Raw genomic sequence first — 72,089 nt, forward strand, 5'->3', positions numbered from 1 at the left:
AAAATCACCCCACCTTCCAACAGTCAACTCATGGTCCTATCCCCGTTAAAGGAACTCGCGTCCTTGACCGAAAAACGGACCGCTCGTCGTACGTCGGTGTCCGAGTAAAGGGACTCGTCGGATCCCTGACCCGTTCACTGACACGCATGTACGAACGAGGTTCGCCTTTCCTGCGAACGAAAAGGTTGCGTTCCTCCTCTAGGACGTAACAGCTGAAATTAGCACATATCCTGCATATTCTGCAATATTGAATAAGTTTAATAAAAAAATATGATTATTTATATATTATTTATATATTAAATATGATTATATTCAAAATTTCTAAATTAAATTATATTTCAAAATTAAATAAAATAAAATATAACTATCCCAGACAACATAAATTTCCAAAGAATGACTTAGAGACGTTATAAGGACATCTTTAAAACATAACGTTCTCTAGATGTCTTTAGGATATTCTATCTGTGTAGTCTGTACTATCTGGGATATTTTGTAATTAAAATATCTGTTTTATAATATATTAGATATTATACAATATACATATTACATAGTATAACATATTAAATAAGTATACAATTAATTTCTGATATATTATAAATTCTGATTACTATAAACAATAAAGTACCTTGCTGAGATGTAAACATTTCAGATATTGCAAAACGCTCTATAAGATAATATGCAACTGCCCATGATAAACGAAAGTGTATTATAAAATCTTTATTGATATAATTATGAACATTTTCTATAAAATTATTAATTTTTATATGGTCAATACGTTGTATGCCTCTTAATTCTAATTATAATAAATATAGCACTTCATCATCTAAAATATAAACAAAAATACAATAAATATATTAATAGTAAACATTTTATTATTTCGCCAAGCATATAAGAAATATATATAAAAAACAAATATATATATACAAATTATTTTTACATACCATCATAGTATATAGCATATGGAGCTGGAACTGCCATTTTGATAATTAGTATTTTTGCACTTTGGCGTTCGTGTTATTTTACATAGGTCACTAAATAAATTACTATACTTATTTCATTCCTAGAGGACTCACTAGAATTGGAGTGTAAAAAGTGCATACAACACGAACAAACTTATGGTTAGAAGAAAAGGGATGGGAAGGGTTTAAGGAAAGATTGCCTGGTTTAAGGAAAGATTTGAACACACACTGGTGGGCATATAGGCCAGTGAAGAGAGAGAAAAAGAGGGGAAGAGCAAAGAGAGGTTTTTTGATAGGTAGAAGGAAAAATTGGGGAAAAGAAAGTAACATTTTGGGGGAGGAAAAAGAAAAATGGTTACTGGTTTCCAAAATAGAAGGTAAAGGCAAGGATAAGGAAATGATAATTATCTCAATATATAACTCGGAAAGATGGAGGGAGATAGGAAAAAAGATAAAGGAAATAATGGAGGAAGGAAGAGAGAAGAATGTAATAATAGAAGGAGACTTTAATATAAAAATAGGAGAAAAGGGAGGATTAGAGGAGGAGGGGGAGCTAGAGAGAAAGAGCAAGGATAAGATAAAAGGAAAAGACAGCAAAAGTATGTTAGAAGTAGTGGGAGAGGTAGGAGGCTATATATTGAATGGATCTGCGGAATGGGACAAAGAGGGAGAATTTACATATACATTTTACATAGGTGCGAAAGGAAGCTCGGTAATTAATTATGTAATTGTTAATGAAAATTGTAAGGATATTGTGAGAGAATTTAAGGTTGGGGAAAGAGTGGACTCGGATCACATGCCCATGATGGTGGAAATAAAAGGAAACGGAGACTGCAGAGAAGAGGAAGGAGAGGGAGAAGAGGAAAGAAAAACAAGGATAAGATGGGATAAGAAAGCAATTGAACACTTCAAAAAGAAAACAGAGAAGATATTAGATACAACAGGAGAAGAATTAGAAGAGGAGCAAGCATCGGTAGAACGGAAATGACTATCTCTGAAGAAAGTAATTGGGGAAGCATTAGTCAAGGAAGAATGGAAGTGGAAAAAGAAAGGAATAGGACACAAGGAATGGTGGGACAAGAGCTGTACGAAAATGAAAAGGAAGGTGCATAGAGAATTTAGAAACTGGAGAAGAGGTAGAATAAGCAGAGAAAAATACATGGAGGCAAGGAAAACTTTAAAAGAGCACGTTGAGAATAGGAAAAGAAAGAAGAAAGTAGAGGAAGAAGAAGAGTTAAGAAATCTGAGGAACGAAAGAGAAGTATGGGAATTTATAAACAGGAGAAGAAGTAAAAGAAAACAGGTCATATCATCGGTACAAGAATAATATAGACAAGGAGGGATGAAAAGAATATTTTATGGAATTATTAGAAGGGATAGAAGAAAACACGAAAGAGGAAAGGAAATTTATATAAGAAAGAAAAGAAGACGAGGTTGGAGGAAGTCAAGAAGAAGAGAAAGGAGAAGAGGAAGGAGAAGAGGAACTGAAAGAGGAAAAAATTATAGAGGCAATAGATAAACTCAAAAGGAAGAAGGCAATAGGGATTGACGAAATACCGGCGGAGGCATGGAAATATGGAGGACAGGCAGTGTGGAAAGGAATTAAGGAATTATTATTGCTGCAAGTATGGAAGGAAGGATCTATACCGAAGGAAGGATCTATACCGAAGGATTGGAAAACAAGTATGATTTGCCCCATATACAAAAAAGGAGATAAGGAAAGAGCAGAAAATTACAGAGGGGTATCAATACTATGTACAGCGTATAAAATTTATGCAGAGGTGTTGAGAAGGAGATTGGAGGAGGAAGTGGAAGCAAAGGAATTACTACCTGAAAGACAGGGAGGATTTAAAAGAGGAAGAGGAACATTGGATAACATCTTCGTACTAAATCATATAGTGCAAAGAGAAAAGAATAATAAAAAAGATAGGAAAATATACGCAATGTTCGTGGATTTTAAGGCGGCTTTCGACAACATAGACAGAAAGAAGTTATGGGAGATACTGAAGGAAAAGAAGATAAATAGGAAGATCATAGGAAGGCCGGAGAAGATTTATGAAAAAACTAGAGTCACGACAAAAACGATGGATAGGTTTACTAGCTGTTTCAAGACTACGAAAGGAGTAAGACAGGGATGTGTGATGAGTCCATTGTTTTTTAATTTGTATGTAGCGGATTTAGACGTTCACATGAGGAGGAGAGGAGTAGGAGAAGTAAAAGTAGGTAAAGAGAGAATTAGGTCTCTGGCGTATGCTGCCGATTTAGTTTTAGTAGCAAAAATAGGGAAGTATTATTAGACATGATGGGTACATTAAGAAGGTTTACAAAGGATAAGAAATTAATTGTGAACACGGAGAAGACAAAAATACTGGTATTTAACAAGGAAGGAAAGGAAAAAAGGAGAGATGGAAATGGGAAGGTAAAGAGATAGAAGAGGTTCAGGAGTTTAAATATTTAGGGTTTAATTTTAATAAGGGAGGGACTATAGGGAGCATATAAAGGAATTGAAGAAAAAAGGGAAACTGGCGTTGAATAAGGTATGGGGATTAGGAGAAAGGATTTGTAAAGATGACTTTGGAAGGAAAAGGAATTTATTTAAATATTTGGTACAAAGTGTGATGTCGTACGGGGTAGAAATATGGGGATGGGAGGAACAGGAGTTAGAGAAAATTTGGATGGATTATGTAAGATGGGTGTTTAGGCTAGATTTTTATACGCCAAGGTATATTATTAGGAGAGAATTAGGGTTAGAAAAGCTGAAAATTAAATGGGACATAAGAGCTAGAAGGTATGAATTAAAGATAAAGAAAATGGAAGACAAAAGATGGGTGAAAGAATGCTGGAAGGAGAAGGTTAAGGATGGATGGAAGGAAAGGTACGGAAGGGAGAGAGAAAAGTATTACAATAGGAACGGGTGGGGAATAGCAGCAATAGATAGTTTAAGGGGTGAGGAAGAGAACATAGAAGGGAAATTGGTTAGAAGAGAGAAGAAAATACAAAGACAAATAGAGGAAGGGCAAATAAGAGAGGCGAGGTATAATAGAAAATATAAAGAAATAAACGAAACAGGGGAATGGCCGAAATATTTAGAGGGGGGAGACGAGATAGAAAGGAAATAAGGAATGACAATTAGAGCAATGATGAGGTTAAGGTGTGGAAATATGGAGGAGGAGAATAAATATTGGGTAAAGGAAAAGGATAGGAAGTGCGTGTTTTGTGGGCAAGGTAGGGATAATATAGATCATTTTATAGGAGAATGTGAAATTACGAAAGAATGGTTTAAGGAATTAGATAACAGTAAGGAGGAAAGAGTGAAAAAGTTATGGAAGGATGATTTAAATAAGGTGAAAACAGAAATTCTGAAGAAGTTATAGAAGGGAAAAGAAAAGAGGGAAAAAGAAAGAAGAGAAGAAAAGGCAGGATGTGATATAGGCCGTGATATAGGTTGTGAGACAAAAACTAGTAGATAAGATAGTCGATAGGTAATAGGTAATAGGTATTAAGATAGTTAAGATAAGGTAGGATAGGAGTAAGGTAGAGAGTAGAGTAGAGTGTGTAGAGTGTGCAAGTGAATGTAGGAATGAGTGAGATAAGGATTATTGTAAACCAAGTTCCGCTTCTTGGCAATGTATGCTGAAGTGAGTAAAGTTTATATATATATATATATAACTCTGTTATTGTTATCGTTACATTTAAAGTGATTAACATCTGTACTAAAAAATTACAGACAAAAAATTATTTATCTTCTAACATAAATAGCACTAACTACGCAGTGGTCACTCACTGTTTATTAAAAAATTTGCTATCACCATTACTACTTTTACAAAAACTACTCGTTATAACTTTAATAATTTGAAGAATAATGAATTGTTATAGAAAGCATTGAGTTGACATGGATCTGTCAAGATAATGATGTTCAAAACTTGATAAAAACAATACCAACTCAGTACTTTCTATAATAATTCAATACTCTTTAAATTATCAGAATGATAACGAGTAGTTTTTATAGAATTAGTAATGGCGATAGCAAGTTTTTCAATAAGCAATGAGTGACCACTTTGTAGTGTTGTTACGTTAGAAGGTTAAAAGTAATTTTTTGTCAGTAATTTTTTAATACAGATATTAATCACTTTAAATGCAACGATAACAGTAACAGAATTATATTTCTTAGATAATAATAATAAATATAACTGAACCTTTTGTGTTAAACTTAAGAATACATATGCATGAGATACGCATCATCGAATTGTCAAGAAAAGGATCTTTAAAACTTGATGAAATCGTTAGCAACTCAATACTTTTTATAATAATTCATTATTACTTAAATTATCAGAGTGATAACAAGTAGTTTTTGAGTAATGAATGAACGTGAACTTAAGACGGTTTTAAATATAAGACTGGACTATGAATACGGCCCATTGGGACGACACAACGCTCGACGCACAACGCACTTGTCTCAGTGGAACGATTTGATTGGTTAACTCGGTTCTTCAATCAAAGCACTGTTACAGATATATGGATGTCACATATGTATCATTTAACTGAAACATTTAAATCAAACTTTAAATAATTATCTGAGTATTTTATAAATAATTAGAGTTTCAGATGACAAATGTTAACTGATGCGTACCTAAATAAAAAAATGGATCTAAGTATCTTACATATAAAATCGCTTCGCTCTCATATGCACTTAGCGCGTGTCTTTTTGTAATTGATGACAGACAAATTGTTAAAACTCAATAATCATCATACTTTAGATGATGTTTAGAATAGGACTTACATATATAACAGGAAAGTATAAACAAGTGAATTAAAATGTTCAATTTCTAACATCACAAGTCAAAATGTCTACATGAGGTTGTCAATTAATCATTGAAAGCAGTGTTCCGATGTTGGAGAGGCTTCACGCGCATGCGCGACAATCTCTATTCGAAAGAGAGAGACAGAGACTCTCTGTCTCTCTCTTTCGAATAGAGATTTATCATATTAACCCTTAGCGCTCCGTTGGCTCCGGTACGGAGATATCGTTCATTTGTTCAATAACTCCGGTGGCTCCGCTACGGAGCCAAATGTTTTTAACATGATTACGCTTAAGATGCTATGTCATCGTCGGCGTTGGCAATTGTTATCTGTAGTTAAAACGTGCTAAGTTTGTAATATTGAGGTTAAATTATTTTAGGACCTTTTTTATGGTTAAAAACATGGAGACGAATGAATGTTATGATGAAAATTTAGAGCTGAGTGATAGTGAAGATGTATTTGATTTTCAAGTATTATTATTATTATTATCATTATTATTATTTTATTATTATTTTCAAGTATTATTTTCAAGAAAAGGATGGCAGACATCAAACTAGTGAGTACTGCGACACTTGTCCAAGTAAACCCAAAATGCACATGGGGGGATTGTTTTTCATGACCGAGGCCAGGCGCCGGATCGATCCGGAGGAATTGGGCATCCCGGGGACCCTGCGAGTTTGCACGGCCCGCACGGGTGCCCTGCTGATCGAGGTGCCTGGCCTCGGCTCAGGGCCCTCCGCCGACCGGCTTGCCGAGGAGCTCGGCAAGCTGGCGGCGGAGAAGGGTCCCGAATACCGCGTCCAGAGGCTGGTGAAGATCGCATCCGTGCCTGGACGCGACGGTCGGGGCCGGTGAGGTGGCGGCTGCGGTGGCCAAGGCTGGGGGGTGCCTGCCTGCGGAGATCTCCGTAGGCAGATACAACCTCACCCAGCGGGGGATGGTCTCGACGGTGGCACGGTGCCCGCTCGCGGCGGCCTGCAAGGCTGCTGCGGCGGAGCGGGTCCGGATCGGCTGGACCCGCCCCGCCGGCGTCGGGGTGATGGTGCTGCCCGCCCGCGCCGAGTTCTGCTACAAATGCTTGGAGCAGGGCCACGCGGGCGGTGCGGGAACGCCGTCGACCGCAGCGATGCGTTATCGCTGCGGTGACCCCGGCCACTGTGTCAAAGAGTGTCAGGCGGTGGCGGCCCACTGCCCGGTCTGTGAGGGGGTGGGAAGGAGGGCTGACCATAAGGTCGGCGGTCCCTCCTGCCGCCCCCTCACGAGTAGAGAGAAGAGAAACAGGATGAGGAGGCAGACGGGACCCGTAGGGGAAGCAATGGGGAAGCAATGGGAGCCACCACCACCCCCTCACCCGAGGAACAAGACGGATCAACCTCCTCACCAGGAGGGAAAGGACGAGAAAGAGGGGAGGTTGAACCGACCTCTCCTCCAACGAGGGAGATGGCTATGGACGTCCCGGAGGAGCCAATGCCTCGGCGCGAAAAGAGGAAGCGCGGGGCCATGGAGGCGGCAACCCCGACAACGGAGTCAGGGGAAGGGATGACACTGGAACCGGCGCCACTCCAGGAACCGAAGACAGACAAGGTGAGGCGGGTGGAAGCGAATGCTCCACCCCCAACGAAAGTAGAGGGGAAGCCAGAGGAAGCGCCATCCCTGGCTTCTTCAGTAGGCGCCCTCCCCTCTTACTCCCTAGAGGTGGAAGGGTCGCAGGTAGGGACCCCCCACATAGCCTCAGAGGAGGCAACAGAGCCGGATGTCTCTGTGGAGGCATCGGATTCGGAGGCCACTATGGCTAACACTCCCTGCGGCGAGGCAGAGGCGGCGACTTCGCCGCCCGAGGCTTCCACGGGGGGAGTGGAGGAGGAGCGCCCGGAGGCGTGAAGGCCTAGCTTTCACGCTCCTCCGGGTCTCCCAAGCCAACCTCGGCCGCGGCGCCCGGGTCCAAGACCTGTGGGTTCACAGGTCTTGGGGAGCTGGGCGCCGGGCTGGGGGTGACCGCCGAGCCGCACTTCGTCCCGGCCGGTAATCCCAACTGGCTGGGCAGCAAGTGTGGCTGGGTGGCTGTGGTGGCCAATCCCGCAGCAGGCTCCTCCCCTGTAAGATCAGGAAGAGGGGAGCTCGTATGTGGCGGTCGACTGCGGGCCCGTCACTGTGGTGGGGGTTTATCTCCCCCACCACAGGAACAAACAAGGCCGCGGCAAGCTTAGAATAGAGCCCGAATAGAGAGGGTCCTAGACAGGATCGGGGATGTAGTGCGCCGGTGCCACCCCCGACCTCTCGTCGTTGCCGGGGACTTCAACGCCCACTCGGAAGAGTGGGGTTGCAGTTCCCGGCAGCGGAATCCTCGGGACAAGGTCGTGGCCGATTGGGCGGCGGGATTGGGCCTCGTGCTGATGAACACGGGGTCCACCAGCACCTGTGTGCGGCCGAGGGGAGGCGGCTCAGTCATTGACTTGACATGGGCCTCCCCCTTGGCTGCCCGGGACTTCTGGGAGTGGGTGGTGGAGAAGGAGAGGAAATCGCTATCCGATCACAGATACGTGATGTGGTCTCTCCGACTCCCCACCCCTCACCGGGTGCTGGCCCGTCGCCCAGGGGAGGGGGACTTTCCCCTCCCCAAAAAATGGGCCCTCGGTCGACTAGACGTGGACAGGTTCCAGGCGGCCGTCCTCGCGGCTACCTGGCATCTCGGAAGAGAGCCAGGTGAACGGGACCCCCTCCCTCCCCGGGAAGAGGCGAGGGAGGTAGTGGGCATCGTGGCGTCGGCGTGCGACGCCGCGATGCCCCGGTCCCACCCCCGCCGGCGCCGGGCGGCGTACTGGTGGACGCAGGAGATCGCGGAGATCCATGACTCCTGCGTCCGAGCCAGAAAGCTGTACGCCAGAGCCCGGCGTGACGGGGGGGATGTCGCGGGGACCAAACAGGGCTATCTCGACGCGAGAGAAGCCCTGAAGGCTGCCATCAAGGAAGCCAAGGAGAGAGCCTGGGAGCAATTGGTGGACTTCTTAGACGAAGACCTGTGGGGGCGCCCCTACAAACGGACTGTCGGGAAGATACGTCCGTGGGCGCCCCCACCGATAGAGTCTATGGACCCCCGGGACCTCGAGGAGTGCCTCGACACCCTCTTTCCGAGGATGGAGGGCGGCCCTCCTCAGATCCCTGTCCCGGAATTACGGGACAGGGACTGGGACGAGGACCCTGGGGGTCTCGTTGGAGGAGTTCGCCAGGGCCAGCAAGAGGCTCGGGGCCAAGGGCAAAGCCCCGGGCCCCGACAGTATTCCAGGCCGCGCCTGGGCTCTCGCCCTTGGCGAAGGGAACCTGTCCGCAGCCACGCGGGATGTTCTGGAGAAATGCCTCAAGGAGGGAGTCTTCCCCCACGAGTGGAGGAGGGCCAAGTTGATCCTTCTCCCGAAGGAGAGCAAGACGCCCGGTAGGGTGCCATCCTACAGGCCAATCTGCCTGCTGGACGAAGCGGGCAAGATGCTCGAGTGCATTATTGCCGACCGCCTCGTCCAGTATATGTCCCTAGAGGGATCTCCCTAGCCGGACCTCCACAGCAACCAGTACGGGTTCAGGCCCGGACGCTCGACGCTGGACGCAATCCAGCGCGTCCGGGACCTGGCCCGTACCGCTGTGGAGGAGGGGGGCAGGGTGTTGGTCGCAGTTTCGTTGGATATTACCAACGCGTTCAACACCCTGCCTTGGCCCGAGATTGGACGGGTCCTCGAGTACCACGAGGTGTCCGTCTATCTCCAGCGCATCCTGGCGGCCTACTTTAGGGACAGGGACCTCGCCTACTCCGGGAGAGGCGGGGTCCAGGGCTGGCGCCGAATGGAGCGCGGTGTTCCGCAGGGGTCCATACTGGGCCCCCTGCTATGGAACATCGCGTTCGATCGGGTGTTGCGCTCTCCCCTCTCCCTCGACGCCCACGTCGTCTGCTACGCAGACGATACGTTAGTGCTCGCTGAGGGGGAGGATTGGGGGGAGGCTCGCCTCCGAACAGAGACGGCGTTGAACTCGGTGGTGGGCACCATCAGTAACTTCGGGCTGAAAGTGGCCTCCCAGAAAACCCAAGCTATGCTATTCCATGGCCGGGGTAAGGGGAGGCCACGAAAAGCCCGGGTCCTAGTGGATGGTGTCCGCGTCCGCGTCGGGCCCACGATAAAATATCTGGGCCTGACGCTGGACAGCCAATGGGACTTCGGAGCCCATTTCAGGCGCCTGGCTCCTCGGGTTCGCAAGATGAGCACGGCTTTGGCCGGCTTGATGCGAACCCAGGGGGCCCGGGATGGCGGGCTCGCCACCTCTACGTCAGTGTCGTGCACTAGGTCGCCCTCTACAGGGCGCCCATATGGGTGCCACGGCTACTGGCCACCGGCCGCAACAAAAACCTGATTCGTCAGGCGATGCGGCCGGTGGTCATGGGGGCGATCCGGGAGTACGCCACAGTGTCGCATATGGCGGCGGCCACCCTGGCTAGCTCCCCCCCCCCAGTGGAGCTCCTCGCGGAGGAGAGATATCTCCTTTATTGGCGAATAAAGGAGCTCCGCGAACGGGGGAAGGGACCATCGGCCAGGGACCTGAGGGCCCTGAAGGCTCAGGCCTGTGCCCGGACTCTCGACAAATGGTCCGCCGAGTTGGCGGACCCAAGAGGGTTCGGGCGCTGGACGGCCGAGGCTGTCCGACCCTGCCTACTAGAAATGGCGGGCAGGAGGGGACGTGGACTGTCCTTTCACCTGGTGCAGGTGCTGACCGGACACGGATGTTTCGGTACCTACACAGGATAAGAAAGGAACCCACCACCGAGTGCCATCACTGCTCGGAGCGAATGGACTCGGCGCAACACACGCTGGTCTCGTGCTCCGCATGGGACTAACGGCGCCGAGTCCTGGCCCGGGCGGTGGGGTGCAGGGTAGAGGCCCTCTCGCTCCCGCGCATGGTTCGTGCCATGTGCGGGAGCGTGGAGGTGTGGGGGGAGGCGGTCTCCTTCTGCAAGGACATCATGTCCCAGAAGGAGACCGCCGAGTGGGAGCGCCGCCCCGAAGACTGTCCAGTGAGACGGCGAAGGGGGCGGGGCTCCCCAGGTCAGGGAAGCGGGCCCGAGGTGGCGCCGGCCGAGGGGGAACAACGACCATCGGGTAACCGAACGTCGCCCCCTCGGCCGCCTAGGGCCAGACTGCGGACGCGCGGGGGAGGGGTGTCGAGGGGAGGGGCATAAGCCCCTCCTCGTCCTCCGCCGGGCGTCGGCGAGATAGGATAGGGGGAGCGAGGCCCTCTGGGAAAGGGTCTCACTCCCCCGCCCCCTCCGGAGTGGAAGCCACTCTTGCGGAGGGGGCGAGGAGGGAGGGTGGGTGTCCCCTCTCTCCCGTAATGCACCAGAAGGCCAACCTGATCGGTACGCCGATCGGGGCACCGCGTCCGGACCTTCTCTCTGGAGAAGGACCACGAAGGCTCGGTACTTGGGCGTGGGGCTCCGTTCGATCCCTGGGGCCGGAGTGTCGGGGAGGGAATGCTGGCGCAGTTCCCCTGACTCCCCCCATCTCGGTCCGACAGGTAGACATCCCGTAGGGGTTTTAGTGAGTAAGAGTCTCACATAACCTGCCCCTCCCAGGGGGCGGGGGTACCCATGATGGGTTTCCCCTGCGTTATCAAAAAAAAAAAGGGGGGGGATTGTTTCCAAACATATCACACGATGGTGAATTATAAAATTTAAAATTTATGTTTCATTTGCAAGAGGAATATGCATACCAGGTTTGTAAATATGAAACCGGAATTTGCCCATAGATGGCCCTAGCTGTCAATGTAGTTACCGTCAAACCGCGTCATTGGCGCCATTTCCATTTGTTGACATCTGACAAAGATTTTCAACTCACAACAATACAAGTTTCATACAACAGCATAGTTTGTAATAGCGTTGAACATGTCGAATTTTGTGCCTGGAAGCTACGATTTGCGGACAGCATTGATTTTCTGTTACCATTTGAAGAAAACTGCTGCAGAATCGCATCGAATGCTTGTCGAAGCTTACGGTGAGCATGCTCTTGGTAAATCACAGTGCTTTGAGTGGTTTAAAAAATTCAAACATGGCGATTTTTACGTGAGAAACGAAGAACATGGAAGACCACCGAAAAAGTTTGAAGACAACGAATTGCAAGCATAATTGGATGAGGATGACACTCAAATGCAACAACAACTCGCGGATTAATTAAATGTGACACGAGGAGCTGTCTCTATTCGTTTGAAAGCCATGGGAAAGATCTAGAAGATGGAGAAATGGGTTCCACATGAACTGAATGAAAGACAGTAGGAAAACCGAAAAACCACTTGCGAAATGCTGCTCGCCAGGTACAAAAGAAAGTCATTTCTCCATCGAATTGTGACTGGCGATGAAAAGTGGATATATATTGAGAATCCTAAGCGTAAAAGGTCATGGGTAACTCCAGGGGAACCATCGACTGCAAGGCCAAATCGCTATGGATGGAAGACAATGCTCTGTGTTTGGTGGGATTAGAAGGATGTGATCTATTATGAGCTGCTAAAACCTGGCGAAACCGTTAATACTGAGCGCTACCGACAACAAATGATCGATTTGAATCAAGCTTTACGTGAAAAACGACCAGAATATCAAAAAGGGCAACAAAAAGTGATTTTGCTTCATGATAATGCATCATCACACACAGCAAAACTGGTCAAGGAAACGATTGAGGCGTTTAGTTGAGAAATACTTTCGCATGCGGATTACTCACTAGACTTGGCTCCGTCCGATTACTACTTATTTGCATCGATAGGACACGCACTCGCTGAGCAGCGCTTCACTTCTTATGAAAATGTACGAAAATGGCTCGATGACTGGTTTGCCTGAAAAGAGCAACAGTTTTTTTGGCATGGCATCCACAAATTGTCAGACAGGTGAGAAAAATGTATAGCTAGCGATGGGCAGTACTTCGAATAAAATATTTTTTATCATTTCATACAATAAACGTGTATTTTCTATACAAAAATTCCGGTTTCATATTTATATACCTGGTATTTATAAAATAAATAAAATCAAAAACATTCACAAGCACGTGTAATTCCTTCCACACAAAATAAGACTTCTTCTCAGACGCTCCGCTTGAAAAATGTGCCGGAGTTGCTGGTAGGCAGTGGTACAAAAACGCGCAGAGCGCTAAGAGTTAACACTGATCGAAAGTATGATTACCACTTAAAAAAATATAATTTTTTTTCTTTGATATTCTGTTTTCTGTTGTATAAGTTTCCTGTTGTATATATTTTACTTTAAACACCATCGAAAATGTAATGATTATTAAGCTTCGACAAGAAACGAAACATGAAAGAAAAAAATTGTATTTTGTTTAGGTAGTAATCATATATTCGATGATATTTAGAATAGGATTTAATCAATCGAATAATATAAATTTTTTTTGCGACGTTGACAACTTCCTGTAGACACTCTGTCTTGTGATATTGCATTTAGGAGACAATATAAGGCTGCAATAAATTTTAGTTGTCTATGTTGCAGCGTTATTTTAATCCCCTATCTTACAGAACGTTAAATTGTGCTTTCTTTCCTTTTTTGTTTTGACCATAAAAATTTTTTTACGACATTAATTGACAACCTCCTGTAGATTCATTATTGCTTAAATTACCAGAGTAGTAACAAGTGGTTTTTACATTATTTAAATTATTAAAATAATACTGAGTTGGTAACGTTTAACCCAAGTTTTGAAGATCCTTTTCTTCACAATTCAATGTCGCTCATCTCTTGCACATATATTCTACATCACAAGTAAACCAAAAATCTTTTGATTAATAGTATAATATAATTAAAACTGGTGATTACCTTGTAAATGCACATAGAATACATGTGCACAAAGTAAGCGACAAGTTAACCTGTCAAGAACAGGATCTTCACAATTTGATAAAAATCTTATCGATATCAACTCAATACTTCCTCAAATAATACTCCTCAAATTATCAGAGTGGTGACAAGTAGTTCTTGCAGAATTAGTAGTGGTGATAGCAAGTTTTGAAGATCTTGTTCTTGACAGGTTGATATCGCTTACCTCATATATTTGTATTCTACATACATTTATAACCATAAAAGTTTTAATTATATTATACTATTAACCAAGAAATATAATATAATTAAAATTTTTGATTAACTTGTAAATACACATAGAATACATGTGCACAAAGTGACATCTATCTGTCAAGAACAGGATCTTGAAAACTTGATAAAAATCTCATCGATATCAACTCAGTACTTCCTACAATACTCCACAAATTATCAGAGTGATGACAAGTATTTCTTGTAGAATTAGTAGTGGTGATAGCAAGTTTTGAAGATCTTGTTCTTGACAGGTCGATATCGTTTACCTCATATATTTGTATTTTACATGCATTTATAACTATAAAAGTTTTAATTATATTATACTGTTAACCAAGAAATATAATTAAGTTATTGTTACAGTTGCATTTAAAGTGACTAATGTCTTTACTAAATAATTATAGACAAAAAATAACTTTCAAACTTCTATAACGTAACAATACTATGCAGTGGTTACTCACTATCACTAATGGTACAAACTCACTACTTCTTATAAAAGCTCATTCACTCTTTAAATTACTAGAGTAGTAACAAGTAGTTTTTGTAGAATTAGTGATAGCAAGTTAGTGATAGCAAGAATGGTGATAGCAAGTTTACCAATAAACAATAAGTAACCATTGTATAGTGCTGTTACGTTAGAAGGTTAAAAGTAATTTTCTGTCTGTAATTTTTTAGTACACATATTTAATCACTTTAAATGCAACTGTAACAATAACAGAATAATATTTCTTGGATAATAATAATAAATATAACTCATACTTTTTGCAATTAATATATGAATACATGTAGAATACACTTGCATAAGATAAGCGATATCCAACTGTCAAAAAAAGTTAGGTTAAGCATCGATCGACATGTTCGCGGGTTCAGCTGAGCGACAAACGTGTTCACAGTCGCCACCTATACAGGTCTGATTGAACTGGACATTTTGACGACGAATTTCGGACGTGATAGTTTTTCACGATTTCGTACTTTGAACTAAAATATTTCGACTTACAGTGCATGTAGGACAAAAGTAAAGACAGTTATGTTTTGTTATGTAAGTCGACTTCAAGGAATCCATTGAGCTCACTTAGAATTCAATCAGATTAGCCGTTTGGGTGGTACGATAATCTTGCCTCCGATCAACTAAGTGCTTCGTGTAAATATACCCGGCCGGTCTCGCGGCCCTTGCACGTCGCGTCGCTCTCGCGTGCACTTGGCGCGAGACACTGCCGTGTCTCTTGATTTATATCATATTACTTTCAGTCCATGGCTTGTACTTCAAACTACGAGGGTGTCCGATAAGTACTTAGCCTACAAAAGAAAAACGAAAATTTTGGAAAAGTGGCGATTTATTTCTCAACATAGTCTCCTTTTAGCTCAATACACTTGACCCAGCGATGCTCCAACTTCTTTAACCCGTCTGAAAAATACGTTTTCTCGAGGTCTGCAAAGTAGGCCTCCGTGGCGGCGATGACCTCCTCATTCGACTCAAATTTCTGCCCGGCGAGTGACTTTTTCAAGTTTGGAAACAAAAAGAAGTCGCACGAGGCCAAATCTGGAGAATACGGTGGATGGGGCAGCAGTTCGTAGCCCAATTCGACCAATTTGACCGTGGCGAGGGTGGAGGTGTGAGCCGGTGCGTTGTCATGGTGGAAGAGCACTTTTTTCTTCGCCAAATGGGGCCGTTTTTCTGCAATTCGGCGTCGAATCGGCCCAATAATTCGGCATAGTACAGCCCTGTGACCGTTTTGCCCTTCTCCAGGTAGTCGATGTAGATCACACCTTGTGAATCCCAGAAAACGGTGACCATCACCTTTCCAGCCGATAGGACAGTCTTCGCCTTCTTCGGAGCACGTTCGCCGGGTGAAGTCCACTGTTTCGACTGTTCCTTGGTCTCTGGTGTGTACCAGTGGATCCATGTTTCGTCGACGGTCACGAAACGACGCAGAAACTCCTTCGTATTGCACTTAAACAGCGTCAAACACTGCTCTGAAGTGGTCTCACGGTTGCGTTTGTTGTCCGGAGTGAGCAAACGCGGCACCCATCGCGCCGACAGCTTTCTCATGCCCAAAATTTCATGCAGGATATGACCCACACGGTCTTTTGAGATGCCTACTGTCTCAGCTATCTCGCGCACCTTCAATCGGCGGTCTGCCAATACGAGATCGTGGATTTTTGTCATGTTCCTCCGTGGTAGCCGTTGTCGGGGCACCTGGGCGTGGCTGATCAAAAACCGATGTGCGACCACGTTGAAACTCGTTAAACCAATTTTTGACGGTCGCCATCGAAGGAGAAGAGTCACCGTACACAGCATCCAAGCGCTCTTTGATTTCGCTGCGCGATTTCCCTTCCAAAAACAAGAATCGAATCACCGACCGATATTGCTCTTTTTCCATTTTTCTAAAATCCGCGGACACGCCCGCTTCCACACGCGGTCAAAACAAAACTACGAGTCCGATTCGGCTGAAATTTCGACAATAGCCGTCTACGAGAATGTACTACACGATAGTAAATTTCTCTTGCGATAGTGGCGCCATCGGGCGGTGAGGCTAAGTACTTATCGGACCGCCCTCGTATGTCTAGGTTAGTAGCACGCTTCCAACTCCTTATTGATAGTTCTATCTTATTTTAAGGTAGATAATCCTAAAGAGCATCCTAAAGAGCGTTCAATTCTAAAAATCAGCCCAGTTTAATCAGCAATAAAATAATCAAAATTGTATAATAAAAATTGTAAAAGAAAGAATAGACATTTAATAAGATTCTATAAAATCAATTGAATAAAAGAAAATAATATTACATTTATATATTGGGTGAGTGCAAAAGTTCGTGCGGAGTTTGTGAGTAAAAGTCACACAGTGATTAGGCAAACAAAAATCTTTATTCAATCAATGATATATTCTCCATCGTTTTCTATAATCTTTTCCCAACGTTCTGGCAGCATACGGATGCCTCGATCATAAAAACTGCGCGGTTTAGATTCGAAGAACGAAGAGACGCCGTTTTTTAAGGCCTCCAAAGAGTCAAAGTTTTTTCCATTTAAATAATTTTGCAATGACCGGAACAAGTGATAGTCAGATGGTGCGATATCAGGAGAATACGGTGGATGCGTTAAGACATCCCATTTCAGGCTCTTCAGTTTGCGCAGCGTCTTTTTCGAAACGTGTGGTCTGGCGTTGTCGTGATGAAAGACGACTCCCTTGCGATTTGACAAAATCGGACATTTCTCTTTTATTTCTCGATTCAGATTGGTTAATTGGCGACAGTACTTGTCCGAATCAATCGTTTCGCCAGCGGGGAGAAGCTCGAAATAGATTATGCCCTTGCAATCCCACCAAACAGAGAGCATCACCTTCATCGGGTGCAAACTGGCCTTTAGCATTGCGTCACCATGTTCACCTGATTGTTTCCATGTCCGTTTGCGCTGAACATTGTTGGAGAGGACCCATTTCTCATCGCCCGTCACTAGTCGATCCAAAAACGACTCGTTATTGAGCCGCCCGAGTAAAACGGCTGCAGAAATTCGCTTGATTTTGTTCTTCTCGGTCAGCAAATGGGGCACCCATATATCGAGCTTCAAATCGAATCCCATCTTTTTTAAACGCCGAAAAGCGGTTGATTGGTCAACGTTTAATACTGTAGCAACTTCTTCTGTTGAAATTCGCGGATTATTGAGCACTAAAGTACGCAAAACATCGTCATCAATGTCAGAAGGTCGACCAGAGCGTGGCTCGTCTTCAAGGTTAAATTCTCCGCGCCGAAATTTAGCAAACCATTTTTCCACAGTTCGTTTAGCTGGTGCTTCATCCTGATAAACATCCTGAATGTTTTTTACGGCTGCGGCAACGTTTATTCCCTTCCGAAACTCGTAAAGCATAACATGCCGTAAATGCACCTTATCGATACTCATTTTTAAAGTGATATTTCTCGAAGCAGTTTGTATGAAAACAAATGATTTTTTTTTTAATAACAGCTGAAGACGTCACCTTTTCAACGTTATATAATATGTAGATGGAAGTATTAATGACAACACTTTACGACGCTTATAACTCCATCTATTGAAACTCCGCACGAACTTTTGCACTCACCCAATATAATACTGATCAATAATATTGATTTTGAGGTTATACAGTAAATTTGAGGAAAAATGTATACTCATATAAGAAATTAAATCAATTTACCTTACTTATTTATTACATGAAATATTTATAGTCCATATTGTTCTTTCTCCTCATACTCAAGTTATTCAAGTATCAGGTCTCAGAAATAATAAAAGTAACTGAAACACTACACGAAATATTGGATAACGTGGATAACGCCTTGTACAAAATAATTTGTATATTCACATATGCGTTGAAGACTGTGTTCCAAAGATGAGATCACACGGTATGGAAATGAGCATGCCGGACGGAGGATGCATGATTCGAACAGTCAATCAACGATCTTCCGTACGTGTTTATAAATACTGCGCGAAGTATTCATTATAATAACTTCTTGAGGAATATTTCAAGCTGAACTTAATTGTAGGTAATTTATTAAGTATTCTTCAGATATTCATTTTATTCATTCTGCAAGTACTCTTTACAATGAATTTTTTATTAAGTGTACAACTTTGCTTCCGCCGTTTTCCTATTGATGGCTTTAGCGGTAAGTAATGGTCGAAATAAATGGATCACAGACGTCATGCAATAAACTTGGGCATCTGTCAACATAACCCCATAGAAACATTAGTCGATTTGTGTCTGCATCATAAAGTTATTCTCGATTGAAAATGTCAGTTTACGAGCCAAATTCTCGTCATTTGCGGGAGGTTTTAATTTTCTGCTTCAATATGAAGAAATCTGCGGCTGAGGCTCATCGAATGCTCTCAAATACTTATGGTGAGGCCGCATTAGTGAAAGAACGTGTCGTGAGTGGTTTCAACGCTTCAAGAACGGTGATTTTCACGTCGAAGACCGGCATAGCAGTGGAAGAGAGAAGGTTTTCGAAGATGCAGAATTGGAGGCATTACTTAATGAAGACTCGTGTCAAAGTCAAAAAGAATTCGCACGATCATTGGGAGTGACTCAACAAGCAATTTCAAAACGCCTCAAAGACATGGGAATGATTCAGAAGCAAGGAAATTGGGTACCGTACGAGTTGAAACCGAGAGATGTTGAACGGCGTTTGTTTGCTTGTGAATAGTAGCTTGAAAGGCAAAGACGGAAGGGATTTCTGCATCGCATTGTGACTGGGGACGAAAAATAGTTTCATTACGATACCCCCAAGCGCAGAAAATCATGGGGATATCCCAGCCATGCTTCCACGTTGACGGCCAAACCGAATATTCACGGCTCCAAAGTCATGCTCTATATTTGGTGGGACCAGCTAGGTGTAGTATATTATGAGCTGTTAAAACCGACTGAAACAATCACAGACGATCGTTATCGAACGCAATTAATGCGTTTGAGCCGAGCATTGAAAGACAAACAGCCACAATACAACGAGAGACACGATAAAGTGATTTTGCAGCATGACAATGTTCGACCCCATGTTGCGAAAGTGGTCAAGACATACTTGGAAACGTTGAAATGGGAAGTCCTACCCCACCCGCCGTATTCTCCAGACGTTGCTCCCTCTGACTATCACTTGTTTCGATCAATGGCACACGGCCTGATTGACCAGCACTTCCGGTTTTATGAAAAAGTAAGAAATTGGATCGATTCGTGGATCGCTTCAAAAGATGATCAGTTTTTTCAACGCGGGATTCGTACGCTGCCTGAAAGATGGGAGAAAATAGTGGCCAGCGATGGACAATACTTTGAATCATAAATGTACAACCAGTTTTTTACAATAAAGCCTCGAATTTCGGAAAAAAAAACGGCGGAAGCAAAGTTGTATACCTAATATGAACTTCCATTTACCTGTGTGCTATCTGGATTATTTCGCGTGGTAATTCGATGTTGCACCCTGCATACAGTGGATTGTATTTGTTCACATTGACTGAGATCAAATATGCGCAACAGTGCCCAAATCACTATCACGTTCTTGAAACTCTTCCAAAAATGCTAAGGTGAGCTCAATGATGCATTATTCATACCATTCTTGCAAATCCGAAGTTGGAAAAAGTTCACAGTTTCTCGTGTTAATGTTTTTGAACACGCGATTGTCACTCGCGATGAACTCACCATTGGACAATGTTCATCTTAAGATTGCCGTGTCTCTCCATAGCACTTCGCATATGTTCGAGCACCGTACTTTTCGCTTGGAGAAATCGAAAAGGTTCGATATGGTTCACGTTGATAACCGCGCCGGTTAATAAGTGGCTTTTGAACGCCGTATCAATTTCTTTTCATACCAATTTTGCATTTCTTAATGCATATCCAGCACTCACGTGTATGAAGCGTTCTTGCAGATATTTTCAATTCCTCGAGTCATGCAGTACGAGCCAACATTGATTGTTCGGCGTCGATCGACAATCGCGGTCGTTTTGCTCTATTTTGTTCTCCCAAACATCTGATATACTTGTCATACTTTTACACTCATGCATCGTAAACCTCTTGCGAATTCAGACGTATGGATTCCTCCAACAATTCTCGTTCGATTTGCGCGAAATCTTCCATTTCTTTCTTAATTTATAGAATCCCACATACACTTGTCTATTGAAAAATGGTGACTAATCCTTCGTATGCTTGAATTCTTAACCATGCATAAACTGAGTTATTAATGATTTTCAAACTTTGAACTTGAACGAAGTTTTGTACCGTATATAAGAACTTTGTTTGAATTAGTTAGTGCATACATATTGGACACAGCATGATATTATTTGATAGACGGAGTTTTTATATTTTGAACAAAATACACCGTCAATTGTATCTTTCGGTAATATGTTTTCGCACTACAAATATTTCTGTCACTGTATCGCATATGCCGTCAAAAAAACATAATGTGCAGAACTGTAGATGGTCTCCAGTATTGTATGAAAAATAAATGCAACACGCTTTTGTTTGACCACTCAAAGTATTAATTTCTGAAACTTTTAATTTCTTCACTTTTTTACTCACTAATTGATCATTATTATCACTATCATAATTACTGTCGTCTGTGAGCATATGATTTATGTCTTCGTCTTCTATTTCTTCGTCTTTTACTTCTTCATGCTTTATGTCCTCGCGATCTATCTACTGAAATAGCTACGATTGAGAAATATATTACGCATAAACTAAATCTATATGTTTCCCTTCTGCTGCTTTTCACGTTTAATCTTTGAAAAATATCTACGCAGGTATAGGTGATGTCAACCGTATAGGAGGGAACAACAGATATAGGAGTTATAATTGGTGTCAGATTATCTAATGGGCATGATATCATGTGTTCGATATAGTCAAATTTATCTTTTGTTTGGAGAAAGACACGTTGTTTAGAAAAAGATACTTCAGCTATCTGATAAAAAACGGTAAAAGTTGTCTATCTTAACAGTCTCGAACACATTCTAAAACATTGTAAAACATTCCAGAACAACCTAAAGGAAAACGTACAAGCATAAAGAGTACGAGATAAAAAATTCTGTAGAAAGGAGCATCGATAAAATATTTAATCAATGAATGTCCAATTTCGATTTTTATATTTAATTTTTCAATGAATTTTTAATTTTTAATTAATGTACAATATATACGTATTAACAATAGGTACCCACTACGGTGGTCTGGAAGTGGTTGGACCGTTGCATGATAATTCCGAGGGCCCAGGTTCGAGTCTGGTTTCGTCTTGACATACATTTTCTCTTGACGTATGCGAGACGTCATGGCCGCCATCTTGCCCAAAGAAGTAATAAAAAAACATTGTTCTGCGGAAACAAGTATCGGTAAAAAAATATTTAACCAATAAATATCTGATTTTGCTTAAAGCTTTTGCAATTTGTTAGAACCCGTATTGTTATTCTACTCGAATGTTATGAAAAACTTATTAACATTTAGTGCGACTATTTTTATTACATTAGAATTATTTATGAATTATTTATATATGCATATTTATTTGTATCTGAATTATTTTTACAGAGAGGGATTCGTTTATAATATCAGCACAATCTCTAGCTTTGAAAATATTCCATTTTATTGAGACAAATCTTTCACCCTGTTTTTTATTTATTTTTCTGAAAGATTTTAAAAAGTATATTTTTGATACTAATAAAACACAACGCTTTTTTGTATATGCATAAGTAATGCTGATGAGATATTTTTCTATAACATTACAATAAATTTAGCCGAAAAGTTAATTTGTCATGATATTTCGAATCCAATTCATATGAGAGCAAACTTTTGTTTTTATGTCTGGAGTACCCATGGCGCAAGGCCTTCCGGCAGAAACAACACCAATAATCTGACCACCGTATAATACAGCACTACCGCTGTCACCCTATAATACAGAATTAAATATTACAATTATGATTTAAAACTTAATGCAATAATGAACAAATTAAACTCCGTAAGAAAAAACTAAACAATATTATATGTTTGTAGAACATATAACAATATAACATATAACATGAATTGTAAAACATTGTTTACAAAATTACATACATTACATGTTCCTAGACTGGGCGCTATGAAAGTGCAGAATGAAATAGAAGGGATGATTTGTGTATGATATTTCTGACATTCAGTATTGGTCATGTAATAAGTATTTAACACTTGTAACTCGTTCGATACGGGACCTCTGTTGAAGAGCCTACCCCAAGCTACAATTAAGACTTTTGCACGTTCCGCAACAGGAGCATCGCAATTTGGTAGCGATATAGGTTTTTGAACATTATTGAATTCGATGTCCTTCATTAACTGAAAAAGTCGAGGGTATCAAAATTTGAAATCGACCAGAGTGTCTAGTAGAAGATATTATTTATATTTATTTCTAACCAACGCCGTTCATTATTAATTCAAATTTATAAACTGCTATCGAAAAGGGTTAAATCAAGCAAATAAATTTAATATCGAAATGTGATTGCAAGAGAATGCGTTTGCTATAACGAATTATGCAAATACAGTTATAAATGGCGAATCATAATTAGTTTCATTTATACAATATTTTTACGAATTAGTGATTTTATATTTAAACAACTAAACAATATGAATAAAGAATTTGTAACAAGAATGGTTTAGTTTTATAATTTATAAGATCAAATATAATAATATATAAGATTTCCCAGATCTTGCGAGTTTAATTTTATCTAGAAGTGCTCTAAACAATTAGGAGACAATTTTCTCTCATTTTCTCGCAAAAAGTCGTGGGAGATCATTATTCATAGTGAATTTTTAATTCTTAGCATATCTTTACAATTAAAGTTCAAAGTAAACTTTTGTTAAAGTAAAATCTATTTGAAATTGACCGAATAAAATAATTTTGTTATTTATTCACTAGAAGTTTGATTGGCGAAAATTATTGCTTTTTAACCATTTATTTGGAAATTATTCAGAAATTATTGAAGCCTTGACATTTTCATTATAAAAATAGTATTATAATTCTAAGTTACTCAGAAAACTTTTAAAGTTAAAGTTATGAAATTTGCGGCATTTGTATTATATTAAAAAAAATATTTGTTAGGAATGTGACTTACTTGTATTCGTTTTGTGATGAATTTTTACGAATAAAATTATATATCTTTTTAATGAAATCGATTATGAAAAAGCATACGACAGTATATGCACGAGTCAACTGTAGAAAGCCATGCAAGACTTTGGAATTTCAACAAAACTCATAAGAATGGTAGGACTGTCGGTGCAGGGCACGGAAAGCACGGTCAGGATAGGAGGAGGAATTTCACCATCGTTCAGAATCAATGTAGGCTTGAGACAAGGAGACTTGTTATCCCCGCTGCTATTTAACCTCGCACTGAAGGCTATAATAAAGAAAACGAAAATTAGAACAGATGGGACCATTCTGAATCGCTCAACCCAGATTCTTGCATATGCAAATGACATAGATATAATAGGAAAGTCAAGGAAGGACCTTGAAAGGACCTATACGGAGCTGCAAAGGGAGTCGACCAAATTCGGCCTGAGAATCAATAGCGATAAGACAAAATATCTAGTCACAGCAGCAGAAAACAAACCAAGAGCAAACGGCAATCTGAAGTGTGGAGACAAATTGACATTTGAAGCAGTGGAGGAATTCAAGTATCTAGGAACACTAGTCAACAAAGAGGGTACAATAAGTGCAGAGATAAAGATCAGAATCAACAAGGGAAACTGTTCGAGATTCGAATGGACAAAGTCAAACCATTCCAAAATATTCTGGCAGAAGAGACGATCGAAAGAGAATCATGATCACGCTCCGCATCACGTATCTATATTCGCCAGACGGATCAATCACATGACCGCGACACATGTTGAACGCGTGCTCGCTTTTGTCAAAATATAATTGAAAATAAATCCTTTTGATCGAAAAGTAGATCTCCCTCTCCTAGCAGAACGTTCGACGGCGGTCGTCCGAGATCCTATTGTTGAATTCAGCGACTGACTTGTAAACAAACTAACGACTACGAGCTCCGATAAAAGCGTTAAAGATTCGAACAACGGCCAGACGTTTTCTTGTAAGCAATCTCAGTTTGGTAAAGATGTTTTCACTCTCTCTCCAGGCGCTTGGCGATCTCGCCATCATATCTATTCATTTCTCTTACGTTTTTTCACGCAGACGAAATTTACGCCAAATTATCGCCCGTAAAATCTTTCGTTCTTTTGTTACTGCGAGTTGTTGCTCCAAAAGTAATTGTTAATTTTGTTAATTTTGTTAATTCTGAATAAATTTGAACTGCGTTAAAAGAAAGAGTTTCTTTTGTCGTGAACATCGATCAACTATTGACTTGCCTGTGCTTTGAATTCTCCACCGTCTCTCGCGCTCATTTCTGAGCGGAGCCAAGCAATCTAGCGATCTCCCGGAAAACGCCGAGACGATCGCGAACAGAAACAAAGCCTATTACGCATTGATACCGATAATGAGGTCACGCTCGGTACCAAAACACACCAAAATAAAAATATATAAAACATTGATAAGATCGGTGGTATTGTATGGGTGCGAGATGTGGACAATGACAAAACAGGATAGAGACCGACTTGCATGCTTTGAGAAAAAGATTCTGAGAAGAATCTACGGTCCAATAAACAATGGAAATGAATGACGTATACATTATAACGACGAGTTGTACGAGCTGTACAAGGAACCAAATAACGTTGGGTGTGCTAAAGGAGCCCGACTGAGATGGGCTGACTGACATGTAATACGAATGGACAACGCCAAGACCACTAAGAAAAAGCTAGTGGGACGTATGTACGGGACTAGGAAGGTGGGCAGACCGAGAAGGAGGTGGATAGACGACTTGGAAACTGACGCGGGAGCGCTGGGGATGAAGTTGTGGAGGTCGACGGCGATGGACAGAGAGAAGCGGAGGCAATTTGTTGTGTAGGCCAAGGTCCATCTGAGGCTGTAGAGCCGGCTATGATGATCTTTTTAATGAATTACAAACAATTAATAATAAAATTTTGAACTGAGACTTAGGTCTATATAAAATCTGAAATTTTAGAGGTAATAAAGTTTGTAGAGAATATTAATTTTTATCATTTAATATAACTCTTGGATTGGTACTGCGTCCATTATGGACTTTGTTTTTGACGTTTCGTAAATATCTCAATTCAAGTTTTTAAAAGTAGGAACAATCTAATAGTGTTAATTCTTCATAGAAATTTCCTATGTACAGAATGTCTGACCTAATCCGCGCGTGAAGGTAAAGCATGTCAATCTGAGCACAAGGACTCCTATCACTTTATAGATATTAGGGAGTTACATTAATTTGTACCGTTTTTTATTTGGAATATTTATTATTTTCATAATATATTATAATCGATCATCAATCACGGTAATTGCCATTGTTTTCGATTACTTTTGACCATCTTTCTGGTAAAGGCTGGATCTCTCGTCGAAAGAAAAACCTATCTTTTGAGGCGATCCAATTATCGACCCATTTTCGAAGTTCTTTTAAATTGTCAAAGTGCGTGTCTTCCAAGGCGTGTTGCATAGAGCGGAACAAATGAAAATCGAAAAGAGCAAGATCGGGGGAATATGTTAGGTGCAGGAAAATTTCTCATTCCCAGCCTATCAATGTGTTTAACCGTTCTTGCCACATGTAGTCTAGCGTTGTCATGTTGGAGAATCACTTTCTGCTTATTACTGACTATTGACGGCCTTTTTTACATCAATTCGTCATTCAGTCGCTCCAGTTGGCGTTGATAAAGTGTAGCATTAACCGCTTTGTTGTGATTCAGAAACTCATGGTATACTACGCCTTCCATATCCCACCAAACGCATAGCATTATTTTCTTTCTGTGAATATTTTGGTCGAATATTTTAGTATCGATGTCGAAGGTTGACCGGGGTTCATCACGACTTCCTCCGTTTTGGATTTTCATAATACATCTATTTTTTGTCTCTAGTCACGATACACTACAAAAAACTCTTCTTCTTATATTAGCAAGAAAGAAAATGCAAATGTTCAAACGATTTAACTTCGAGCTTTCTGACAATTGATGAGACACTCATTTTCCTCCCTTATGAACTATCCCTAGGATATGTAGCCCTCTCGAAACGATTGACATCTGAAGATAAACTTAAGACGATCTTAAATATAAGATCTGACTATGAATACCGGCCGTACAATCTCTAAAACCTTATAGCTACGGCATGAACTAAAATAACATCTAGAACCTTTGTTTCCAGAGGTAGAAAGTAATGAACCTCCTAATAATTATGTGAAATTTCGAGATATTCATAAAATTTCTTTGACGTATATTATATAAGTTTCTAATATATATTTCTAATATACATATAAGTTTCTAATATACTAATATACATAAATTTCTTTTATGTATATTATTTATATAAAAGAAATTTCATAAATATATCAAAATTTCACATAATTATTAGGAAGTTCATTACTTTCTGACTCTGGGAACAGATGGTTCTAGATGTTACTTTAGTTCATGCCGTAGCCATAAGGTTTTAGAGATTATACGGCCGGTATTCATAGTCAGAATAGTAGAGAAATAGCGCGTGCGCGATGCTATGTGACGTACTCTGTAGACGCAAGCTTAGTGAAAATATTTTTCCGCGTGCGGTCCTTCTTTCTTCTTATCGCACGCCGGCAGCTATTATTAGACGAAATAAGCCACTATAAGCTCGAGAGACCGAATACACTACTCACTACCGCTACACGTTGATTTATCTGAATTTTTCCACGCGTAATTCGGCCATTTTTACGATTTTTGTAAAATGGTATTTGACTTATTACTTTCATTCATTATCTCAATCAGCTTTACACCTTCATTGATTATAGTTAAGTTATCAAATGTATACTAAATATATATACTATATACTATATATAGGGAATTCCTGCGGAGGATCAACACTTTTAAATCGTTCCTATCATTAAAATCCTATCATTAAAAAAATAAATTGAAATATCAAACCATGTACAGTACCGACCAAAAATATTCGTTTGGCAACTAAATAATTGCGGATATTTAAAAAAAATAAAAGACAATTTTTTCATGGAGCAAAATAACTTTATACAGTAATGTATTGTCCATTTTTATCAATGACCTTTTGCCATCTTTCAGGCAGTATCATAATTCCACGTTCATAAAACTTGTAATTTTTAATTCTTCTGGCGAAAAACTAAACCAAGTGCGATTTGACATCATCATCATTATTGAAATTTTTACCATTGAAAAAGTTTTGCAAAAAACGAAATAAACAATAATCTGGTGGTGCAAGGTTAGGTGGTATATGATGGATATGACAACACATCCTAACCAAGCTCCAATAATTTTTGCCGAGTGACCAAATATGTGTGTGGCCTTGCATTCATCATGGTGGAACACAATATCTTTTTTGCCAATTCTGGTCGCTTTCCTTGAATTGCATTGTCCAGTTTGGTTAGTTATTGAATGTATATGTTATGGTTAAAGTGATAAATCCAGTTACTATGCATAATAATCGGTTATTATGCGCGGTTATTAAAACCAACACGTAAGTTGCAACTGCGTTTTGTATCGCGCGTTGCATGAGCGGTTGTTGGAGCCCATGCGTAAGTTAAAAGCGCGTAAGCTATACGCACGGTTATTAAAACCCACGCGTAAATTGCAAGTGCGTTTTGCATCGCGCGCTGTGCGCACCCAATTACACGTAAGTTTTAATAACCGCGCGTGCAGCTTACGAGTTTTTAACTTACGTGTAAGTTTCAACAATCGTGCGCGCAGCGCGCAATGCAAAACGCACTTGCAACTTATACGTAGGTTTAATTGTTCATAACTTTGTAACATTTTGATATCGTTTGGAGTATTTCTGCCAATATTCATGACAATTGGACATAAATGGTTTTCAAAAGTTTCTCCAAAATCATTTTCTAAATGTCACTTATAACTATAACCAATAAAGTTTGGTTATGTAAAATAACCGGTTAAAGTGATAAATTGCATGTACTTAATCACATTAACCAAAGCTATTGGTTACTATTATACATAATAACTGGTTATTATATTAGGAGAAGACAATTATTATATTAGGAGAGGACAAATAAGTTTCCGCCGTTTGACAAAAGATGGCCTCACCAGAAGGTTATGTTGAAATTGTCAGATGTAAAACGTAATATCGTAAGTTTGGACATCTGGTAACAACATAACCTTGAAGTATTAGCGACTCCGTATCAGCATCACATAATTTTTTCGTGCGAAAATGTCAAGTTTTGTGCCGAATAAGCGTCATTTGCGGGAACTTTTGATTTACTTCTTTAATTTGAAGAAATCTGCAGCTGAGGCGCATCGATTGCTTGTAGAAGCATATGGTGAGACTGCTTTAAGTGAGAGAAGTTGTCGTGAGTGGTTTCAAAAGTTTAAAAACGATGAGTTTGACGTGGAAGACAAAGAACGTAGTGGAAGGCCGAAAGTGTACGAAGACACGGAATTGGAAGCATTATTGGAGGAAGATTCGTGCCAAACGCAAGAAGAACTTGCACTTACATTAGAAGTGACTCAACAAGCAATTTCACATCGTTTAAAATCGTTGGGAATGATTAAAAAACAAGGAAATTGGGTTCCATATGAACTGAAGCCGAGAGACGTTGAACGCCGATTTTGCACGTATGAAATGCTGCCTGCCAGGCATAAAAGAAAGAGTTTTTTGCATCGTATAGTCACTGGTGATGAAAAATGGACCCACTACGATAATCCAAAGAAGAGAAAATCATAGAGACCACCTGGCCATGCTTCAACATGGACAGCCAAACCGAATATTCATGGAAAACAGCCAAACCGAATATTCATGGAAAAAAACTCATGCTGTGTATTTGGTGGGATCAGCTTGGTGTCGTGTATTATGAGTTGCTCAAACCGAGCGAAACCATTACTGGAGCTCTCTGCCGAACACAATTAATGAGATTAAGCCGAGCACTCAAGGAAGAACGCGCCCATTACTAATCCAAACACGACAAAATTATTCTCCTACATGACAACGCTCGGCCACATGTTGCAAAACCGGTCAAAACCTATTTGGAAACACTTAATTGGGAAGTCCTACCCCACCCGCCGTATTCACCAGACATTGCCCCTTCCGATTATCACTTGTTCCGGTCGATGGCACATGGCCTGTCTAAGCAGCGCTTTACATCATATGAAGATACTAAAAATTGGATCGATTCGTGGATAGCCTCAAAAGATGAAGAGTTCTTCCAACGTGGTATCCGAATGCTGCCAGAAAGATGGGAAAAAGTAATGGCTAGTGATGGACAATACTTTGAATAAAACGTAATGTACCGTTCTTTCACAATAAATTCCTAATTTTTGATAGAAAACGGCGGAAACTTATTTGTACTCCTAATACATAATAACCAATTTATCACTTTAATCGTAGCATATCACTTTAATCGTAGCATATAACATTTGAATCGATCGTTTTGTTGCGTTGTAAAATTTCAAAGTAGACAATTCCTTTGTAATCCCACTAAACTAATAATATAATTTTCTTTTGTTAAATATCAGCTTTGGATGTTGTTTGTGCTGATTCATCTTGCTTGCTCCACGATCTTTCTCGATTGATATTGTTGTAAACAACTCATTTTTTATCGCCAGTTATCAATCGTTTCAAACATGGATCATTTTCGTTACATTTCATAAGCAAATCGCAGACGGCAATACGTTATGTTAAATGAATTTCTTTAAATTCATGAGGAACCCATAACTCGAGATTTTTACGTAGAAAAGTTGTTTTAAACGCTTTTCAATGCATGTATGTGATACATTGAGCTTCTCTGCAATCTCACGTGTTGTGCTATGACAATCCGTATCGATTATTGCTTTGATTTGATCATTATCAACTTCACCTGGACAACCAGAGTGTTCATCTTTGAGTAAAAAATCATCAGAACGGAATTTAGCAAACCAATTTTGACACCGTTCTTTTAAGGTTTCGTCATCATACACAGTACGTAACCTTAACACAGTACGTGAGCTTGCGATGCGTTTTTTCCTTTACGGAAGTAAAAAAGCAAAATATGACAAAAATGCTCGTTTTGCTTTTCCATTTTTCAACCGACGCCAAACAAAAACTACACGACCGATCGATATAATTTTTTTACTGAATGCCAATTGAAATATTAACTATCAAACAACAATATAAGTTTGACATTTCGAATACGTAAATATACTTAAAAATCCAACTAACGCCATCTATCAGTTAAATCCGAAATTTTATAATTATATTAAAATAGTTGCCAACTCAATATTTATGCTAATTTTTTTTTCAATCTTCATAAGACCAATGAAACTTGGTTTTTGGGATGATTTGGGTGATTTGAGATGATCTAAATGATTTAACTTGTCCATCGAATTTTGTTTTATCGCTATAATAGACTAAAAACAACGTATTGGAAATCTGTATTTAAAAGTTTCAATCTGAAAAATAAGAAAAGATCGAACGTTGCTGAATTAAATGAATATTGTGTTTGCGGAATAACATTAATCAAGTTTTTGGCTATACATTTAGAAACAAATATCGATATATAGGGTGTCGCTGCAGCCCACAGCCCAATATCACAGGAATGATGATTTATGGGGTCCTGATGTCTACTAAGAGATGCTAAGCGGGCTGTACCTTGGTAGCGCTAAATAGTGCTAAAGTAGTCCGCAATTTTTATTTGACTTTAATTATGTTATAAAACTCATGAAAACCATCTCCTATTTCAATTTTGACAAAGAAATTCGAAAGCAGAGCAATTTCAAATTTCAAGTAAGAATAGCGATAACTTGAGAACAACGTATTTCCTGACCTATGTTCATATCAACTTTCTTTCATGTTTTTGGGTCCTCATTCATTTCCTGAGCGATAGACCTCGACTTACGGAACATATATAAGCCAATGCGTTATCACGATATAAAGTCCATTTCGATATAATGTTGTTTTCTTACAAGTCCAACCATTTATTGCAGATTGATTCACACAAGCACCTTATGACGCCCAAGTATTATTTCTTATTGACTGTTTAATCAGTTGGTAGGAAAATTCTACAAGCATACAAAAAAAGTTGCTTGTTCGCTAAACTACACTACCATACCTATATATTTTCGGGGTCGCTGAATCCGAATCCGTTGTTCATTTTACCTCATCACGTCAGATTTCGTTCCTAATCTCAAAAAATATCTCAGAATTGCTAAAATAGCGTTTTTGAAGCTGAACAATGAACACTGGCGATTGAAATCTGTAGACAATAGACTACTTATGTTTTTGGAGATATTATATACTTATGATATTGCCTGAAAGATGGCAAAAGGTCATTGATAAAAATGGATAATATATTACTGTATAAAGTTATTTCGTTTCATGAAAAAATTGTCTTTTTTTTCTTAAAAAGATCCGCAATTATTTAGATGCCAAACCAATATATTGCGAGTAATGAAGATTACTTTGAAAATGACGGATAGATATTGATAAATAAGTACAAATTTTGTATTTTATTTGATTTGTCCTGGAACTTTTTGAATACAATAGCGGTATTATATATGCTGTTTCGCGTCATGATTATGTGAGAACAAATAAAGAAAAATGATAGTAATTTAAATTTGTAAAGCTTTACCTTAATCAAACCGATATCGTACCCGTTTTCAACTAGTTTTTCTGTGTTGTACTTCTCATGGTAATATATATCTTCGATATCATAACGAATTCCACCGTTATTGAGAGTAGTAGTTCCGCTGAGAACTTTCATTTTATTCATCATAGGTGTCCCTTTGAATGGTTGCAAGCAATGGGCAGCAGTTAAGATGAAGCGTTTACTGATTATAGCACCACCACAATGATGCTTTTCCCCTATTTGTATAGAAATAGCAAATGGAAACTTGTCTATAATGGTGTTAATAGCATTTACTAATCTTTCTGGCTCATCTGCGTGAATACCTGTAAATATAAATCAAAATGGAATCGTGCGAACTAAGAAATGTAAACTAAAGAATAAAATGTTTAATTTTATACAAGAATTGAATTCTGCAGAATCATTTATAGAACACTGGTATACAATAAACAGTTATACTGGATGATTGCATAAGTTCGTGCCCGATTTAAAGATAAACTTCAATATGTTAAATTTTAAAGAATACAGTTTTATTGGGTGTACAAATTAGTTCGGTCCGTTTTCAAAAGATGGCTCCGGCTGTTATGAATGTTCATAGTTCATGAAGGTTCATAGTGACTGCCGATTTTGGCGGTTTCAGAGAGGTTAGACATCTGCCAATAATATTCAGTTTATATCGCTTTGAGTTTCATACAAAAACCTTGCTTTTTACAGTATTGAAAATGTCGAATTTTGTGTTAACCAAGCAACATTTGCGGGAGGTTTTAATTTTCTGCTTTCATTGGAAGAAAAGTGCAGCTGAAGCCCATCGAATGCTTGCTGAAGTTTACCAGGTCTGTAAATATGAAACCGGAATTTGCCCATAGATGGCCCTAGCTGTCAATGTAGTTACCGTCAAACCGCGTCATTGGCACCATTTCCATTTGTTGACATCTGACAAAGGTTTTCAACTCACAACAATACAAGTTTCATACAACAGCATAGTTTGTAATAGCGTTGAACATGTCGAATTTTGTGCCTGGAAGCTACGATTTGCGGACAGCATTGATTTTCTGTTACCATTTGAAGAAAACTACTGCAGAATCGCATCGAATGCTTGTCGAAGCTTACGGTGAGCATGCTCTTGGTAAATCACAGTGCTATGAGTGGTTTAAAAAATTCAAACATGGCGATTTTGACGTGAGAAACGAAGAACGTGGAAGACCACCGAAAAAGTTTGAAGACAGCGAATTGCAAGCATTATTGGATGAGGATGACACTCAAATACAACAACTCGCGGATCAATTAAATGTGACACGAGAAGCCGTCTCCATACGTATGAAAGCCATGGGAAAGATCCAGAAGATGGGAAAATAGGTTCCACATGAATTGAATGAAAGACAGCAGGAAAACCGAAAAGCCACTTACGAAATGCTGCTCGCCAGGTACAAAAGAAAGTCATTTCTCCATCGAATTGTGACTGGCGATGAAAAGTGGATATATTTTGAGAATCCTAAGCGTAAAAGATCATGGGTAACTCCAGGCGAACCATCGACATCGACTGCAAGGCCAAATCGCTTTGGACGGAAGACAATGCTCTGTGTTTGGTGGGATTAGAAGGATGTGATCTATTCGCTATGAGCTGCTAAAACCTGGCGAAACCGTTAATACTGAACGCTACCGACAACAAATGATCGATTTGAATCAAGCTTTGCGTGAAAAACGACCAGAATATCAAAAAAGGCAACACAAAGTGATTTTGCTTCATGATAATGCACCATCACACACAGCAAAACTGGTCAAGGAAACGATTGAGGCGTTTAGTTGGGAAATACTTTCGCATGCAGCTTACTCACCAGACTTGGCTCCGATTACTACTTATTTGCATCGATGGGACACGCACTTGCTGAGCAGCGCTTCACTTCTTACGAAAATGGCTCGATGACTGGTTTGTCTCAAAAGAGCAACAGTTTTTTTGGCGTGGCATCCACAAATTGTCAGACAGGTGGGAAAAATGTATAGCTAGCGATGGGCAATACTTCGAATAAAATATTTTTATCATTTTCATGCAATAAACGTGTATTTTCTATACAAAAATTCCGGTTTCATATTTACATACCTGGTATGGTGACGCTGCTCTAACTGATAAATCATGTAGGGAATGGTTTCGACGTTTCATGGATGGAGATTTCAAAGTCGAAGACAAGCCTCGCTCTGGACAGCCAAAAAAATTCGAGGACAAAGAATTAGAGGCATTACTCGAAGGAGATCAGAGTCAAACGCAAGAGGAGCTTGCAGAATCATTGGGAGTGACTCAACCGTTTCCGTACGATTGAGAGACATGGGATTTATTAAAAAACAAGGAAATTGGGTGCCTTATGAACTGAAACCGAAAGACGTTGAAAGGCGATTTTTCACTTGCGAGCAGTTGATTCAAAGGCAACAAAGAAAAGGTTTTTTGCATCGGATTGTAACTAGAGATGAGAAGTAGATATTTTACGAAAATCCCAAGAAGAAAAATACTACGCCAAGCCCGGTCAATTGTTGCCATCGACCTTAACATCAACACCAAAGCCGAACATACATGGTTCGAAGATCATGCTCTGTATCTGGTGGGACCAAAAGGGTGTTGTTTACTATGAGCTGCTGAAACCTGGAGATCCCATTACGGACGATAGGTATCGGCTACAATTGATTCGTTTGAGCCGTACATTGCGAGAAAAACGTCCGGAATACGAGCAAAGACATGATAAAGTTATTCTTCTTCATGACAACGCTCGGCCTCATGTCGCAAAAGTCGTAAAAAAATATTTGGAAACGCTCAAATGGGATGTTTTACCGCACCCGCCGTATTCTCCGGATATTGCTCCTTCTGATTACTAGTTGTTCCGAAGAATGCAGCACGATTTGGCAGGTCACCGGTTCACTCCTTTCGCAGAAATCGAAAATTGGCTCCAAACTTGGATCGCCTCAAAAGACGAATCATTTTTTCGAGATGGAATTCGAAAATTGCCTGAGAAATGGGAGAAAGTAGTAACCAGCGATGGAAAATACTTTAATTGATCTGTTCATTCATTTTGTTTTGAAATAAATATATTTTTAACACAAAAAACGGACCAAACTAATTTGTATTCCCAATATTATTCGATTATATAGTCTCCATTCTTATTTGCAATTGTTTTCCAACGATTTACAAGCTTATCGATTCCATTTTTTAAGAAAGAGCTCGATTTTCCTTGAAAAAAGTTCGTGAGGTGGTTTTCGACAACTTCCTCCGACTTAAGATTTTCGCCATTCAAACTATTCTGCAAAGACCGGAACAGATGAAAATCTGAAGGCGCAATATCTGGAGAATATGATGGATTCTGGAGAATTTCCCATTACAAATCCTGCAGTTTTCGTAGCGTCTGTTGGGTGACGTGCAGTCTAGTATTGTCGTGGTGGAAAATGATGCCTTTCCAATTGGCCAAAACCGGACGTTTTTCTCGAATAGCCGCATCGAGTCTAATGAATTACTCACAGTATTTGTCAGCCGTGATTGTGTTTCATCGCGTCGAAATAGCTCGAAGTGAATAATTCCCCTGCAATCCTACCAAACACACAATAACACCGTCAATGGATGTTAAGGATTCGTGCGTCCTTTTTGTTCTCAGTGTAACGTAGCGCGTCGAACTCACAGCGTTGCCATTGTCTTTGAGCCTCAGGCATTTCCGGGATCTTTCGGCTCCCGGGTCGATCGTGTTTTGTCACGTGGCTCCCAAATGTGAGCATTCATCCGCTAGCGGCCAGAGCGATAACTCGTTACCATCTCAAGAATAAAGATGCGTAACCAACATAAAGCAGCCTTCATAATTTGAGTGGTCCTAACCAATAAATGCGAAACTGAGAGAGAAGCGTTTCTTTCGCCCACGGTCATCGAGGAAACTCCGAGGAAAAGCGTGGAAGCGTTGTGCCAACAACGCATATAACAAACAGTGGATGCAAGCCAGCTTTTGCGACGGGTTCTGCACTTTCAGCTGCTTTTTTCCAGGTCCTCTTTCGCTGTACGTTGTTGTACAGAATCCACTTCTCATCGCCTATTACTATTCGATCCAAAAAGGCTTTTTTCTGTTACGTGCGAGGAGAGAAATGACATTCATGCGATTCAGCTTATTCCTTTCAGTCAAGAAATGCGGCACCCATATATCGAGCTTGGAAACATATCCAAGCTTTTTTAAATAGCGAAACGCGGTGGAATTATCGATTTTCAGCCTCTCAGCAATCTCCTCAGTTGTAATCCTTAGATTTTCTTCCATTAAAGCACACACAATGTCGTCATCAATGCCAGAAGGCCGTCCAGAGCGGGGTTGATCTTCCCAGTTGAAATCACCATTTCGAAATCTGCCAAATTACTTTTTAACTGTCCGGAGAGCAGGAGCACGGTCCAGTCGGAGACACGCACGATATTGAGTTAGTTTCCTCCGACTATCCCAGTTGGAATCCCGAAGAATGGCATCCCGATGGGATTTAAGCCGGTAAGAGTCCGGCATAACCGTCGACCCCCCCAAGGGTCAGGGGTATCCATGAGGATTTCCCCACCCTGATAAAAAAAAAGGAACACGGTCCAAATAAACGCTCTGAATGTATTTTTGTGCAGCCCCAACACTCATGCCTTTCCGAAATTCGTATAGTATTACATGCCGCAAATGCACCTTTTCGTTCTCCATTTTAAAAAATTTCTCTTACACACAAATCGACTTATTTGAACCAAATCGACTTATTTGATGCCTGACGCTAAAGTGACACAAAACACTGTCACCTACTCAGTGCATGCAACATAACCAAACAAAAACATCGGAACTCCGCCATGCAGTAAGTTAGCGCCATTTACGAAAATCGGGCACAAAGTTATGCAGTCATCCAATATAACAATATAACATTGAGTAATGCGTATTTCTGACTATCATACAAATAATATTTCGTAGATTAAAATAACATGTTTTTATATGATTAATGATTATATAAAATACAGATATTATTAATTATAAAACTATTACTACCACAAACTTAAAAAATTTAATATTTACAGAAATGAAATGATTATATCATATTGTTACATCTCATTGTTACAGAACTCACCTATTACCGCAAATATAATCATTAAGATGTACGCTAATCGCTTCATCGCGTATTACTACGTTTTTTACTACGAAACCTTTACAAGCTCAATAATGAAAAGAATTATATTCCTCGAACAATTTATATACTTTTTAAGATATTTACCCAGCTGCAACTCTTAATACATTATTTGATTGTACTTTAATGACGCGATTTCGTGATATCATGAAGCAATTAAGATTACGAAACAAATACATGATAATTATCTCATTATTTAGTGACATTTTATTGACATACAAAATTGCAATACTGAGAAAATGAAAACGAGTAATTTATAAACATGTAATATACGGGGTCTTTCAGATCACCCGGGTCACTCAATTTTTTCGTAAATGCGACATTTTAGAAAAAAATGTTTCAGGCAAAAGTTGTAAGGTTTTAAAGAATCTATTTACTGACGCTATAAATTTGACTTTGGAATGACCTTGAAAACCTAGTCGAGATCAACATGAAAATCTTAAACGGAAACCCCAATTTTTTATTACATCGTCTTTTTCTACCAATTAATTTAAAGAATTTTTGTCTAATAATATTATCTTAAAAAAGATAGACAACTAAAAAAATTCAGACAATAGTTGGCCAAATTAATTCGTAGAAAATGATGATATAATAAAAAATGAGTTTCCATTTAAAAATTTCAAATTGATCTTTACATGATCCTCTCAATTTTTTTATTACACCTTTTTCTACCAATTTATTTGAACAACTTTTGTCTAAAACATTTTTTTATTTGCCTAATATTTTTTTAGATATTTAAGAAAAACTTAATAACTTTCCAATATTTAACTTACGATATCTCGCTAACTGTTTGTCGGAAGAAACATAGTACTAGACTTTTTTATTCCATTTGGTCTCAAGAATATATTGGTACTATAGTGCTCTGATTTCTGTTAATTTGATGATTTTGAAATTTCAAAATAACTAAATACTAAATAATAACTACAAACTAAATAAAGCAAAAATATCTAATACCATTTTTCCTTCGGACAAATAGTTATTGAGATATTGTAAGTTAAATATTGAAAAAGAGCAAATTTCCTTTATATATTTAAAAAATATTAGACAAAAAATGTTTTAGACAAAAGTTGTTCAAATTAATTGATGGAAAAAGACGGTATAATAAAAAATTGGGGTTTCCGTTTAAAATTTTTATGTTGATCTTGATTGGGCTTTTCAAGGTCATCTCAAAGTCAAATTTACGGCGACAGTAAATAGATCCTTTGAAGCCCTACAACTTTTGTCTGGAATATTTTTTTCTAAAATGTCGCGTTTACAAAAAAATCGGGTGAACCGGGTGGTCTGAAACACCCCGTATATTATATATTACACGTTTACATATTACAGGGTATATGATATATATACAGAGTGTCTCAAAAGTTCTGGAATGGTCAAATATCTCGAAAATAAAGCATTTCAGAGAAAAATGTTTCATATAAAAGTTATAAAATTATAAATAACACATTACATAACAATATTAACATGACCTTGAATAGTATTATCAAAATTATGTAAAGATCACTTTGAAATTTTTAAATGGAAACTCTTATTTTTTATTACATCATCATTTTCTACGAATTAATTTGGCCGACTATTGTCTGAATTTTTTTTTTAATTGTCTAATATCTTTTTTAAGATAATATTATTTTAAGAAAAACTTGGTAACTTCTTCAAGATTTAGCTTACAATATCTCGTAACTATATGTCAGAAGAAAAAGTGGCTAAATATTTTCACTCTATTTGTCAAGAATATATACTGTTATAAAAAATAGTAGATTTTTTATTCCATTTCTTGGAATATATACTGTTACAATAGTGTTACAATAGTGTTCTAACTTTTGTTCATTCGTTGACTTTTGGAAATTTCAAAATCATAAAAAAAAAGGCAGGAAACACATATATCTCAGCCAAAATCGAAATCAACGAATTTAATAAGTTATATTTTATTGTTTAATATATCAGGTAAATGTCCAAAAGTACTACTTTACCCAAAATCGCGATTTTTTGCAGCAGTTAATAGAATTAGCTATAAGAAAACATGTATACAAAGTTTTAAGGAGTTTAAATTTTTTGTAAAAGAAATAAAAAAATATTAGTTTTATGTTGACCAATATTTTTTCCGCAAAACTAAATGCATAATTAGATTACTTTACTAAAGTTTACAAATGTCTATGTCAATAAAGCAAATAAACAAAAAAAAGAGGAAAAATAAAATAACTAAAAAATAGGAAACAAAAGTTTATTTTTTATTGAAGTATTTTCTTCACTTATATAAAACTTACCTTTTTAAACAAAAAAGTAAAAAAAGGCGCCAAGTACAAGCGCAACACATATTGTGTTATTTTTAAAAATTTTAAATTCAAATTATTTTTTAAATGTATATATGTGTACATAAGTTTTTACAAGTAAAACTTATAACTATAATAAAACTCTACAACACTATTCTACTATACAAAAGAAGTGATATATTAAAACAGTAGCGCCAACTGAGAAACCTAACATATACAGGCTGTCCTAAAAAGATATGTAAAAAATTTAAGGAGATATTCCTCATATCTGAAGGATGAAAAAATGTTATATGGACGTAGGTGCGGACACGTTTATTTCAGAAGTTATGTTGAAAATACTGTTAGCTGTATCAAAAACCACGGCAATGGTTTACGCCAAAGTACGCTTTTTGCTATTACGCTCCTGAACTGTCTCTTGACTGCCGTGATATATTCATGCGAACCAACTAGTTGGAGGGGAGCACAATTCAGAGTTTCACTATAACCGCTAAACCGGTGCAGTTCTGAGTGTTCTCAATCGATTCCTTGGGCCTAAATTAGTTAATAAAACTGTCTTCATTTTTGCTCTACGTATCCTGTGAGTCGAGATATTCTAGTTCAAAGTTCAAGTTACGAAGATTTCACATTCGCTAGGAATTGTAAAAATGTCACGCCGAAAATGTCCATCTCACATTTTTTCTGTTAGAGGCGCTGTGCATCCATCGTCAGAGGCGCCACGAATGGGTTCGCTCATTGTCAGAGGCGTCACAATTCGAAAGTTGTGTACGAGTGTGTTTGACATATGTAGTGATATTTCAATGAGAAAAGTGATGATCAGTGATTAGCTCATAAGAAAAGCCGAACGAGAAAACGAGGAAGAAAGAAAGGGAAATCAAGATATGCGTGATATACGTGACGAAATTTTACTGCCCATTAGAACAGGTAAGTAGGTTATTGATTGTTGATTTATGAATGAAATTTATTCTTTTATTTTTATTTTTATGTTTCATTATCATACGTATTCTTGTAAACAAAACAATAATATATTACGTCATATTATATATTTGATATTTACTAGGTGCGCAACTAAGTTTCCGGGTTTCACACATGGATGGCACTAACGACACATGTAGTCGACATACATGTCTGAAGTTGTGTTTTTTATAGCTTGGACATCTCTTAACAATAACCAGTCGTAATACCAACACATACCGCAACGCAAAAATATTTTTTCTAACAACGAAGATGTCGAGTTTTGTGCCAAATAAACAGCATTTGCGGGAAGCTTTGCTTTTCTGCTTTAACTTGAAAAAAAGTGCAGCTGAAGCACGTCGTTTGCTTGAGGAGACCTACGGCGAACATGCACCATCGAAAACTACCTGTGAAGATTGGTTTAAATGCTTCAGAAGTGGCGATTTCAACACTGAAGACAAGGAGCGCTCCGGAAGACCAAAAACAATTGAGGATGCCGATCTGCAAGCGTTATTGGATGAAGATGATACGCAAACACAAGATCAACTTGCGGAGGCATTAAACATGACTCGTCAAGGTATTTCCAAACGTTTACATGCCATGGGAAAAATTCAAAAGGAAGGAAAATGAGTGCCGCATGAATTGACTGAGAGACAGATGGAAAATCGAAGAGCCACTTCCGAAATTTTGCTTTTGCGGCATGAAAGAAAGAGTTTCCTGCATCGAATTGTTACTGGCGATGAGAAGTAGATATGTTTCGAGAATCCTAAACGTAAAAAATCGTGGCTTTCACCTGGCGAAGCATCAACATCGACGGCACAGCCAATCGCTTCGGAAAGAAGACAATGCTCTGCGTTTGGTGGGACCAGAAAAGAATCGTGTACTATGAGCTGCTGAAACCGGGCGAAACTGTCAATGGGCATCGCTACCGACAACAACTGATCAATTTGAACCATGCATTGCTCGAAAAATGGCTAGAATGGGACACGAGACACGAACGAGTGATATTGCAGCATGACAACGCTTCGTGCCATCGCACTTCCATCGTCCAGGACACCATCAAAACGCTGAAATGGGATCTGCTACCGCACCCGCCGTATTCGCCAGACCTGGCCCTTTCCGATTATCACTTGTTCCGGTCGATGGCGCATGGCTTGGCTGGGCAACACTTGGCTAATTTCGAAGAAGTGCAAAATTGGTTGGATGAATTGTTTCGGTCCAAAGACGCGTCGTTTTATCGTCGCGGTATTCATGTATTGCTAGAGAGATGGCAAAAATGTGTAGCTAACGAGGGACAATACTTTGAATAAGTCATTTTTTGTATTTCTCTTGAAATTTTCTATTTTTCATTGACCAAAAAAACCCGGAAACTTAGTTCCGTACCTAGTATTTACTGGGTTGTCACGGTTATTATTATTTTTAAAAATAACAGCAATACAAATAACGCGCGTTAACTTACTAACTTTATATTAAATTAAGAAAGAAACAAAAAATTTAATCCAAACATACAAGGAATTGAAAAAAAAGTTATGAAGATTCATTAAAAATAAAAATAACCTTGGCGCGCCCGGGTCGTATTAACAATTTTAATATCAGCTACAAAAGTATGTTTGTACACACCTACACAACATACACACATTATAATAAAATTCTAATGCAACTTAATATAACCCGGATGCACCAAAGGACAACCCAGTAAATAGTATGTAACAGTTATAATATGTGTGTTATATTGCATTTATATAATAGTTATATTGTTGAGTGTGAAATTACAATAAAAAATTATATAACTGTTACTTGGTGTTTGCTGGAAAATTATTTTACTAATGAATCAATAGTACCTGTAATAAATTACTTCATTAATATATATTCAACAAACAGATATAAAAAAAGCAAGAACATAAGAAATACATAACAAATAAGAAATATAATAACATAATACTAGTTTAGTAGTTGTCATATTCAATTGGCGCACATCTAATATCACTATTTTTGTAGTAAAAAATAATGTACAACGTTTTCAAGTAGTTTTTGTAAGGATGTTTTTATTACAGTTATTAATATGGTTTTTTCTACAACAGGTTGTGTACAAATTTCTTTTACAAAAGTTATTTTTTTATTATAGTTATTAATACATTTTTTTACAATAGATTTTTAGACAAAATATTTTTATCAGTTTTTTGCACGGACACAGACACGTGCGTGTCTGTGTCCGTGCATATATATACGTATATATATGAACAATCGCGCTTTGAACAGCGGTTCTCTGTTATCCTGAACAATATTCTGATACGGGAAGATCCGGTGACGGGGAAGCACGAGGTGAAGGGGAAGATCGCGATGATGATGCTTCCGAAGAGGAAGACTGAATGGGTATGAGGCCGCGGAGTATAGCTGCGTGGTAACCACGTGTACCGCCTCGTAAAAGTGAGATCAGAAGAGAAGCTATCGGAGAAGGGCTCCAAGGTAGAGCCAAGGTATAGGAGAGCCTATTGGAGATCAGTCGTCTATGGGACTCAGGGATGTCGGAGAGTAAGAGATAGGAAGAGGAGTTCCAGGGGGAGATTCAGGGAGGAACAAGAGAGAAGAACGTGGAAGTCTTAAAGCGTCTGGCTTGTTATGACGGAAAACATGATCCGGACGGTTTTGGGTTATAAATTCTGTAGAAGCGATCTCAAAATCCTCGCGGTTTGCACAAAATTCCGTGTTAGTTATGTCCTAATGAGATTTAAAACATTGGGCCACTGAAACCGGATTTCATGATTAAGGAAAGATGGGGAAAAAAGAAAGAAAGAAAGAAAGAAAGAAAAGGAAAGAAAAGCGAGAGAAAAGGAAAAAAGAAAAGGTGGTGGATGGTGGAAAAGAAGCAATAGATGAGAAAATAAAAAGGACTTTGTGACGTGGCGATTTTGAGTCGCTCGTCACAAGAGGTAAAGAGCCTTCGGGAGGGTCAAGGGGACGTCACACTCGCCCGCGCCCGCGAGGCGAGCTGCGTGCTTTGAGTGAAATTATTGATGATCAAATTTTTTGCAGGTGACCGCGTACATAGATGTGCGAGATTCTTTTTTTGGGTACTCCCGCGTCCCGATCAGTTGTGTGTCCCTACCGTCGCGGGTGACTTCCGACCAGCAGGAGCAGCGGACGAAGGAGATCGGGAGGAGCGAATAGAGAAACAGAAAAGCCGCCGGGACGGCAGAGAGACACCTCTGATGATGTCCTTGTTCTTAAAATATTTTTGTGAGAAATTATACCGTTGCCATCGCGCCGATACCGATTTGTTTGTCTGTTGTCAAGCGGAGAAAAACACACAAGGTGACGGCACATAACAACAAGAAACTACGATCACGCGGGAGATTCTCAAAGGGAAGAAAGAGAATACAAGGAGCATCATCCCGATACCGTGTGATCTAAGAATGAAAAGCGGAGCAAGGAGCGGAACTCGGGATATCATCTTCGGGGCTCACTCGTCCAGACTCACTCTATGCGAAGACGCTCAGAATATTGAAAGTAATTCGTATATCGGGAAGAATACCGCTGATTATTATTAGGTGTAGTAAAAAGTCCATTATTTTTGCATGAAATTGAAGGCTTTAATTACCATAGTTAGAATGATCCGATTTAGGTCAAATATGTGCCGTTTTGTTCGATAACTTGTTGCCATTTTGAAGGTAATTTCATTATGCCTCTCTCATAGAAGCCCTCGTCCCTATTGGCAAAAAATTGAGACAGTCGATTTTCACAAGCCTCTCTTGAAGCGAATTTTTCACCAGCAAAATTGTTCGCCATGGACAGGAACAGATGGTAATCACTTGGTGCCAGGTTCGGACTATAAAGTGGATGCATAAGAACTTTCCAACCAAGCTCCCGGAGCTTCTGGCGAGTCACTATCGATATGTGTGGCCTGGCGTTGTCCTGATGGAACACAATTCCTCTCCTATTGGCCAAAGCTGGCCGCTTCTGGGCGATTGCTTCCTTCAGACGGTCCAATTGTTGACAGTACAGTTCCGAGTTAAGAGTTTTGCCGTAGGGGAGCAGCTCAAAGTAGATAATTCCCTGCCAATCCCACCAAACACACAGCAAAACCTTCCTGGCCGTCAATATTTTGGTCAATTTTGGCCATCAATATTTGATATTTTGATATATCAAGCTATCGCTCCTTATCGTTCCGTATGCGCGCCTAAGCTAGCGAACTTAGGTTCCGCGGACGTATCGCAGCTATTGGAGTAAGTGTCTCGTGCGAGCACGATTGTAAAGAGAGAGAGAGTCAGCGAGCGGACAGACAGCGACCAGGGCGAGAGCGGAGGAAGCGAGTAGAAGAGACGGAAGGAGCAATGGCGTCGACGGAGGAGGCTACCGCAAATTGTTCGTAACTGTAAGAGTATCTCTTTGCGATTAACCTTTTGTACCTTCGTGACCCGGTTATGTGGCGGGACTGGTCGGCAGCTGTCGGATATGCGTATTTCGGAAGTTAGTGCAAAGCTAGCGTTTGCCGAAACTGTCTGGTGGTCTTCCTACGGAGCGCGGCAAAAGGAACATTTCTCTCTCTCGACTACTACCGAGTGTTAACCGGTGCCAGGATCGCGGGATTATAAAATAATGAACGAGAGTTGTCGTCTTCGCTGTAGTGTCGGGAGTCAAGCGGGTGTCGACTTGTGTTAAGCGAGACACCGATTACTGACAGGGAAATTCCGAATGTTACCGATTACCTGTAATCACTCTTATAAAGTTTTCCGAATACATTTCCGAAATATCTTTCACCAAAGCGAGTGTTATCTTTTTGATACCCCCTTTTCCCGTGAAACTCGAAAGAAAGACCCACTCCCAACTCCGACTTAAATTACCGAAGCTGTCGGTCTCGAAGGCGATCGAGTCACCCCGCCGTCGTTATCAAATTCAGTAATTTGTATTAGTGGGCACGAGAATCGTGCCTAGCGCCCAACTTTTCTTTTCGTGAAATTTTGGAAAGCGACGGGGTACAACCGGTAGATCGCCGCGATCATTTGTCTGCTTCCTAGGCGATAGGAGCGGTCGCAAATTACTGTTGTATACTTTTACTCTTGAATCGAAACGAGAATTGGCTGGCCTTGACTTCTGGTTCAGATCCCGAATAATAACAACCTTTGTTTCTGGATGACGTCTGGACTTGCAGCGTTGGCGTGAAGAGTGGTTGCAACCGATCAAGCGAGCCAAGAGAAGAAGAAGCGAACGAACGAAAAGCGCAAAGCGACAAAGTGTGTGCATTGAATACTAAACTGTTAGAGATACCCTGAAGGGGTGTTGAAGAGGAGCTTCTGTCTTGGCTGCTGGTCTGTCGAAAAGTGGCATTGCCTTTTCGTTTTACTCAAATCGTCACCTCGGTCGAGAGAGTGAGGTTTTGGAAATTGCGTCAGGACTCAAAGGTTTATATCCAAATATGGTCATAGGACTTTGTTGCAAAGATTTTTAGAAGTGGGATTTCAAAGATATTTTTATCTTATTTTCTTTTATTTATTCTTATTATATATATATTTATCTTTGAGATATTGCAACGCAATATCTCAAAGATAAATATTGTGAAAGATGGGGTATCTATGGCAGTGAAAGATTTCAACGTTTCGTTAGGTTTAGTTAAAGTTGGTGAGCAACAAAGTTTATGAAGGGACGTGGGAAAGGCATGAGGGAAAGGCTTAAGGATCAAAGGCTAGTTGCGTCATGTAACAATATAAGAGATTGACTGGTCGGTCCGCCTTCAAAGAAAATTGTTGCTCCGAAGGAGGATGTTATTAAAAGATATTTGGCAGGGAAAACGCCCGGCTAAAATAATTCAGCGGATCTTCCTGACAAAAAAAAACAGAGAAACTTCGGTAATTACAGTTCTAGGAAGAGATAAAAAAGAGGAATCGGTACGTGACGTCACCGTGCTCGAAGGGTCGTAGAACATGTTCATTAAATATAAACATTTGAACGTATAGTGAGTAATATAAAATTAATTTGCTTTACTTATAAAAAGAATTTAGAATTCGCGGGGTCCACAGGACGTAACAATAGTTTGAACGAAAAAAATTGAATGGACTACATCTCTATCCGCGATTTATTGTTCAAACGCAATGAAAACATTCCATTTTTAAAACGGATGATAACAGGTGATGAAAAATGGATTGTATATAACAATATGGAGCGCAAAAGATCATAAGAGAAACGAGATGAACCGCCGCAAACCACACCGAAGCAAAATATCCATAACAAAAAAGTTATGCTTTGGCGGGATTGGAGAGGAATCGTGTGCTATGAGCTGCTTCCGCAAAATCAAATAATTAATTCCAACAAGTATTGTTCCCAATTAGACTGTTTGAAGGTAACAATCGATGAGAAGTGTCCAAAATTGAGCAATTGTTATAGTATCATATTCCACCAAGACAATTCTAGACCTCACGTATTTTTGGCAACCCAGCAAAATTATTGCAACTTGATTGAGATGTTTTGCCATATCCTCCGTATTCATTTGATCTAGCATCATCAGACTTCTATTTATTTAGGTGTCTGTAGAATTCTCTCAATGGAAAATATTTCACTTCTTTGAAGACCTGCAAAAAGCATCTTAAGCAGTTCTTCACCAGAAAATTGGGAAGTTCTAAGAAGATAAAATTTTTAATTTGTTTAAAAGATAGCAAAAAATTATTGAACGAAACGATGCATATGTTGTCATTTCAAAGATATTTTTTAAAACGAAAACGTTGTCTTTGAATTTTACCTAAAAATACAGAATTACTTTTTATTCAACCCAACACATACACACACACGCGCGCGCACACGCATGCACGCACCCACGCACGTACGCATGCACGCATGCACACATATACATACACGTACGCACGCACGTACATACACATGTACATACATACATACACACATATACAGTATGTCTGATTTAAGTGGATACGTTTAATTATTTCTTAGAAAATTAAAGACACAAAAAGATTATTTAAACAAAAGTTGTTTGGTTTGAAGGCGGACATAAGATAGCGATAGCATTTTGTTTACAGATGGCACTATTTTCAAGATGTTCACTGATCATCAATTTTCTTAAATGGAAATCCCAACTTTTTATTATATCATCCTTTTCTGCCAATTAATTAGAACAACTTTTATCTGTAACATTTTTTTATTTACCTAATATTTTTTTAGATATTTAAGGATAACGTAGTAACTTTTTCAACATTTGAACTTCTAATATCGCGCTATTTGTTGGAAGAAAAAGTGGTACTAGACTTTCTTACTCTATTTGGTCTCAAGAATATATTGTTACAATAACACCCTGACTTTTGTTAATTTGATGATTTTGTAACATCCGAAGGTCGATAAGTAGATATAAAATAAGATAAATAAAAAATGTTTCAGACAAAAGTTGTTAAAATTAATTGGTAAGAAAAGATGATGTAATAAAACGTTGGGATTTCCATTTAAAAAAATTGATGATCAATGAACATTTTTTCTTTTTGACGAGGGGGAAATCCACCATGGATACCCCAGACCCTTGGGGAAGGGCCTGGGGTTATGTCGGACTTCTACCGACTAAAATCTTTTTTTTTTATAACGGTGAAGAAATCCATCATGGATACCCCCGCCCTTTGGGGAGGGCGAAGGTTATGTCGGACTCCTACCGACTAAAACCTCCCTGGGTAACATTGCGAAGGGACATTGTCTGGGGCCCCGGAGCCGCGTACCTGTAATCGGGGCCCCGCGTCCGGACATTGGTTGCCTGTCCCTGGGGGTGAGAGAAGGAGGAGGCCAATCCGAAGCTCCTCAACCACCCTCCACCCATCCCCCACGTCCCGTCTGTAGTGCTAGGAAGAGGGAGGTCGACCGAAGTTGATCCTTGATCGCCATTCCCAGCCAGACGGGGCGCCGTCCTAATATTGTGCGATGAGGTAGGCCACCTCACCGCTCCCTCGCTAGGAAGGTTGGATGGGGAGGTTGGATGGGGCTCAAGAATCCCTGCCCGGAACCTCACCCTCTAGCTCGGCAGGTACGAGCGGAAGAAAGATCCTCTTCCCGCCGGGACTTTCGCCTGATTAGGCTAGGGGGCTGGTAAATGGCCCCCCGGGCCCGCTTAGATCATGGGTCGATTAGGCAAGACTGAAGGTGGTTATACTTGTGATGGAATATCACCTCACGGAATGTCACACTCTTCCCCCTCTATTATCCGGTCCTTGTCCTCGGGATAAGGTTGATTGGGACTTTTGGGTGACGTAATATGACCCTCCAGTCTCTGATTATCTCTGAGACGCAGCTGCCCTTCCCGGAATATTGGACGCTCTTACAAGGGAACGGCACACCTTTATAAATTCAGATTGCCTTCAAATTAGTATGTATAGAGCATGGTCCCAAGAGTTTTCCTATTAAGCCGTTTGCATCGGTTTCTCCCGGAACCCGAGAAAAAAGCTGATAAAGTTTTGATATACAGAATGTTTCATTTTAATCGCCCCCAGGCAAATATCTCGAAAAATATGGAAAATATGAAAAAACGTTTAAAACGAAAACGTTTTTTCATCTTGTCTCGTCCAATAGCGAAAAGCAGATTCCCACCTTTCGCGTGGGATATCTTCAGAGAATCGACACTTTACTTGAATGACTTCGTCCTTGTAATCTGGATTATCGTTCGAAATCATAACTACATCGACTTGAACTAAGCCGGGCTCGCTATTTTGGTCTCGGCTAATGGTTATCACATCGTCTTCGTCTTCGAAGTCATCATCAGACTCGGGAATGGAAGGATTGATCGCTTGGTCAGTATTGAGAAAGTCGAGGGACTCCATCTCGACAAAAGTTTCTTCCTAGACTAGCTGATTGTTCATCAACTCCTCTACCATTGCAAGTTCAGCAAAGTTGAACTCGTATGGCTCATCCTTCATGATGGTATCGAGAGCAGCTAGAGATACAGAGTGCTTGTGGCAGAGGAGAGCAATTATGTTGATGATTCCAATGGTATGAGTTTTGTTGAAGGTGGCCATCTTTGACAATAAGCTAGAATAGTTTCTACAAAAAATAGTAAATGGCGCGAGAGCGTTGCTCAAAACAGAGACAATATAAATTACTTCGACTGAATAGCAAAATTTAATGGAAAATACGACAACAAACAGCTTAGAAACAGATACGAGTTGTCAAAACATTCGAGAAAGATCGTTGACCAAACCTAGACAATTACGTCATTTGAATTGGCAGTTTAGAAAACTAGAGTTGTGTGCAAACTGTCTCAACGAGCACAGAAAGGAAATAAGCGAATAACAATAAGAACTATTCGGCGCTATTCGAAAAGCACAAATTTGTGCGGTCAATTTTAACTTCGATGACGCCCTCATTTGAAGAATTGAGGATTACGATTGAATACGAAACTATCAGAAGCGAGCTGGTACTCTACTCGGCTCGACTGATCGGTTGATGCTTCGTGCCATTTGTGGTTTATTTTCCTGAGAGGGAGGTAGAAGTGAGGGATGGTCAGTGGGGTAGAGAGAGAACCATAAGGTATGTAACGGCCGAACTCCACGGTTCGGTCGTTGCTACGCGTTTTGCGCGGATATGGCTCGTCGGAGTCCGGGTTCGGTGAGGAGGAAAGCAGCGAGACGTTGGAGAATAATATAAATAAGTTAGCTTTATTCTATACTTAATTCTGTACAAGAGTTCGGCCCCGAAGGCGTTGTCGCGGGTTGCATTTGTCAAGCGCGTCGGTACGGTACGGTGCGGTGCGGTGTGCGATACACGCGAGTGTACGGACGGATAGACCGCGCGGTAGGCGGGGCCTATTGCGCGACGCGTGTAGACGGCGACGACGATAACGGCGCGGAGATAAGCCTTGGCTCACCACGCTGGGCGTCTCGGACAATTATCGCCCAATGCTCGACTCGCAATCGCTCGCGCAAAGATGGTCGCCGGACCGGAGATTTCGACTCTCGGTCGAACACTCGCACGCGAGTCGCGAAAGACGCGAAAGGATTTCGTCCATCGAGGCCGAGGACTCTCGACAGAGAAGGCGCACGCACCTTCCCTTTTCCCTACGTTCGCGGCGGAAAGCGACCAAGTGCTGCAGACACTCAGCGGAGACGACGGACGCACCGTCCTGGGTCCTTGGTCGCTAGATAGATCGCCCAGAAGCTGAGTACGTCCAGCGGAGTTCGCCGACGGACGAATCCCTGGCTCAGGGCGACGGGTAAAGGCTAGAGACGGCCGAGCACACTCGAATGAGCACGCGCACGCACGAGCCGAGGAAGACGGGAGACGGCTAAGTATCGAGCACGCTTGATCGAGACTGCGGACGCACACAATCTCGTTTGCTTAGTTCCCGGTCGGGTAGTCGGAATACGGAAAGTAGAGCGAAACGGTCCGGATCTTCTAGCTATCGGCATAGAACATCTAGCTAGAACGGCGGTATGGATCGGTCTGGTGTCTAGGATCTCGATCGCCGCCGTTTTATAGTCGTAATCGCTATGATTGATACGGCGGCGATCGAGCGGCGCGCCAATCGGCGCGCGGCACGGCGACGGCGCGTGATAGCGCCCGCGCGCGCTAGCGGCGGCGCATGATAATGGCGGCGTGCGATAATTGTTAGTATATTATAGCGCTAAGCGACGTTCCTCGGCCCGACGGATGGTCGGTCGGGCCAGTCGTAACGAGGCGTAAGTGTGCCTCGTTACAGATATCACGGAGATTGATAACAGAACTGCACTGAGGGACTTAACTAACAACAGAACAGCACACCTTTATAAAATCAGATTGCCTTCAAATTGGTATGTATCGATAGAACATGGTCCCAAAAGTTCTCCTGTTAATCCGTTTGCATCAGCTTTTCCCGGAACCCGGGAATTTTACACGGTTCATTTTACACGGTTTATTTTAATCGCACACACACACACACGCACACGCGCGCATGGTGCGCGCGCGCACACACACACAAGAGGTGTAAATCCGATCGTGTAACCTCCACGCGGCATACCTTGGGTAATGCTAATGTTACGTCCTAGAGGAGGAACGCAACCTTTTCGTTCGCAGGAAAGGCGAACCTCGTTCGTACACGCGTGTCAGTGAACGGGTCAGGGACCCGACGGGTCCCTTTACTCGGACACCGACGTACGACGAGCAGTCCGTTTTTCAGTCAAGGACGCGAGTCCCTTTACCGGGGATAGGATCATGAGTTGACTGTTGGAAGGTGGGGTGATTTTGAAATTAATTGGTGATAATAACTATTAACAGATTTGTTGAAATAAAGATGACAAAATGATTGCAGTACGGTTTGAATTAGCAAATTTGATAATAACGGCGCGGTTTGGATTTTTACAGATTTATTAAGATAAATACATTTAGACGAATGAGTGTATGTGTGTGTGTGTGAGTGTATGAAATGAAAGAAGAAAAAGATGGGAAAGAGAAAGAATAGGAATAGGAAGTTAATCAGGTGAAGGGGAACGAGAGTGGTATGACGAATTTAAAGGACTGGGCAGTTCAGAAAAAAAGACGGGAGAATATGAAATTGAAGGGGTAGAAGGAGTGGATGAGCGTAGGGGAGAAGAGGTAGGAGTATCAGGGGATAAAATTTGAGAGAATAGAAAAGGAGGTAGGATTGTCGGGTCTGGGTGAAAATCTATGTCTAATCCGATGCTAATTGTTTCTGATATACGGTAACTGCTGATCAAAATTGTATGGGTCTCTTATCTCGTCAAAGAGGTGGAGGACCCGATGGATGGTTACACGTGAATGATAGTAGTGGCCTACTAAAACCGGATTCCGTAATAGCGGATGGAATTAACAAAATGGTAGTAGGGAAGGTGGAAGTAAAGAAAATGCAACTTACTGTTGATTACTGGAATGCGAGAAATGCATAAAATAACCGGTTGATTGGTGGCTCCTGCTCGGTTGGTTGGGATGGGTTGTACGACTCCCTTCTGATTATCCCTTCTGATTATGGCACAATAGCACTGATTCTAAATTTTAACTTTTCTTTTTCAAAAATAGGAAAGAGGACGCGTTTTTGCAAGTCTGACTTCTAGAATCTGAATAGCTGAATGAGAGTGTGTCTGACTTTTTTCTGTCTCTCAGAGTAGTGTCGCGGAGGCGGATTACCGCGGTTTTTATACCGATAATCGGAGGCAGAAGCTATCAGAGTGGGTAGAGAGATATTCTTTGAGGAAGGGGTGAATTGGTCTTAGTGGGAAAAAGTCTCAGCCATTAGAAATTAAGGATGAAATTAAAAGACATCATGGGAGGAAACGGTTAGTTTTTGGAGATATGAATATGGAACGGCTAAAGGGTGGAGCGTGGGTGTCTCATAGTTTTAGGTGGATATGATATGATGGGCTGAATGGATTAGGCGCAACAAGCGTGGAGGTGGTGGATTCTTGAGATAGAGAAATGTATACAAGTGGCCGGCTGGAAAAATCAAAATGCCGTAAATCAAAAGCTGAGATCAGATTTTACGACTATCAGTGAAGTAAACTTTATTGGTTAACTGATAGGGCACATATGGTTTTGGATTAGGAAGATGTAAGTTTCAAGTTTTAGAGCAGGAATGCTCTGAGTTGCTTTGATTTACTGAAGGTTTGTTAGCGCGGAGTTTCAAATTTTTATAGCTAGGACGACGGACACACTTGGCGAACAATATCCAGATATAAACTTTAAACGAAGACGTGTAGATTTTTACAACAGGTCACTGTTTCCTGTTATAAAATTTTTCCCGAATCGCCTTTCATTTGGCACGACGGCTGTTCGCCAGATGGGTCTGTTTCTTAATTTATATTTATATATGTATATATTCCTATTATAGTTATATTAGGAGAATATAAATCCGCAAGAGGAAAAGGCAATGTTAGTTAAATCTACAGGACGTAACACTAATGCCGACGGTACTGTAACTTTGAAGCTTCATAACTCGAGATGTACTTAACGAAAAAATACTTTGTTGTAGTATTTTGGAAAGCTCTTGAAATACTTTATAAGAATATGCTAAAAAAAGTGGGGCATTCCATTTGAAAAGTTCAAGGTGACTTTGCCCTGACCTTGTTGACGCTAGCTAAGGTCAAACTGATAAGATCAGTAAATAGATCGTTCTAAACCTTACAACTTTTGCCTGAAATATTCTTTCCAAAAACTGATTGTTTTCGAGATATTTTATCGTTCGAAGACTTTATGAGAACCCTGTATGTTATTGTTCCTGAAGATCCAAGTGTGACTACGCGTGAAATTGCTCGTACCATAGGCATTTCAGATGAACGGGTATGGCATATTTTGCATAAAGAATTACGAATAAAAAAGGTGTTTGGAAAAGTGGTGCCGCATACGTTAACAATTCAACAAAAGCTCGAAAGCAAATTTTTCAGCGTCATTTGGATCGTTTTAAGAAGAATAAAACCGATTTTGTGCGTCGTTTTATAACTATGGATGAGACTTGGATCTATCACCATGATCCTAAATTGAAACTGGAACGTTTACAGCGGACTGAAGCTGGATGTTCAGTTCCAAAGTAAACAAAGTATGAAAGATCGGCAAAAAAGGTTTTGGCATCAGTTTTTTGGGATGCTAAAGGGATTTTGTTAATTGACTATCTGGAAAAAGGTAAAACAATTAACTCTGAATATTATTGTAACATTTTGGATCAACTGGACGCAAAAATTCGTGAGAAAAGACCTGGTTTGCAGCACAAACAAATCATTTTTCACCAAGACAACGCATCTGTTCACACAAGTGTTTTGTCAATGTCTAAATTTAATAAATTGAAGTACAAATTACTTGATTATCCACCATATTCGCCAGATTTGGCACCCAGCGACTTCTATCTGTTCCGAAACCTGAAACGATTCCTCCGTGGGAAGCATTTTTTGTCGAATGAAGAAGCTGTAGCAGCCGTAGAGGCATATTTCGCAGACCTTTCAGAAACACACTTCCGCGATGGAATAAAATTATTGGAGAGCCATTGGGCCAAGTGTATTGAAGTTAATGGAGACTATATTGAAGAATAAAATCATTTTTAGATTTTGGTATTCTTTATTTCAGTTTCGCTCCGCGAACTTTTCACGCAACCTGTACCTTTTTAACCAAAAAGGTAAAAAAAGGCGCCAAATACAAGCATAACACGTACCGTATTATTTTTAGAAATTTCAAATTCAAATTATTTTTATTAAGGTATGTATGTGTATATAACAAGGTTTTACAAATAAAACTTATAACTATTATAATATAATAACTATTATAATATAATATAATAACTATTATAATATAAAACTCTATATAAAACTCTACAACACTATTCTACTGTACAAAAGAAATAATATCATATATTAAAATTGTAGCGCCAACTGAGAAACCGAACATATTATATATGATTATTGTATACTTAATATTTTTAGAAATCTCAAATTCAAATTATTTCCTTTTTTTAATATATATATTATGTACATAACATAAATATTTACAAGTAAAACTTATCAAATTATTTTTCTTTTAAGATATATATGTACATAACATAAATTTTTATAAGTTAAAAATTATATCGTGCTATAAAAAGTTAACACGTTCATTAATAGTGTCCAATATTTAAAAAAGATATCTTTTAAAGGTTATTATTATTCAAGAAAAACCTAATTACAAAAAATGCCCATAACATAAATTCTTACAAATAGAATTTAAACCCTGAAACTTAGTTGTGCACCTAGTACATACCTTAATAAAAATAATTTGAATTTGAAATTTCTAAAAATGATATAATACATGTTGCGCTTGTACTTGGCGGTTTTTTTACCTTTAGGAATATTACTAGAATATAGTAGGAATCTTAATAGTATAGTAAATATATTGTCGATCCAAGCATACTGCCCTGTGATACATTAGTATGCTTCTTAGTTTGTAGTCATTTTCGTACTTTCTTTCAGAAAAAGTTTTTTAAAAATATAAGATTTTAATATTTCACTCATTCGTCCTGGCAACATTCTATCAAGCTTGTAATTCAGCTCAGCTACGCTTTGTCAAATGCTTGTGTCACGTATAAAAATAAAGTTTCACATATTTTCGAAAGCCTTTTATAGCTGATTATAGCTATAATATGGTAGACTTAGTCAATTGTAGAATTTATACCTAAAATTAAACTGATAGTTAGGTATTGAACTAAGAATATTTATTAAAATTGACATCAATATTTGATTTTATATGAAATCTCCTTTATAGAGATTTTTGCGAGTTGTCGGTGACGAATCCCGTGTTGAAAGGACCTCGCACAATTCCTTATGTAAATTGGATTTCGGTGGAATTGGTTGAATATTTGATATGTTATAGATCTTGTCTCTCTGATACACTTTATCGCATTATCGTCACCATTTAATCGAGCTAACTGATTTGGATGAAAAGCTCGATTACAAACAAAACAAGGTATTTGATTTCTATTCGCCGTATTTTAGTCAATACTAAATATTCAATATAGAAGAAGTGCGGGTACTGTAATATATTGTGTAATGGAGTAATGTGGATTCTTCTAGTCTGTCAAGTATCACATCCGAATGCAGTGGAATAGCAGTGGAATTATTAGCTGCTGGAAATTACATGTGATTAAAAAGTGAATTTTTAATGAACCAAAAATATTCTGAATTGTTACGCTTTAAAATATATTGGGGACTTGAATAAGTTCTCGCTGTTTCTCGACAGATGATGTTATCTTAGCTTTTTTGCATCGGGCAATATTACAGCCAACTTCATCGTGAAGCTCCACCATTAGGCTCGAAATGATAGTATATGTTATTCCGCCGAAGTGTAAACAACATATTTTTTCATAGCGTTAAACATGTCGAATTTCGTGCCAAAAAAAGAGTATTTGCGGGGAATTTTACAGCATTACTTTTTTCAAAAAAAAATCTGCAGCTGAAGTACATAAAATTCTTGTGGAGACTTACAGCGACCATGCTCTGTCGGAAACAACATGCAGAGATTGGTTTAGACTCTTTAAAAATAATGATTTTGATGTTGAAGATAAAGAACGCTCTGGTGCACCGAAAAAGTTTGAAGACGAAGAACTGGAAACATTACTCGATGAAGATCCATGTCAGACGCAAAATGAACTTGCAGAATCATTAGGAGTTGATCACACAACAGTTGCCAAACGTTTAAAAGCATTAGGCATGATTCAAAAGCAAGGAAATTGGGTGCCGTACGAATTGAAACCGAGAGACGTCGAACGGCGTTTTTTCATATGTGAACAGCTGCTCCAACGGCAGAAAAGGAAAGGTTTTTTGCATCGTATCGTGACTGGCGATGAAAAGTGGATACATTACGATAAACCGAAGTGTAGAAAATCGTGGGGTAGGCCGGGCCATGCATCAACATCGACGGCAAAGCCGAATATCCATGGTTCCAAGCTCATGCTCTGTATTTGGTGGGATCAGCTGGGTGTAGTATATTATGAGCTCCTCAAACCCAACGAAACCATCACGGGAGATCGCTATCGACTAAAATTGATGCGTTTGAGCCTTGAAGGAAAAACGGCCGCAATACGAGGAGAGACACGACAAAGTAATTTTGCAGCATGACAACGCTCGGCCACATGTTGCAAAACCGGTCAAAACCTACTTGGAAACGCTCAAATAGGAAGTCCTACTCCATCCGCCGTATTCACCGGACATTGCTCCTTCCGATTACCACTTGTTCTGATCGATGACTCATGGCCTAACTGAACAGCACTTCCATTCTTATGAAGATGCCAAAAAATGGGTCGATTCGTGGATAACCTCAAAAGATGAGTCATTCTTTCAACATGGTATTCGTATGTTGTCAGAAAGATGGGAGAAAGTAGTGGCTAGCGATGGACAATACTTTCAATGACAAGTTCTTTACTAATTTTTTTAAATAAAACATTTATTTTCACAAAAAAAACAGCGAGAACTTATTCAAGTCCCCAATAGTTTAATAAAAATTTAGTTTAGTTTAATAAAATATAGTTTAATATAGTTTAATAAAAATATAGTTTAATAATTAAATATAAATGAATTTCTTCCAATAATTTTGGTAATTTTTTAGACAAAAAATCGGCGTATTTTTAGGCATTTAATATACTATCAATAAAGAAAGAACCAATGACTTCATTTTGTAAAATCCCGCACGATACATTAATCTTTTAACTGCTGAAGTACTACTATATACAGGGTGGTCCATTTTATTTTTGACAGACAAATATCTTGAAAAATATGGAAGATATAGAAAAATGTTTCAGATAAAAGTTGTATGGTTTCAAAGGGAACATAAAACAACGATAAAAGTTTGTTTACAGATGGCGCCACTTTCGATATATTCACTGACCATTACTTTTCTTAAATGGAAACCTGAATTTTTTATTACATCATCTTTTTTCACCAATTAATTTGAACAACTTTTATCTGAAATATTTTTTTTATTTGCCTAATATTTCTTGAGATATTTAAGGAAAACTTGGTAAAACTTTTTCAATATTTAACTTACAATATCTTGCTAACTTTTCGTTTATCGGAAGAGAAAATGGTACTAGATTTTTTTAATCTATTTGGTTTCAAGAATATATTGTTACAATAGTGCCCTAACTTTTATTAACTTATCGACTTTTGGAAATTTCAAAATCATCACATTAACAAAAGTCAGGGCGCTATTGTAACAATATATTTTTGAGACCAAGTTGAGTAAAAAAGTCTAGTATTATTTTTTCTTCCAACAAACAGTTAGCGAGATATCGTAAATTAAATATTGAAAAAGTTACCAAGTTTTCCTGAAATATCTCCAAAAATATTAGGCAAATAAGAAAATGTTTCAGACAAAAATTGTTCAGATTAAATGACAGAAAAGGATGACATAATAAAAAGTTCGGATTTCTACTTAAGAAAAGTAATGGTCAACGGATATTTTAAAAGTGGCGCCATCTGTAAACAAACTGTAAAACAAATCTGTAAAAAATATAGCTATTTTATGTCCCCCTTGAAACCATACAATTTTTATCTGAAACATTTTTCCATATCTTCCATATTTTTCGAGATATTTGACTGTCAAAAATAAAATGGGACACCCTATATATACGCCCTGTATATACGCTCTGATATCCATTGATCCATTGATATGTATCATAGATGTATTGACATCTATCAATATATATTACAGGTGTATATATATACTTTGTATATTTTATTTATTTATTATATGATGTATTTAATGCTTTATATAAATATATACGTGAATTACTCACGCGTATGACGCAATCAGAGAATATCATGTTGTTTTGTCAAAACCACCTTTTAATTGAATTTTCAATGGACCAATAGTACATGTTTCTTATATTTATTTGTTCATGATTAGTGAAAGCCGATTCATTAGTAAACGATTCATTAGTAAACAATGTTCTGTTGAAAAAAGATTTATCGATCTTCACCTCCCAAAAAAAATTTTTGTGTTAGAAAACATAAATGTTTGATTTTTATATTTCCCTCAAACATACATAATTTTCTATATTCAAAATGATTTAAAGGTCATATTGCCTTAGATCCTTAAACTCCTTTCGATCTTAGCTATAAAAGCGTATCAACAAAAACATGTAGCTCTATTTAAAAAAATTACCTTGATCTTTAAATAAAAAAAAATGACTTTGAAAGAAAAATTTTTCTGTTATCATAATTGTCGCTTCGGAAGATGCAACTTTTTCTTTCAATATTTCTTCTTAACATCGAAAACAAGTGAAAAATTTAAGATGCTCGATTTAAGGTGACCACTTTCTTTTTTTCCTACTAAATTTACTTATTATATTAAATTCTGCTAAAAACATAAAAGTCAATAGTTTATTTTTATTCCTTATGGTTATTATGAATGACCTTTTCCATGAAGACAGTTTTTCTCACAATAATGATGTAATATCCTCGCAATATTCTTCGTATGTTAATTAAATTAAAAGACAAATATCATTTTGAAGTCATCTATGGTTCTCACTGTTGTACATTATGTTTACGCAAGTGCGATTGATGTTAAAAGTTGAAATTGATATGTCGTCAAAGATAACAATTGAATAGCTGCGTATTAGTATCAGCTGTGTACATATTTCGAGGAGTGTATAAATTGTATTCTGTATATCACTTGTTACTGTACTTGCTGAAGTCTACCAAGCACAGTAGGCAAAGAGGACGGCAATTGCTATACGATGATTCGGCTTTCGTGTATTCTGATCGCATTGGCGCTCATTGGTGAGTTAACTTATTACATATATTGCATATTCTTATAAGATAAACGAATACATAACACACACACACACACAGTGTTGTAATTAATTACACTTGAATTATCAAATGGTTTTTAGTATAATATAAATTTTAGTACCATTTCTTATAATTTTAGCATAAGTAATTGTATAATTAATTGTAATTTTATACTGCTTTTTACACTTTCATTTATTTTATAAAAGAATGTAAGTGGCATTTTCCTATCCTAAGTTCTATGTTATATATGTGAAAGAATTATATGTAAATTGCACAACTGTATAAGGCATAATATATGGTAACTTCTAGTTACTATATAAATTCATTTTTTGTTTTATAATCTTCTTGTGTGAAATTTCGAAACCTCACATTTACATGTGTCAAGAAATATACTTATACAAAAATTTATATACACACGTATCTATTATACAGAGTGTCTGACGCAAGACACGTAATAAGCATATAGAACGTCAGAACATGTCATTCTGAGTACGAGAACTCCTATCATTTTATAAATGTATATAACTATTTTCGGTAAGTTCGTGTTTACAAAGCACGTCTCATAGCGTTGTACATGCCGATTAGCTAATCTTCTTTTGTGAATAATCTAAAATTTCACGTTGTTGTTTGCAAAATGACAAGGGTCCTTATATTCAGAATGATATGCTTTAATATTTATATGGTAATTCCGTGTCTTATGTTAGACATCCTATATATATACACTCCTATATATATATATATATACACTCACTCGCAAAGAACGAGCCACTAAGTTTTAGCACAGTTTTCTAACATCTTTCAATACCGATAACTCACAAAGAGATGGCAAGACATGTAAAATCGACAATTGAATGAGTCATATTTCATTCGAATGGGGGGATTGAGTACGTGAAAACCCTAAAAGAGTTTGCGTGCATGGGCCTTCGTTTGTGAGAAATTTGCAATTAAAAAAACAGCTACATGTTAAGTGTAACTTGGAATCAATAAGCGTGAAGCGCGGTAAGTGCGGAAGCTAAGGCGCGCGCTAGTATTTTGTCGTTTACGTCCGAGGAGTGTTCGAGTCCTCGCAGTGCCAACTTTTTTTTTATAATATTATGTATTACTATATTTTATAATATTTCTATAATATTTTTAATAGTATAGAATAATATTATAGAATATAATACTTTTATTATTTTTTATAGGACAAAAATATAATGCACACATATACAATAATATCTGTCTTATTATGTAAAAAATAACAAGAATAAATCGTTTTAGCAAATATTTGAAACTCCATTGCGTATGTTCGTTTGCAGTCGTAATAATTTTTAATTTCATATCAAAGGACACTCTCTCACGAATAGTTATTTTAGCAGGTGATACGTATTCATCTTCACATGTTAATGTCGTGGCTTTTTCCTGTGCTTCTTGTTCGACATTTTCTTCTTTTTCTCTTGGCAAAAAATATTCGATTTCTTCGCTCAATATACAGTCCCTGACCAAATTAATAGATGCATTAATAGATTTTTTTCACTAAATCAATTATACGAGCTTCGCCAAGTTGTTATTTTTGAATAAAATGTTTTGAACTTATTTTGATAACTCATTGTGGGATTACAGACAATAAATGAAACACAATTGTGATGATGATAAGTCACTTTTTCTACCCATATTTGTAAAGGTAAAAATCAATAATTTGTGTTTAAAAACACCTATTTTACTTTAAAAAGAACAAATTCGAAGTAAAGAAACAAGTAAATACTAAAAACTTCAGCCACATTGTCTCCAAACACGTCCGTACCTGGAGCGCGCGACAGTTCTACTAGCGCGTGTCATGACTTGTTTAAAGATAAAAGCGAAATTTGATAGCTAGTGACGTGACACGTCGGTAAAAGCGTAATTGAATACTAAAAACAATTGTCTAACATTATTTTCACAATTCAATTACCTCAATCAAGTAGAATTGGGATAAATAACATAGTTAATTAGAAAAATAAAAGAATATAAGGTGCGTCTTATTAATTTGGTCAGGGACTGTACATTTACTCAACATTTTAATAAAAGTTTCAAATAATTTTCCAGCGACTTCTTTACAACAATTTTTTGGGTGGGTCGGCATAAATCAAATTAAATTGTAATAACGTATCAGTGAAAAAATTTATTATGGGCAAGTCATATCTTTTGTGTATTTTTAATGTTTACAAAAATATACAAAATATTTACCTCGAAAATATGCGATATTGTCAGTTAAATCTTTTTTTGATATATCAGATTTTGCTAACACTTAAATGTGTTCTATTAATGATGGATCCACATTTGATTCCATTTTTATTGTTAGCATATATGATCACACACTATAACGGTGACTTCCTTACTGCAATATTCAAAAGAATACTAACCGAGAAAAAGGTCCACGTAGCCCTAACGCTTTCTTGAAATCATAGTATGCATGTGCGCAAACGAATACCTGTTATAACAATAGAAACTTTTCTTACGAAGAGGCAAAAAAGAGAGAACGATTTTATTCGTGTCCCATGTTCGAGGCAATATATAAGGAAAATGTACGGCAATGTCTGAATTTATAATAAATAATTAAAACGTTCACTCTTGTTATTTTTATATAATAAGACAGATATTATTGTATATGTGTGCATTATATTTTTGTCCTATAAAAAATAATAAAAATATTTAAAATATTATAGAAATATTATAAAATATAGTAATACATAATATTATAAAAAAAAAAGTTGGCACTGCGAGGACTCGAACACTCCTCGGACGTAGACGACAAAATACTAGCGCGCGCCTTAGCTTCCGCACTTACCGCGCTTCACGCTTATTGATTCCCAAGTTACACTTAACATATAGCTGTTTTTCTCCTCTCTAACCTTTATCGCATTATCGTCATTTAATCGGCCATACTGATTTGGATGAAAAAGCTCGATTACAAACAAAACAAGGTATTTGATTCTCATTCGCCGTATTTTAGTCAATACTAATATTCAATATAAGAAGTAGCGCGGTACTGTAATATATTGTGTATGGAGTAATGGATCTCTTCTAGTCTGTCAAGTATCACATCGAATGCAGTGGAATAGCAGTGGAATTATTAGCTGCTGGAAATTAACATGTGATTAAAAAGTGAATTTTTAATGAACCAAAAATATTCTGAATTGTTACGCTTTTAAAATATATTGGGGACTTGAATAAGTTCTCGCTGTTTCTCGACAGATGATGTTATCTTAGCTTTTTTGCATCGGGCAATATTACAAGCCAACTTCATCGTGAAGCTCCACCATTAGGCTCGAAATGATTTATAGTTATTCCGCCGAAGTGTAAACAACATATTTTTCATAGCGTTAAACATGTCGAATTTCGTGCCAAAAAAGAGTATTTGCGGGGAATTTTACAGCATTACTTTTTTCAAAAAAAAATCTGCAGCTGAAGTACATAAATTCTTGTGGAGACTTACAGCGACCATGCTCTGTCGGAAACAACATGCAGAGATTGGTTAGACTCTTTAAAAATAATGATTTTTGATGTTGAGATAAGAACGCTCTGGGCACCGAAAAAAGTTTGAAGACGAAGAACTGGAAACATTACTCGATGAAGATCCATGTCAGACGCAAAATGAACTTGCAGAATCATTAGGAGTTGATCACACAACAGTTGCCAACGTTTAAAAGCATTAGGCATGATTCAAAAGCAAGGAAATTGGGTGCCGTAACGAATTGAAACCGAGAGACGTCGAACGGCGTTTTTCATTATGTGAACAGCTGCTCCAACGGCAGAAAGAAAGGTTTTTTGGCATCGTATCGTGACTGGCGATGAAAAGTGGATACATACGATAACCGAAGTGTAGAAAATCGTGGGTAGGCCGGGCCACTGCACTCAACATCGACGGCAAAGCGAATATCCATGGTTCCAACATGCTCTGTATTTGGTGGGATCAGCTGGGTGTAGTATATTATGAGCTCCTCAAACCCAACGAAACCATCACGGGAGATCGCTATCGACTAAAATTGATGCGTTTAGATTGAAGAAAAACCGGCCGCAATACGAGGGAGGACACGACAAAGTAATTTGCAGCATGACAACGCTTCGGCCACATGTTGCAAACGGTCAAACCTACTTGGAAACGCTCAAAAGAAGTCCTACTCCATCCGCCGTATTCACCGGACATTGCTCCTTCATTACCACTTGTTCTGTCGATGACTATGGCCTAACTGAACAGCACTTCCATTCTTATGAAGATGCCAAAAATGGGTCGATTTCGTGGATACCTCACAAAGATGAGTCATTCTTTCAACATGGATATTCGTAGTTGTCAGAAGATGGAGAAAGTAGTGGCTAGCGATGGACAATACTTTCAATGACAAGTTCTTTACTAATTTTTTTAAATAAAACATTTATTTTCACAAAAAAACAGCCGAGAACTTATTCAAGTCCCCAATGTTTAATAAAAATTAGTTTAGTTTAATAAAATTAGTTTAATATAGTTTAATAAAAATTATAGTTTTAATAATTAAATATAAATGATTCTTCCAATAATTCTTGTTAATTTTTTAGACAAAAATCGGCGTATTTTTAGCATTTAATATCTATCAATAAAGAAAGAACCAAATGACTTCATTTGTGTATAAACACGATACCATTAACTTTAACTGCTGTAGTACTATAATACAGGTGTGGCTCTCCTATATTTTTTTGACGAACAATAATCTTGGAAAAATTATTTGGAAGATATAATTCGATAAAAATGTTTCACTTGATAAGGATAAAGTTGTGTTCTTATGTGTTAATCCTGTATCGAAAATACATTGAACATAACACTTACATAAGCTTTTGATTTGATTGCGTCTATCGTTATTTGCGAGATATATTTACTCGATCACAAATTCTTACTATTGTGACAGAGAAAAGTCGCTGAATTATTTTTCATCCTTTTTTAATCTTTTCTTCACAATTAATTTTGAGAACAACTTTATCTGAAATATTTTTTTATTTGTCCTAATATTTATCTTGAGATATTTAAGGAAAACTTGGTAAAACTTTTTCAATATTTAATTACAATATCTTTCTACTTTCGTTATCGGAGAGAAAATGGTACTAGATTTTTTATCTATTTGGTTAAGAATATATGTATCAATGTGCCAACTTTTATTAACTTATCACTTTTGGAAATTTCAAAATCATCACATTACAAAAGTCAGGGCGCTATAACAACTATATTTTTTGAGAAGCAAGTTGAGTAAAAAGTCTAGTATTATTTTTTCTTCCAACAAACAGTTAGCGGATATCGTAAATTAAATATTGAAAATGTTACCAAAGGTTTTCCTGAAATATCTCCAAAAATATTAGGCAAATAAGAAAATGTTTCAGACAAAAATTGTTCAGATTAAATGACAGAAAAGGATGACATAATAAAAAGTTCGGATTTCTACTTAAGAAAAGTAATGGTCAACGGATATTTTAAAAAGTGGCGCCATCTGTAAACAAACTGTAAAACAAATCTGTAAAAAATCATAGCTTATTTATGTCCCCCTTGAAACCATACAATTTTTATTCTGAACACATTTTTCATATCTTCATATTTTTCGAGATATTTGACTGTCAAAAATAAAATGGGACACCCTATATATACGCCCTGTATATACGTCTGATATCCATTGATCCATTGATATGTATCATAGATGTTATTGACATCTATCAATATATATTACAGGTGATATATATATACTGTGTATATTTTATTTATTTATTATATGATGTATTTAATGCTTTATATAAATATATACGTGAATTACTCACGCGTATGACGCAATCAGAGAATATCAGTTGTTTTGTCAAAACCACCTTTTAATTGATTTTCAAATGGACCATAGTACATGGTTCTTATATTTATTTGTTTCATGATTAGTGAAAGCCGATTCATTAGTAAACGATTCATTAGTAAACAATGTTCTGTTGAAAAAAGATTATATCGATCTTCACCCTCCCAAAAAAAATTTTTGTGTTAGAAACAACATAAATTGTTTCATTTTATATTCCCTAAACATACATAATTTTCTATATTCAAAATGATTTAAAGGTCATATTGCCTTAGATCCTTAAACTCCTTTTCGATCTTAGCTATAAAAGCGTATCAACAAAAACATGTAGCTCTATTTAAAAAATTACCTTGATCTTTAAATTAAAAAAAAATGACTTTGAAAGAAAATTTTTCTGTTATCATAATTGTCGCTTCGGAAGATGCAACTTTTTTTTCAATATTCTTCTTAACATCGAAAACAAGTGAAAAATTTAAGATGCTCGAATTTAAGGTGACCACTTTCTTTTTTTCCTACTAAATTTTATTATATTAAATTCTGCTAAAACATAAAAGTCAATAGTTTATTTTTATTCCTTATGGTTATTATGAAATGACCTTTTCCATGAAGACAGTTTTTCTCACTAATGATGTAATATCCTCGAATTTCTTCGTATGTTAATTAAATTAAAACGAAAATATCATTTTTGAAGTCATCTATGGTTCTCACTGTTGTACATTTGTTTACGCAAGTGCGATTGATGTTAAAAGTTGAAATTGATATGTCGTCAAAGATAACAATTGAAATAGCTGCGTATTAGTATCAGCTGTGTACATATTTCGAGAGGAGTGTATAAATTGTATCTGTATATCACTTGTTACTGTACTTGCTGAAGTCTACAAGCACAGTAGGCAAAGAGGACGGCAATTGCTATACGATGATTCGCTTTCGTGTATTCTGATTCGCATTGGCGCTCATTTGGTGAGTTACTTATTACATATATTGCATATCTTATAGAGATAAACGAATAACATAACACACACACCACACAAGTGTTGTAATTAATTACACTTGAATTATCAAATGGTTTTTTAGTATAATATAATTTTAGTACCATTTTCTTTAATTTTAGAAAGTAATTTTATAATTAATTGTAATTTATACTGCTTTTTACCACTTTCATTTATTTTATAAAAGAATGTAAGTGCATTTTCCTATCCTAAGTTCTATGATTATATATGTGAAAGAATTATATGTAAATTGCACACTGTATAAGGCATAATATATGGTAACTTCTAGTTACTATAAAATTCATTTTTTGTTTTATATCTTCTTGTGGAAATTTCAAAAACCTGCAATGTTAGTTAAATCTACAGGACGTAACACTAATGCCGACGGTACTGTAACTTTGAAAGCTTCATAACTCGAGACGTGTACTTAACGAAAAAATACCTTTGTTGTAGTATTTTGGAAAGCTTTGAAATACTTTATAAGAATATGCTAAAAAAAAGTGGGGGGCATTCCATTTGAAAAGTTCAAGTGACTTTGCCTGACCTTGTTGACGCTAGCTTAAGGTCAAACTGATAAGATCAGTAAATAGATCGTTCTAAACCTTTTACAACTTTTGCCTGAAATATTCTTTCCAAAAACTGATTGATTTTTCGAGATATTTTATCGTTCGAGACTTATGAGAACCCTGTATGTTATTGTTCCTGAAGATCCAAGTGACTACGCGTGAAATTGCTCGTACCATAGGCATTTCAGATTGACCACGGGTTGGCATATTTGCATAAAGAATTACGAATAAAAAAGGTGTTTGGAACAGTGGTGCCGCATACGTTAACAATTCAACAAAAAGCTCGAAAGCAAATTTTTCAGCGTCATTTGGATCGTTTTAAGAAGAATAAAACCGATTTTGTGCGTCGTTTTATAACTATGGATGAGACTTGATCTATCACCATGATCCTAAATTGAAACTGGAACGTTTACAGCGGACTGAAGCTGGATGTTCAGTTCCAAAGTAAACAAAGTATGAAAGATCGGCAAAAAAGGTTTTGCATCAGTTTTTGGGATGCTAAAGGGATTTTGTTAATTGACTATCTGGAAAAAGGTAAAACAATTAACTCTGAATATTATTGTAACATTTTGGATCAACTGGACGCAAAAATTCGTGAGAAAAGACCTGGTTTGCAGCACAAACAAATCATTTTTCACCAAGACAACGCATCTGTTCACACAAGTGTTTTGTCAATGTCTAAATTTAATAAATTGAAGTACAAATTACTTGATTATCCACCATATTCGCCAGATTTGGCACCCAGCGACTTCTATCTGTTCCGAAACCTGAAACGATTCCTCCGTGGGAAGCATTTTTTGTCGAATGAAGAAGCTGTAGCAGCCGTAGAGGCATATTTCGCAGACCTTTCAGAAACACACTTCCGCGATGGAATAAAATTATTGGAGAGCCATTGGGCCAAGTGTATTGAAGTTAATGGAGACTATATTGAAGAATAAAATCATTTTTAGATTTTGGTATTCTTTATTTCAGTTTCGCTCCGCGAACTTTTCACGCAACCTGTACCTTTTTAACCAAAAAGGTAAAAAAAGGCGCCAAATACAAGCATAACACGTACCGTATTATTTTTAGAAATTTCAAATTCAAATTATTTTTATTAAGGTATGTATGTGTATATAACAAGGTTTTACAAATAAAACTTATAACTATTATAATATAATAACTATTATAATATAATATAATAACTATATAATATAAAACTCTATATAAAACTCTACAACACTATTCTACTGTACAAAAGAAATAATATCATATATTAAAATTGTAGCGCCAACTGAGAAACCGAACATATTATATATGATTATTGTATACTTAATATTTTTAGAAATCTCAAATTCAAATTATTTCCTTTTTTTAATATATATATTATGTACATACATAAATATTTACAAGTAAAACTTATCAAATTATTTTTCTTTTAAGATATATATGTACATAACATAAATTTTTATAAGTTAAAAATTATATCGTGCTATAAAAAGTTAACACGTTCATTAATAGTGTCCAATATTTAAAAAAGATATCTTTTAAAGGTTATTATTATTCAAGAAAAACCTAATTACAAAAATGCCCATAACATAAATTCTTACAAATAGAATTTAAACCCTGAAACTTAGTTGTGCACCTAGTACATACCTTAATAAAAATAATTTGAATTTGAAATTTCTAAAAATGATATAATACATGTTGCGCTTGTACTTGCGGTTTTTTACCTTTAGGAATATTACTAGAATATAGTAGGAATCTTAATAGTATAGTAAATATATTGTCGATCCAAGCATACTGCCCTGTGATACATTAGTATGCTTCTTAGTTTGTAGTCATTTTCGTACTTTCTTTTCAGAAAAAGTTTTTTAAACATATAAGATTTTAATATTTCACTCATTCGTCCTGGCAACATTCTATCAAGCTTGTAATTCAGCTCAGCTACGCTTTGTCAAATGCTTGTGTCACGTATAAAAATAAAGTTTCACATATTTTCGAAAGCCTTTTATAGCTGATTATGCTATAATATGGTAGACTTAGTCAATTGTAGAATTTATACCTAAAATTAAACTGATAGTTAGGTATTGAACTAAGAATATTTATTAAAATTGACATCAATATTTGATTTTATATGAAATCTCCTTTATAGAGATTTTTGCGAGTTGTCGGTGACGAATCCCGTGTTGAAAGGACCTCGCACAATTCCTTATGTAAATTGGATTTCGGTGGAATTGGTTGAATATTTGATATGTTATAGATCTTGTCTCTCTGATACACTTTATCGCATTATCGTCACCATTTAATCGAGCTAACTGATTTGGATGAAAAGCTCGATTACAAACAAAACAAGGTATTTGATTTCTATTCGCCGTATTTTAGTCAATACTAAATATTCAATATAGAAGAAGTGCGGGTACTGTAATATATTGTGTAATGGAGTAATGTGGATTCTTCTAGTCTGTCAAGTATCACATCCGAATGCAGTGGAATAGCAGTGGAATTATTAGCTGCTGGAAATTACATGTGATTAAAAAGTGAATTTTTAATGAACCAAAAATATTCTGAATTGTTACGCTTTAAAATATATTGGGGACTTGAATAAGTTCTCGCTGTTTCTCGACAGATGATGTTATCTTAGCTTTTTTGCATCGGGCAATATTACAGCCAACTTCATCGTGAAGCTCCACCATTAGGCTCGAAATGATAGTATATGTTATTCCGCCGAAGTGTAAACAACATATTTTTTCATAGCGTTAAACATGTCGAATTTCGTGCCAAAAAAAGAGTATTTGCGGGAATTTTACGGCATTACTTTTTTCAAAAAAAAAATCTGCAGCTGAAGTACATAAAATTCTTGTGGAGACTTACAGCGACCATGCTCTGTCGGAAACAACATGCAGAGATTGGTTTAGACTCTTTAAAAATAATGATTTTGATGTTGAAGATAAAGAACGCTCTGGTGCACCGAAAAAGTTTGAAGACGAAGAACTGGAAACATTACTCGATGAAGATCCATGTCAGACGCAAAATGAACTTGCAGAATCATTAGGAGTTGATCACACAACAGTTGCCAAACGTTTAAAAGCATTAGGCATGATTCAAAAGCAAGGAAATTGGGTGCCGTACGAATTGAAACCGAGAGACGTCGAACGGCGTTTTTTCATATGTGAACAGCTGCTCCAACGGCAGAAAAGGAAAGGTTTTTTGCATCGTATCGTGACTGGCGATGAAAAGTGGATACATTACGATAAACCGAAGTGTAGAAAATCGTGGGGTAGGCCGGGCCATGCATCAACATCGACGGCAAAGCCGAATATCCATGGTTCCAAGCTCATGCTCTGTATTTGGTGGGATCAGCTGGGTGTAGTATATTATGAGCTCCTCAAACCCAACGAAACCATCACGGGAGATCGCTATCGACTAAAATTGATGCGTTTGAGCCTTGAAGGAAAAACGGCCGCAATACGAGGAGAGACACGACAAAGTAATTTTGCAGCATGACAACGCTCGGCCACATGTTGCAAAACCGGTCAAAACCTACTTGGAAACGCTCAAATAGGAAGTCCTACTCCATCCGCCGTATTCACCGGACATTGCTCCTTCCGATTACCACTTGTTCTGATCGATGACTCATGGCCTAACTGAACAGCACTTCCATTCTTATGAAGATGCCAAAAAATGGGTCGATTCGTGGATAACCTCAAAAGATGAGTCATTCTTTCAACATGGTATTCGTATGTTGTCAGAAAGATGGGAGAAAGTAGTGGCTAGCGATGGACAATACTTTCAATGACAAGTTCTTTACTAATTTTTTTAAATAAAACATTTATTTTCACAAAAAAAAACAGCGAGAACTTATTCAAGTCCCCAATAGTTTAATAAAAATTTAGTTTAGTTTAATAAAATATAGTTTAATATAGTTTAATAAAAATATAGTTTAATAATTAAATATAAATGAATTTCTTCCAATAATTTTGGTAATTTTTTAGACAAAAAATCGGCGTATTTTTAGGCATTTAATATACTATCAATAAAGAAAGAACCAATGACTTCATTTTGTAAAATCCCGCACGATACATTAATCTTTTAACTGCTGAAGTACTACTATATACAGGGTGGTCCATTTTATTTTTGACAGACAAATATCTTGAAAAATATGGAAGATATAGAAAAATGTTTCAGATAAAAGTTGTATGGTTTCAAAGGGAACATAAAACAACGATAAAAGTTTGTTTACAGATGGCGCCACTTTCGATATATTCACTGACCATTACTTTTCTTAAATGGAAACCTGAATTTTTTATTACATCATCTTTTTTCACCAATTAATTTGAACAACTTTTATCTGAAATATTTTTTTTATTTGCCTAATATTTCTTGAGATATTTAAGGAAAACTTGGTAAAACTTTTTCAATATTTAACTTACAATATCTTGCTAACTTTTCGTTTATCGGAAGAGAAAATGGTACTAGATTTTTTTAATCTATTTGGTTTCAAGAATATATTGTTACAATAGTGCCCTAACTTTTATTAACTTATCGACTTTTGGAAATTTCAAAATCATCACATTAACAAAAGTCAGGGCGCTATTGTAACAATATATTTTTGAGACCAAGTTGAGTAAAAAAGTCTAGTATTATTTTTTCTTCCAACAAACAGTTAGCGAGATATCGTAAATTAAATATTGAAAAAGTTACCAAGTTTTCCTGAAATATCTCCAAAAATATTAGGCAAATAAGAAAATGTTTCAGACAAAAATTGTTCAGATTAAATGACAGAAAAGGATGACATAATAAAAAGTTCGGATTTCTACTTAAGAAAAGTAATGGTCAACGGATATTTTAAAAGTGGCGCCATCTGTAAACAAACTGTAAAACAAATCTGTAAAAAATATAGCTATTTTATGTCCCCCTTGAAACCATACAATTTTTATCTGAAACATTTTTCCATATCTTCCATATTTTTCGAGATATTTGACTGTCAAAAATAAAATGGGACACCCTATATATACGCCCTGTATATACGCTCTGATATCCATTGATCCATTGATATGTATCATAGATGTATTGACATCTATCAATATATATTACAGGTGTATATATATACTTTGTATATTTTATTTATTTATTATATGATGTATTTAATGCTTTATATAAATATAT

At 38.0% G+C, this 72,089-nt stretch overlaps 1 protein-coding gene across 1 annotated transcript; it reads right to left on the reverse strand.

Annotated features, from left to right (window-relative positions):
- Window positions 1–22,035: 22,035 nt before the first annotated feature.
- Window positions 22,036–37,163, reverse strand: LOC105180987 (chymotrypsin-2). Its single transcript, XM_011137406.3, has 4 exons — window positions 37,091–37,163; window positions 32,000–32,319; window positions 22,410–22,664; window positions 22,036–22,245 (listed from the first exon to the last, which is right to left on the reverse strand). Exons 1-4 carry the CDS (start codon window positions 37,134–37,136, stop codon window positions 22,102–22,104), a joined length of 765 nt encoding a protein of 254 aa, XP_011135708.1. The 5' UTR covers window positions 37,137–37,163; the 3' UTR covers window positions 22,036–22,101.
- Between the last annotated feature and the right edge of the window lie 34,926 nt (window positions 37,164–72,089).

This window comes from Harpegnathos saltator, unplaced genomic scaffold, assembly GCF_003227715.2.
Source record: "Harpegnathos saltator strain DR-91 unplaced genomic scaffold, Hsal_v8.6 scaffold39, whole genome shotgun sequence".
Taxonomy (NCBI): domain Eukaryota; kingdom Metazoa; phylum Arthropoda; class Insecta; order Hymenoptera; family Formicidae; genus Harpegnathos; species Harpegnathos saltator.

Excerpts from the sequence above, each read along its gene's own strand:
- LOC105180987 (XM_011137406.3), bottom strand. The coding sequence starts at position 37,136 with ATGAAGCGATTAGCGTACATCTTAATGATTATATTTGCGGTAATAG. Across the intron at positions 32,320-37,090 it reads GATTATATTTGCGGTAATAG|GTATTCACGCAGATGAGCCA; the intron begins GTGAGTTCTGTA and ends TTATATTTACAG. Across the intron at positions 22,246-22,409 it reads CCAGTCTAGGAACATGTAAT|GGTGACAGCGGTAGTGCTGT; the intron begins GTATGTAATTTT and ends TCTGTATTATAG.